Here is a 72,089-nt window from a genome sequence, read left to right as displayed (position 1 = left end):
CACGGTTCTTAACACTGTCACGGCCTCATTTTAGTCTCGTCCTTGGTTCCTCCCTCCTCCTGTTCATTTCCTGTGCAATTAGTTTGCAGCTCGAAGGGAGGGAATCCTCTAATTAATCCGTTCTCCTCAGGTGTTGCTGCGGTTAGTCATGCAGTCACTCAGAAGGAGATTTCAGAACTGAACCGGCCGGACCGCTTTGGTGTGACAATTGCTGAATTGAAAAATGAACTCGAGACACAAGCCGTAAACCAATCAATGACGGTGATGTCAGCACTGAGGTGTTACTAGGGGTACAGGTCACTTCGGACTCTCATTAACAGTGGGATGAAATTTAGTTTTTGCTTTCAAAAACTTTGCCTGGTTCCCAATTGCTACAGGGAAGCATACTGTTTGTGCAAGTTTTGACTTTACTACTCTTCTCATATATTGGGTTCATTATAAAATGGATAGTGTATCCAGGGCCGTCATATTGCATGGGCACAATGGCCACTGGCCAGGGGCCCCAGGAGCATAGGGGCCAATGATGTTTCTGATCCTTATGTATACTTCTGTTTGGGTATCAACACAGGGGTCCCAGTGCATTACTTTGTCTGGGGGCCTATGATACTAATAAGACAGCCCGGTGTGGATCTAAATAGAAAACAAAGCCAATAGGAAGTTCATCTGGCTTCCTACAAAATGGACATTTTCCTTAAAGTCAGTCTCTTCCAAATGTCAAATGAAAACTTTGTGTCTGCATGCATATGAAAGCTGGGGACTTGACTTTTAAACAGGAGCCCACTGTAGACGTCTGTGACTGTAATATGGCACTCGTCCTGAATGAATCTCCCTGGAAGTGCAAATCACCTTCGGTTGCAAAAACTCTTCCCTGGTGACATTTACTACAAGGTGAAGCAGCACCAATTAGTGACACGCTGCAAGTTCCTAATGCAAAAATAGCCAAAATCCCCACAGGGCTGAGTAATGACATGGAGCCGATTGGAATTGTGAATCACTAGAAAAGCTATTTCTGTTTTACTGGCTGGGGATAAATTGAGGGGACAATGGTGGGGAATGTGTGTGTGTTTGGGGGCAGGTAGCACATTGCAGTTAATGCCACTAGTTAGAGCTACGCTGATTGTGATTGCTACCAGTATAACGCCACCCACATACAATCAGCAGACACGTGTCTGCTTACCAGAGTCAACTTGAGAGCTCCAGAACATTTTCAGGGCAAAGCATGGGAGTACATGAGGCCATGATAACACAAATCACAATAATGATTATAAGAAAGGCACGACTCTTAGATGAAGGCAGGCCTATTAAGCTTGTCCAGGTGATTGACATACTACTGTGATAAGTCAAACACTGATGGATACAAGTACTATGAACAGATGGAAGGGGCTCTGATTGAAGGTACTGTAGATAGGTAGATAGATAGACATTAATTTTAGTATAGTAGGCTGGATAACAAAGATAGATACTGTAGATAGATAGATAGATAGATAGATAGATAGATAGATAGATAGATAGATAGATAGATAGATAGATAGATAGATAGATAGACATCAATTTTAGTATAGTACGCAGGATTAGATAGACAGATAGATAGATAGATAGATAGATAGATAGATAGATAGATAGATAGATAGATAGATAGATAGAAGTTGTGATGGATGGCCAAGGCCATTACTCGGCCAGGACACCGGCTGGGTGGAAGGACCGAGGGAGAGACCATATTGGAGTCACTATCTTCCCCAAGACAGTAGAATTCCCCAAAGTCCCCCTGGTGGTTCACAATAGTATGCACACCTGTAGATTACCATTCAAGCTCTTTCCAGGTATGTGGTACCACCCAAGTCAGAGAAGGGGCGCTGTTGCTAGCTGTCTTATCATTTTCTTCTTTCTTAGTCTCAAGAAACCATCCAGTGTAGGCAACTGACTCCACCCCTTTCGGTCTAAGGGCTTCAAAAAGACGACCAGCCAGAAGTAGGAGTCACTTATCAGGGAGATGACCTGAAGGAAGGAGCTCCTTAATTGACCCAGAGCCAATTTAATGAACAGCCACCCCTTTACGTGGGGATGACTTTTGTTGATTTGTTGACGCCATCAACGTTGTTTTTGTTTGTTTAAGACTGCATGTGAATGTGGAGGGCCATGTTGTTGCCCCAGAATTCTTTAGTTTTCATGACCTTCTCTCTTAAGGATGACATCAAGTGTTAAAACGAAAGAAACAAAATAAAGACATGCTGATAATGCATCTAAGCATACAAAAATGTCCCAAAACAACTGTCCAGTGAGAGGATATGTTGTACACAATTGTAGACTTGGAGTTGTGCTGAAGGAGCGCCGGGGTGCCACAGAAAGGATGTGAGATGTCACCCATGACAGCCAGAAGCCTGGCCAGCGTCCAACGGCCTTCAGAGATACCCGGTAAATCTCCAGAACAGAGGCAGCCCCTTTCTTAAATCTGTTCACTTTTGCTCCTGACATCCCAGAAGGACTGCCATTGTCCTGGAAATTTCACTTTAAGATTGAAGAAGAACTTTAAAGAACTTTAGACCATCAGAAATAGAGCCTGGTGGCACAATGGGTAGCACTGCTGCCTTGCAGTATGGAGGCCTGGGTTCATTTCGGTCCTCCCTGTGTGGAGTTTGCATGTTCTCTCCGTGTCTGCGTGGGTTTCCAAAGACATGCAGGTTAGGTTCATTGGTGATTCTAAATTGTCCCTGGTGTGTGCTTGGTGTGTGGGTGTGTGTGTCCTGCAGTGGGTTGGCGCCCTGCCCGGGGATTTGTTCCTGCCTTGTGCCCTGTGCTGGCTGGGATTGGCTCCAGTAGACCCCCGTGACCCTGTGTGGGTTAGAAAATGACTGACTGACTCTAAAGAGCTTTAGAACTGCGGAAACAGAGCCCGGCAGCCCAGTGGCACAGTGACCTGTGTTCGAATGCCAACTGGCTCCCTGAGAGTGCAGAGTTTGAACGTTCTCCTAGTGTTTTGTGTCTTTATTTTCCTTCCAAGTTTCAAAGATGTTCCCTGATTGGTTCACCGACAATTCCAGAATCGACTCTTCTCAAGAATGAACGTGGTTTTACTCCTTGTAGTGTAAATCAGTGCTGCCCTACGATGGATTGATTCCCACCTTGTGCCCAGTGCCGCATGAATCACTGGGGGGACATCAGAAATGGGATGAAGAGAAATATGTTAACTCCCTGGTCCGAAGATACGTCTATGAACAACATAAATAATACGATCTGACCATCCCTGCCAATGCAGAATGAAAACATAGCAGATTAAAAGTCTGCACATCTGCTGGGATCTGGGTAGTGAAGTAACTTCATCATATGGTTTGTGTTCCTCGTTTGGCTGTCGTACAAAATCAGAAGAAGTGCCTGAGAAAAGGAGGAACTGGTAAAGCCATTTTGAGTGGAAAATTTCAAAATAAAAAAAAAAAGAATTATAAACTAGTGGCAAGTTAATAAAAGTCGCGCCAAAAAAATTGCTGTCCATCAGTCTCTGACAAACCTTACTTTGTCTTGGATAAGCGGCTTCCTACCTTCTGGCTCCCCTCTGGATCACGCAGAGCTTTTTCCGAGCCCTTGCAGCCCTTGATTTACTGTGGCTCAGTCAATACGCTGCTCATTTGTCATGAAGTCCTGGCACCAGCTACGCGTTCTAAGCATCTCGCGCTCAACTTCAGAGCATGTTCTCAAATCTCACTTTGGTTTGTACTGCCTGTGCCGACTTATCTGTTTTTCCATGTACTATTTTTGGTACTAGCACAGTGGCATGTGACGGGGCATCATGGTGTAATTCAGGGGGTCAGGCCAGCTTTGGGATTAGCTATTTACCGAAGAAAAATAAAAGGCGGAAATAGATAAAGGGTCCCCTTCACCAAAAGAGGGGAGTGGGCTTATAAATTGGGCTTATCTATTCTTAGAATGCGAAAATGAGTGACAATAGATAAACGGTGTACTCTACCAAAGGAGCGGGGTGGCGCATGTTGGCTCCTGGGGGAGTGAAGGGCACTGTTCCCCTATGCAGGGTGGTGCAGATGACCATCAGATGAAAGAATCAGTGCATGGATGTGCATATGTGTGAGGATGTTGTGAACTTGGGGGCTTCCTAAGTATAAAGTACCGCCCAAGAAAAAAATCTCAAAATGCCTACTAGAGGGGGAAAACGGTGAAACCCTGGCAAATAAAATGTGAAATATTTATAAGTAGCCAAGATTTAACTTCATAATTGTGTTCTGGAAAACAGGAAGCTCCAGGGGTTGCCTGAAGTAGACAGTCCCATAATAAACGATGTTCAATTCCACGATGTAAAGAATTGTTAAAAAAGGTCAAATCTTTGCAATAGCAATAATCACAAGAGAAGCAAATTCAATGAACCGCAGGGGACTTTAAAGGAGCCTTTATATGGGCTCTCAACAATCCCTTGATGGTGATGGGGACCACCCACAAAACACATGGCAGATAAAGAAAGATCCATCGACATGTAGAAACTAAATAATCAACAATGTAATCCAAAAATCGACATTAACTCTTTCAGGGCGGATGTCGACTTTTGTTTGAGAGTAGTAAGCAACTGCAAACGGTGACAAAACCCTCCATTACCTTTTTAGTTCAGCTGTCTTTGCTAGAAGGAAAGTTAGATTTGTTGGTTTGACCGAGATTCCCATGCACTTGCGGGAGGAGTGAAGAGCAAACAATGACAAAAATAGCATCGACATCTGGTGAGATATCAAAGTGAATGCACAAAGCAAACTACTCCGTGGACGACGTTTTGTATATTATCGCTGAATTGGACTCTGACCTGTCAGACTCCGATTCTCAGGCCTGTGATCTGGCGATTGAGATCAAAAAACGAAAGTGAGGTACCAACATCAGTTGATCGATCTCCAGCTAATCGTGGTGCTGAACACATTTGTGTAGATGAAGACCGCCACTCGTAATAACACGGGATACAAACCAGATTGCATTGCACTGTGACTGCTGCTGCCATCCCTGCCACTGTCACATGAAGACAGCCTGGCAGCCAACCTGCCACACATTCCTGCCAGCCATCATTCCGCCCATGAGCATCTCGAGCCACAAGAGACCATGAACAGGCGGCCACAGCACCCAGCAACTGATATTTTAGGTTGATTTATGCGTGAAACCCTTGCTTTAGGTGCTTTTCTTAAAACAGCATGTTTTGGAAAAAATATTCAACCCTCAAAGAGTTACAGAGAAATCTGAACCTGAGTCAAAGGGGAGAACCCTAATTGATGATGATGTAAATTAAGCAATTCTGCACTGGTGAGAATCACTCCACATTGGGAGTGGGCCAGCATGTGAGTTACAAAGCAGTCGATTGGTTGAGGTTTTTCCCCCACTGGCTTATTTAAAGAGCTGAACGAGTATTGAAGATGTTCATCGAGGTTTGTTCGAGAGGTATTTGTTCCCTACAGTTTAATTCCGATCTGCTGGACGAAGTGACAGAGAAGAGTGAAGATAAGGGTTGCGTTAACCAAGCTCCAATTTCTGGCTGGTGGTTGGAGTTTGCCGTTGACATTGATCTGGCGAACACGTGTGGGATTAATCTTCCAAATGACTTGACGAAAGGGGAGACGAGAACTAATCTCCAGAACTCTGAATGAAAAGGAGCTGAGGAGCAGGTGACTGGATTGATTGTTGGATTGCTAAGTTTGTAAAGAGTATCATATCTTCACTTTTTACTGTTTTGTCTGGGAGTCTTCCACTTCACTTGCTTTTTTCCTTTTTGATTTCAATTGATTGTCACTGAAAAGAACTTCACTGTTTTACGTTTTGGATTTGGCACAGAAGAAAATAAAGGGCCGGCTGGTTTCACACCACTCTGCAGCGATTTGTGTCTCTCCATCCATCATGATTACAAGATGCTGAGGGTGTAATCGTGCAGGGGTCTGGTGGCACGAAGCATCACATGGCCCAAATGGTAAGCACCATTTTTTTTTTTTTTGCACTGTTCATAGACTTCTCTGTATGAAATTCAAACTTTCTTCCCAGGTCTGTGGGCTTGTTCTCTGGCTACATCTGTTTTTTTTCTCTCATATCCCAAAGACCTGCATTTTAGGTTAATTATTGTCTCAAAATTGGCCCAATGGCAGTGGTTGAAGGTGATTGGGAGGGTTTTCTCTATGATTTAACAGACAGCCTATCAATGGCTGAAAATGCTCAGCCAAGCTAAGATATAAAATGTTGATGAAAATTTTAAGTTTTTTTCCTTAATTAAGGAAACCCATTAAATTTGTAAAATACTTCTGGTTTTGATTTGGACTATTTTATCACCACCATTCTAGCCGCACTATTGTTGATTACTGTTGCCAGGATTACGAAGAAGGTAAAACTAAGATGTAAAATTTTGATGATCCTGACGACTACGCTTTAATAGGATATGATGAGAAATTTAGGAGAAGAGATACTTTAGCATTTCACCAGCAGCTGAGTCAATGGAATAAATGAGGTTTGAATGCTCTTCCGACAGGAAGCAATGAGGACAAAAGTATGTGAAATGTGTCGGGTCTCCTATTTTGAATCTTTTCTGAATGTAGCATAGGAGTTCTCTTTCTAAATGTTTACTTCTGTCGGAGGTTGTTTACCCCAAGGAACCCATTCGATTCATTTATCATTGTATACTTCTGGTTTCGATTTGGATTATTTTATCGCCATCATTTTAACTGCACTTTGTTGATTACTGTTGCCAGGAATAAGAAGGAAGCAAAGCTAAGGTGTAAAATTTTGATGATCCTGCCGACTACGCTTTAGTAAGATTTGAAGAGAAATCCAGGAGAAGAGATACTTTAGCTTTTCTCCAGCAGAAGAGTTAAAGGAACAAATGAGGTTTGAATTCTCTTCCGACAGGAAGCAATAGGATGAAAAGTATATGAAATGTGTCAGGGTCTTCTATTTTGAATCTTTTCTGAATGTAGCATAGTGATTCTCTTTCTAAACGGAAATAGTTTTTTTTCCTTAAGGAACCCACTGAATTCATTTATCGTTGTAAAATACTTCTGGTTTTGATTTGGACTATTTTATCGCCACCATTCTAACCGCACTATAGTTGATTTCTTTTGTCAGGATTAAGGAAGAGGTATAACTAAGATGTAAAATCCTTCTGACTACGCTTTAGTAGGATATGATGAGAAATCCAGGAGAAGAGATACTTTAGCTTTTCACCAGCAACAGAGTGAATGGAACAAATGAGGTTTGAATTCTCTTCTGACAGGAAGCAATGAGGACGAAAAGTATGTGAAATGTGTCGGGGTCTCCTATTTTGAATCTGCACAAATGTTTACATCTCTTAGAGGTTTTTACCCCAAGCAACTCATTAGATTCATTTATCATTGTATAATACTTCTGGTTTTGATTTGGACTATTTTATCGCCACCATTTTATAGGCAGTATTGTTAATTCCTGTTGTCAGGATTAAGGAAGAGGCAAAGCTAAGATGTAAAATTTTGATGATCCTGCCAACTACGCTTTAATAGGATATGATGAGAAATCTAGGATAAGAGATACTTTAGCGTTTCACCAGCAGCAGAGTGAATGGAACAAATGAGGTTTGAATTCTCTTCCGACAGGAAGCAATGAGGACAAAAGTATGTGAAATGTGTCAGGGTCTCCTATTTTTAATCTTTTCTGAATGTAGCATAGTTCTCTTTCTAAATGATTACTTCTGTCGGAGGTCGTTTACCCCAAGGAACCAATTAGATTCATTTATCATTGTATACTTCTGGTTTTGATTTGGACTATTTTATCGCCACCATTTTATAGGCACTATTGTTGATTCCTGTTGTCAGGATTAAGGAAGAGGCAAAGCTAAGGTGTAAAATTTTGATGATCCTGCCGACTACGCTTTAGTAAGATTTGACGAGAAATCCAGGAGAAGAGATACTTTAGCTTTTCTCCAGCAGAAGAGTGAAAGGAACAAATGAGGTTTGAATTCTCTTCCGACAGGAAGCAATAGGATGAAAAGTATGTGAAATGTGTCAGGGTCTTCTATTTTGAATCTTTTCTGAATGTAGCATAGTGGTTCTCTTTCTAAACGGAAATAGTTTTTTTTTCCTTAAGGAACCCACTGAATTCATTTATTGTTGTAAAATACTTCTGGTTTTGATTTGGACTATTTTATCGCAACATTCTAACCGCACTATTGTTGATTTCTTTTGTCAGGATTAAGGAAGAGGTATAACTAAGATGTAAAATTTGGATGATCCTTCTGACTACGCTTTACTAGAATATGATGAGAAATCCAGGAGAAGAGATACTTTAGCTTTTCACCAGGAACAGAGTGAATGGAACAAATGAGGTTTGAATTCTCTTCCGACAGGAAGCAATGAGGACAAAAGTATGTGAAATGTGTCGGGGTCTCCTATTTTTAATCTTTTCTGAATGTAGCATAGTTCTCTTTCTAAATGTTTACTTCTGTCGGAGGACGTTTACCCCAAGGAACCAATTAGATTCATTTATCATTGTATACTTCTGGTTTCGATTTGGACTATTTTGTCGCCACCATTTTATAGGCACTATTGTTAATTCCTTTTGTCAGGATTAAGGAAGAGGCAAAGCTAAGATGTAAAATTTTGATGATCCTGCCGACTACGCTTTAGTAGGATATGATGAAAATTCCAGGAGAAGAGATGCCGTTTTAATGCCTCTGTTGTTGATTTCTTTTGGCCTTAGAGGTCATGGTCTGTCTATCGCAACATGTACGGGATTAAAGATCATCTGAGGGTATACATCCTTATCTGACTAAACCGTTTCCCAAACCTTTTGCAATCTATTTCTTGGTCGTGTTTCTCTGGTTTTTGAACTCTTTGCAACTCTTCAGATTTCAATTTTTCTTGCCCAGTCCTTGGTGTTTGTTGTTCTCCAGGCTTTTTGGTTCTTCCAATCTTGTACTTGGTGGGCATAACAAATAGTAGATTAAGCCTAGACACCATCCTGTCTGATTATAAATGTACTCTTCTGTATGCCATATTCTTAAAGCGTTGATGATGTACGGTGATGAGTACAACAGCAGAGTTTTGTTTGGCATACAGTTTCGCAAAATTGTCCATAAAATTAATTTTGCGTGTGAGTTCCCAATAGTGCAATGCGAAAATCACTAAAAAAGTTGTTTGGGGTACAAAGCAAGGAATATTATTAATAATTCTAATAATAGGATTTGTATTGCATACCATTCAGAACCCTACAGTAATAAACGGTAATGAACAGCATGATGAATTGGGGTACCACCTTGGTAAACCCCATTTAATAGAGTAGCAAAGAAATGAAAAAAGTGCAAGATCAGTGGTGTTCGCCAGAACAGGGAGAGTCTTGAACTCTTAGATTCGCTTCTGAGCTGGAGCTCCATCTCCTTTAGACATGGCTTTGAACTGAACACCTTCTTCTGATGGCTGGCTCGGCTATGTAGAGAAGTGGGATCTCGTGGGCTGATGTCTGCTAACTTAATGTTTCGTAACCTTCCTGGACCCTGTTCTTCCCATGTGAGTGTCTTGGCAGCCCACCAATCCCCCCCCTTATTGAATGGAGTGTGACCATCAGAGTGATTTCCCCCTTGGTGAATTGAATCATCATTTGGCCAACCCATTTAGTGATTTGAGCGTGATCATCAGAGCACAGGATGGATCATGCACGATTATCAGCGCGATGAAATGCCACAACCCACTTTTTGACGCACTACCATTAGAAAAAAATGAGAACTTGAGACGCACCCAAGTGATTGAGACACACGGTTCTAACTGACGTCCCCAAGTTCTGCAGAAGAAAGAGAAAAATGAATTAGCAACAGCGCCCCCTTTTGACTCTGTACCATTTGAGAACCCTGAAGATGTCCCCCTTGGCGCAGCAATTCATCCAGTTTATGGTCATCAGGGGTCCAAGTCTGTTCAGGCAGCAAGAGTCACAAGGCAGGCAGCTCACACGCATAGCTACTCTCACATTTGTTCTGAGCCAATTTAAAATCGATGCTGATTTGAGAGACCAGGGTCAGGAAGAAGACCAGGAGGACATAGAAATGTCCACACAGAAAGCAAAAGGGCAGAAGAGATAACCACTGCACCACCACAGCACCCTACACACAGCGCATACTCTAGTTAGATGTTAGAAATTCTAAATGGAGTGTTTATGTAATATTCCATTATGTATAAATAGTGCGGATGAAAGCTGTTGAAAGGATTGTAATTAAACACATTTTCCTAATTCCTCCCTGAAAAAAAAAAAAAACGTAGGAGAGAACTGAATAGGCGGGATGTGTTTTTTTTTATTATTATTTTTATTTCTGAAACACAAAGTGAATATTACCGTACATTTTTATCTTGGCTGAGAGCAGAATGCTTTTCAATTACTAGGAAGACATTTGAGGACAGGTAATAAAGAGGAATTTAGAAAGAGGATGAATAGTCCCATTTAACAGGTTAGGCAGAGATCTCATGTTTACCTTAATTCACTCTCCTTTGTCTTTCATGGCAGTTCCTGTCTCTCCCAGTGGAGCGGGTCCTTGTTTTGTTGGAATAAAGGCGCAAGATAGTTGGCCAAAGCCTTATAATGGATTTCTGATACAGTATATTTATATATATTGTCAGGGATGCCAGGGGCCATAACCCGGCCGGGACGCCAGGAGGGACCGGAAGAGGGTCAGAGCCCTGCCTGGATCACGTGGGGTTTGCCTTCCGGGTTGCTTTGGGGGCCACGGGTCGAGGGCATGGAAGCCCTTCCCTGTAGGGGCCCGTGGTCACCGCCAGGAGGTGCCCCAATGCCTTGGGACTTGTTTCCCCAGCACTCCCGCCACACCAGGAAGTGCTGGGGGGAAGACTTTGGAGGATGCCCGGAGAGCAGCCGGGAGGACAGCCGGCACTTCCGCCACACTGGGGCGTGGCCAGAAGAAGATTGCCGGGAACACCTGGGGCTCATCCGGGTCCTCTATAAAAGGGGCCGTCTCCATTCATTCGAGGCTAGAGTCGGGTGGAAGAAGGACGAGGCAGAAGAGAGTGGAGGCGGCCCGAGAAGAAGGCATTGTGGCCAGGACTGAGTGTCATTTTGGGGTTTGTGCACTTTATGGACTTTTAAACTGGGTCTGAGTGACCATTGAATTGGGTCTGAGTGACCAATATTGTAAATTATTGTGTTTAATAAACGTGTGGTGGTTTTTAAAACAACATGTCCGCCTGTCTGTGTCCGGGCAAAGTTCACATCTGGCGTAGTCGGCAGGATGCTCCGCCTGTTTCAAGGCGGGGACCTGTATATCACAAATTTGTTGTGGACAGCCCGGCGCAGCAGGGGACCCCACCCACGTACCGCGGGGGCTGCGTGCACACAGCCCCGCGGGGTAAAGGAACCCCACGGACCGCCAGGGGTCCGCAGGAGGGCCGTTATTCCCTGATGCGGGAGGGCGGCGTGCCTACAGCGAGTGCAGCGGTCTCCAACGAGCGCGTCGTTGCTGGAGGCGCCCAGGACGGCATGGCGTCAAGAAAGGCCACGCCGAGGAGGTGTCCTCGGTTTGACGAGTCCGGGGAGGTGAGTTCCTTGCCTAGCGGCAGCCGGCCCATGGGGGCCGGGCGTGTTTTCTTTATTGCAGACAGGGACTTCCCGGATCCACGCCAGTGGCAGGCGATGCTGGTCTGCGGGGCTCCGCAGCACAGCGCAGCTGCGAGGACTGCGGAGGAGGAGACGCTGCAACTCGAGAGGTGCTGGCAACAGCAAGGCTGCTGGCAGGCACGTCGACACCGCAGAAGGAGAGCCAAGATGGCCACGGACCAGAAGTCCCTCCCCCTGACAGGCCCGCGATTGGATGGTGTGTCTTGTGTGCCCGCCGATGACTGCAGAGAGGCGGGACCAAGGAATGTCCATCACGGGCAGGGGGGAGACCCGATTGGGCCGGAGGAGAAGGCCCACAGGAAGTGGCCGGGCGTTGGAGGCTGACAGACAGGTAGGCTCCGCGTCGGTTAACTTCCTGTCTTTGCCGGCTGCTCTGGCGGAGCTGGAGGCATCACTTCAGCCCGTGGAGCAGCGTGTATTACAGATGCTACGTGCTCTCCGGGCTGAGGTGCTGGAACTGGAGAGGAAGGCGCTCGCGGCGCTGAAAACGTTTCGATCGACAATGGGACGGCGCGACGCTGGAATCTCCAGCCGGAGAGGTACGGCGGAGACGGTGAGTACAGCCGACTCCGTACAGCATACGGGAGGGTCTGTTGAAAAAGGCTGTGATGATAACGATCAGTTCCGAGTAAGCAGCCCTCCGACAGGAGGTGTGGCGCCGAGGGCTGTATGCGCGGCGAGGGGGGAGTCCGAGAGGACGCTGAATGGACACGGGCTGCTAAGTGCCCCGGGTCCTAGCGCCCTCCGCCCCGAGTCGGCTGCGGTCTTGCGCCGCTCTATAGGGACGCAGACGGACAGAGGCGCCTTTTTTCCATAAGGAGGCTCAAACCGTCATGGCGTCCCAGAGTGAACGGAGGAATAAGAGGCTGGGTGCCGATTCCTCCGATATGTTGCGGACGCAGACGGGAAAGGGGCTCGTGTTGGTTAATACGGAGTCGCATAACGCCAAGGCGCCCAAAGTAAAGGGAGGATTAAGCGGCTGGGTGCGCCTCCTCCAATACGGTGAGACGCGTTGCTGGGTGCACGCAGTACGGCTGGCCGCCTCTGAGGGAGCAGAGGGAATCCCTGAGGCCGGTGGTGAGAGAGCAGGCGGTGCCGACGGTTCCACTATCGAGAGGGACACGGAAGCCGCGGAGAGGGTGCCGATCAGGCAAGTGCCGGGTGCCGTTGAGGGGAACGCTGCCCGTGCGTGGCACGAGCTGGGTGCTTTGGCAGCGTTGCTGCCCCTGTATTCTCTTTTGTAGGGACGGACCCCGGCGAGCGGAAGGAACCCCTTCGTGGCGGAACAGCCCTCTGATGTCGGGCCGCCTGCAGAATGATCTCTCTGCCGGTGCGCAGGTGCGCTCACAGCTGGAGGAGCCTACGGGGGAACGAGTGGCTCGGAACAAAGGGGCGTGGAGGTCTCGGAGGGGTGCCGACGAGGAGGCCCCGGGTGCCGGTAAAAGGGGGGAGCACAACCTGTGCGAGGCGCAGGGATGCACCATGGGTTGGTGCTTGGATTGTGTCTCCGCCCCTGTCCCTGCTAGGAGTGCGGGGCCGGACCCCGGCTATCCTCAAGTGGGACCCGTTTCGGGGCTCTGCTGCCCTCGCGGGACGGGTCGCTCTTACCCACGAGTGGTCTTCGCTGGCTGTGGGGCACTGTCAGGGATGCCAGGGGCCATAACCCGGCCGGGACGCCAGGAGGGACCGGAAGAGGGTCAGAGCCCTGCCTGGATCACGTGGGGTTTGCCTTCCGGGTTGCTTTGGGGGCCACGGGTCAAGGGCATGGAAGCCCTTCCCTGTAGGGGCCCGTGGTCACCGCCAGGAGGTGCCCCAATGCCTTGGGGACTTGTTTCCCCAGCACTCCCGCCACACCAGGAAGTGCTGGGGAAGACTTGGAGGATGCCCGGAGAGCAGCCGGGAGGACAGCCGGCACTTCCGCCACACTGGGGCGTGGCCAGAAGAAGATTGCCGGGAACACCTGGGGCTCATCCGGGTCCTCTATAAAAGGGGCCGTCTCCATTCATTCGAGGCTAGAGTCGGGTGGAAGAAGGACGAGGCAGAAGAGAGTGGAGGCGGCCCGAGAAGAAGGCATTGTGGCCAGGACTGAGTGTCATTTTGGGGTTTGTGCACTTTATGGACTTTTGAACTGGGTCTGAGTGACCATTGAATTGGGTCTGAGTGACCAATATTGTAAATTATTGTGTTTAATAAACGTGTGGTGGTTTTTAAAACAACATGTCCGCCTGTCTGTGTCCGGGCAAAGTTCACAATATATATATACATGCCTGACAACATCGGTGAATGCTTCTAATGAGATGACAGATGGTGTTGTGGGGGATCTCCTCCCAGATCTGGACCAGGGCATCACTGAGCTCCTGGACAGTCTGAGGTGCAACCTGGTGGCATTGGATGGACCAAAACATAATGTCCCAGAGGTGTTCTATTGGATTTAGGTCAGGAAAGTGTGGTGGCCAGTCAATGGTATCAATTCCTTCATCCTCCAGGAACTGCCTGCATACTCTCACCACATGAGGCCAGGAATTGTTGTGCACCAGGAGCCACTGTACCAGCATAGGGTCTGACAATGGGTCCAAGGATTTCATCCTGATACCTAATGGCAGCCAAGGTGCCTTTGTCAAGCCTGTAGCGGTCTGTGTGACCCTCCATGGATATGCCTCCCTAGACAATCATTAACCCACCACCAAACTGCTCATGCTGAATGATGTTACAGGCAGCATAATGTTCTCCATGGCTTCTCCAGACCCTTTCACTTCTGTCACGTGCTCAGGGTGAACATCTGGTGGTGCATCTGCCAATTCTGGTATTCTATGGCGAATGCCAATCGAGCTGCATGCTGCTGGGCAGTGAGCTCAGGGCCCATTAGAGGACATGGGGCCCTTGGATCATCCTCATGAAGTCTTTCTGGTTGTTTGGTCAGAGACATTCACACCAGTGGCCTGCCTGAGGTCATTTTGTAGGACTCTGGCAGTGCTCATCCTGTTCCTCCTTGCCCAAAGGAGCAGATACTGGTCCTGCTGAATGGTTATGGACCTTCTATGGCCCTCTCCAGCTCTCCTAGAGTAACTGCTTGTCTCCTAGAATCTCCTCCATGCCCTTGAGACTGTGCAGGGAGACACAGCAAACCTTCTGGCAATGACACGCATTGATGTGCCATCCTGGAGAAGTTGGACTACCTGTGCCAGCTCTGTAGGGTCCAGGTATCGCCTCATGCTACCAGTAGTGACACTGACTGTAGCCAAATGCAAAACTAGTGAAGAAACAGTCAGAAAAGATGAGGAGGAAAAAATGTCAGTGGCCTCCACCTGTTAAACCCTTCATTCCTGTTTTGGGGGTCATCTCATTGTTGCCCCTCTAGTGCATCTGTTGTTAATTTCATTAACACCACAGCAGCTGAAACTGATTAGCAACCCCCTCTGCTACTTAACTGACCAGATTAATATCCCATAAGTTTCATTGACTTGATGCTATACTCTGATTAAAAAGTGTTCCTTTAATTCTTTTGAGCAGTATATATATATATATATATATATATATATATATATATATATATATATAGTAGAAAACAGACAGACAACTCAGCAAGGTTTGGGGTTTTCCGGCCCCGTATACTGTAAAGAGTGAGTCCAAGTAGATTTGTACAAAATAGTTTCATCTAACAGAGACTGCCAAAATGGCAGAGTGGGGGAACATTTATGGTGAGGGACCGGAAATAAACAGAGAGGAATGCTGGGAAGGAACTGAGATGGATGCTGGGATTGATGATGTCATCAGAGGTCGACAGAGGGAAGGCAGAAGTGGTGAAGCGTGATCAGGTAGACGTGGCAGATTCATGGCGGTGGTGCGTCTTTCTTTCTGCAGTAATAAAGAGAGAAAGGTTAGTACCCCGCCATTCCCTTCTGGCATGCGCCTTCACGCTACAGTTTGGGTCCTTACGTAGCCCCCTAATCACATGTGCGTGACAATATATATATATCTATACTAATAAAAGGCAAAGCCCTCACTGACTGACTGTCTGACTGACTGACTGACTCACTCGTCACTAATTCTCCAACTTCCCATGTAGGTTGAAGGCTGATATTTGACAGGTTCATTCCTTACAGCTTACTTACAAAAGTTAAGCAGGTTTCATTTCGAAATTCTACGCGTAATGGTCATAACTGGAAGCAGTTTTTCTCCATTTACTGTAATGGAGATGAGCTTGAACGCCGTGGGGGCGGAGTTTCGTGTGACATCATCACGCCTCCCACGTAATCACGCAGTACATAGAAAACCAGGAAGACCTCAAAAGCTGAAGAAAACATGCATTATATAATTGAGAAGGCAGCGAAACAATAAGAAGCGAGCGAGTGACATATACAACCATATTCATGAGTTCTGCTACTTCGGAAACAAAGCACGATGTAAACCTACACTTTAAATTAAGTTCATAGACAGGCTGCCGCTGGCGTTTGTAATTTAGTGCCTACCCATATAAGGCCGTCCGTCAGCGGCAATCCAATAGAAACACTGCCGCTAAATATTCACGGGTGAAGGACTGTGTTTATGGAGAGGAAGATGAGATGGTCAGCGTGGTGTTTGACACAAACTCAGCAAAACTGCGAGAGAAAGTTTTAAGTGCCAGGACTAAGGTAACATTAAATAAAGCTATGGACATAGCATGAGATGGCACCAGCACAGCTGGGAACCTTCGATGCATGTACACCGAGCGGCTCACGTGAACTGACGCAGTGCACAGATAAAAGGCAACAGTTCCAAAGAGCGCTGAACAAAAACCGAATTACACAATTGAAAAGGCAGCAAAAAATATGAAGCGTCTGATAAGCATATTCATAAATCCAGCTACTGCGGAAACAAAGCACACGGTGGAAAAAGTCAATGTCCCGCTAAAGGAAGACAGTGTTAAAAAAAACCCGTGCATGCAGTGTGTCAGGTCTCAGATAAAGAAGAAGACGAGCTGTTTATTGATGCAGTAAGAAACGAATCAATGAATGAAACCTGTCATCTTTACAACGATTGACAAACACGGAATGTAACTTGAACACAACACATCCTACAAATACGACCCTGATTGAAAGAAATAATGATAATCAAATCCTTGATGACAGCAACACTCAGTAACACTCACAAAACAAATACTGTATATTGACAATCATGTTACGTTATTTTTAAAATGTTCCCTTTTCTTTATCATAACTTCTTTAACACACTACTTCTCCGCTGCGAATATATATATATATATATACCCCGATCTACATACTCTCAAATAGACAAGCCACACGTCGTGGCGCAATTGTAGAGGCTTCCCCTCTAGCGCCGACATCCGAGGTTCGATTCCCGAGAGGGGGTGCACTGAGTATGTACGCGCGCTTCCCGATTCATTTTACTCTCGCATCCCCTTGGTTTGAGACATATGAAAAAATATGCGGTTAACGCAGAATCATGTTACGTTATTTTTAAAATATTTCCTTTTGTTAGCACAAGCACAGCTGAGACAAAGACAACAATGAAGTGGCTCTGGGATGAGTCTCTAAGAGGGTCTGGGACTCGAAAACCATAGGGAGCATGTGGAGAGACCCTAAGATGACACTTTACAGGCAATGGATATCTAATATAATGCAGATTGAGAAGATCTGCAGGGAAACAAGAGATGAACTGAACAAATACAGGTGTGTAAAGCTTGGACAGATGCACCCAAGAAGACTAAAGCTGGAATTGAAGAGCTTTACAAAGTACTGAATTAAAGGTGTGAATCCTTCAATGAATTTCAGCTTATAATCCACCTTAACAAAAGAATAAGTGTCTGCGTGTCTGTGCACCTCTGTGTCCATTCAACTGCAATGTCTCTGTCATTCCAACAGATGGCACACCACAAAAACGTGTAGTAATAAAGTGCATTGCATTTGACATTTCAACAAATGGCGCATGACAGACATTTGCAGTAATAAAATGCATTGAATTTCTCATTACAACAGATTGCCTGAAGAAGGTGCCCGAGTTGCCTCGAAAGCTTGCATATTGTAATCTTTTTAGTTAGCCAATAACAGGAGTCATTTTGCTTGACTTTTCACTACATGGTGATTTTAGAAAGAACAGAAAATCAACAGTCTGCAGTGGCAAAATGAGAGCAGTAACAAGCCATGGAATTAAATAACGGGTTTAATTTAACAACAAAAGTGGGCTTCTAATTAAGAAACTGGTTGGAGTTTGAAGCTTGAATTTAGCTGGTCACGTTCAGGGGCAACTGGGTGACAGACAACTCGGCGACATCCTTTACTAGTTAGGCTCAAAGAGATTTTTTATCCATCCATTATCCAACCTACAGAGTCACAGGGAGCCAATCCCAGGGCACAAGGCAGGAAACAAACGCCGGGCAGGGTGCCAAGCACACACTAGGGGCAAGTTTAGAATCGCCAATCCACCTAACCTGCATCTCTTTGGACTGTGGGAGGAAACCGGAGACACGAGGAGAACATGCGAACTCCACGCAGGACGGACCCGGGAAGCGAATAACCACTGCGCCACCGTGCCGCCCAGAGATTTTTTTAATGATATATATGGGAGTCCCATTACGTTGAGAATAAATAACATTATCATACGATTACAATCAATACAAGTTATATAAAGGATTAGCAATTTTGGTTGCAGAAGATAATATAAGACAGAGTTTGTTCCATCTGCAGAATAAAGTTCGTTTGTCAATTATATAAAATTATTTTCAACATTTTAAATCACGTTGTCATTTAAATATAACTAATAAAATCTCTCTGAACCTAACTATTACCTAACTGGTAAAGGATGTCGCCGAGTTGTATTTTGCCAAGTTGTTTCTTCGCCGAATTGTCTTTTCACCGAGTTGACTGTCCACCAGTCGCCACCGAACCAGCCGGTCATCCGTCGGCTTGTTTTACGTCATTTAATGTAGAAAAGAGTCCATTCAGAGGATTGACTCCTTAAAAGTCAGGTCTAGTAAAATGAAGGGAAAAGAAGTTCATTAGCAGTGAAAACTGGGCACTGATTGGGGCACCGGAGTTTGACTCCCCGACATTAGCGCAAACAAACGGAAAGTACAACTCGGTGAAATAACGGAACAGCGAAAAGAGATCGAATATATGGACATAGGTGATATGACAGAAGTATGTATAGGGTGGTCCAGATCTAATTATGCAATTTTCATTAAAATCACCCGAAAAATCCCGGACCATCGAGAAGTATGCGAACTGACGACATGAAGAATCGCCTTCGTGCCGAACTGGACTCGTCCCCGCATAAATCAAAGTCATCCAAGACGATCTGGATCTGCAAAATTAGATTTGGACCACCCTGTAGATATTCTTCTGCTTTAAAGTTTAAGTCGTTGACTGCTAGATCGTCAGGGAAAAGTTGTGTTTCTTCCCAATGAAGAGGCGTATCCGCGAGAATGAAACGTTTTGTTGCTTGGTGAAAGTGAAATCCCGCGAGAGAAAATTTAAAGCCCCACGAGACAAGACTTTATGCAAAGAGATTTGGAAAAGTCCCGCCCACATCTAAATCATTTACAGCCACGCACGTGGTTCAGTCATTTCTCATCTGTGTGTTTCTTTCCAATGAAGAGACCGATCCGCGAGAATTAATAGATTTGTTATTTGGTGAAAGTGAAATCCTGCAGAGACACGAAGTGGCTGGCGTGTAGCGCCCGCCCGGGGGTTGGCGAGTGACGTGAGCAGGGGGCAGTGCCCCCTAGTATATATAAATGTATATATCATTCACTTTGAGCTACATCATTTGTATGAAAATGTGCTATATAAATAAAAATAAACATATACATATATTTTCCCTGTCGCCCAGCTTTTATGTAACTCGTTTACACCTGTAATGGAATAACCATAAAACAAAAATGAATTAATGAAACATGGTAGCACTTACAACCGCTGAATGTTTTGGATCTGGTGGCACAGTGGTTAGTGATTGAACTTTGGACCTCCAAGGTTTAAATCTCAGTTTGCAGGTTCTCTGTGTCCGTATTGGTCCTTCGGTATTCCATATCCAAGCTTTATTGGCCTAGTAAGGGTGACCAGGGACGGACTGGCATCCTTTGTAGAGTTAGTTCCTCACTTGCATGTGATGCCACGTGAATGGGTACCGGCACTCTGTGACTCAACACTTAAATAAATGAACGGATGAATTAAATGTGTCTTCTCTTTCTCCCCAATGAGCCAGTTGTGTGGCTTTATTGACTTACTCTGCCCTCAATATGTACAGTAGTATGACTCAAGCACAGGAAAAATCCAAATCCGACGGAAAGATAATTTTAAAGCAGTGGAAATGAAGCAGCAAAGTGTGTAGGAGTGATTTGACCTTTCAGCTTTCTAATTATGTCTGAAAATACAATTGATTTAGTAGTAAGTATATTTCAATTACAATTCAGAACAGTGAGAGGGCGAAAAAATTGAATTAAAATGTGAGGTTGGGGAATTATTAAGCAATTAAATAAGTAAAAGCAAATTTTTTCCGTGATTGGAAAAATACACTTTGCATTTCGTTTCTCAGATTAGATTAAGGACCTTTCAAAAGGAGTAGGTCACCGATTCAACACAAAACATTTCCATACCGTGATGTGATTTTCTTGGTTTCGCTCAAGTCTCGTCCAATTTGTGGGGTGGCACAGATCATTCCCTCTGCCACAGTTCAAACTAATTTAGCCGCCTCTTCTTTTTTAACGTATTTATGGTTGGTTTTTAGACTGGGAAGAAAACGCATGTGACAGTTTTGTTGGCATTCTTGTGGAGATGGCTCCTTTTTGGTGAACGTGGAGATTAGTCTCCTCTTTTGTAACAAAGCTACAAATCGTGACCTGTTACACTTCTCCACTATACCAAGATTGAGGTTAAAGGTCTGAAAGGATGCCAACACCTTCATTGTACTTCATCTTTGGTTCTTCACTTCATTTAGTTAGTTTTCAGTGGTAATATACAACAAGGAAACAAAATAATTATTGCAGTTAACACCTTCAGTGCACCATCTAGTGGAATGTTTTTGTAATGCATGTAGTAATAACGTGCATTTGTCATTCCAACAGATGGCACATCACAAACATTTGCAGTAATAAAATACATCGCTACAAATGTCTGTGATGCGCCTTCTGTTGAAATGACAAATGCAATGAACTTTATTGTTTGCGATGTGCCATCTGTCAGAATGACAAATGCAATGCATTTTATTACCACAGATGTCCGTGAATGATAAGGGGATAGTTTATGTCTTTGTAATACTCCATTTTTTATGAGATTTATAAAAGCAGTGCTAATTTTTGTGATGCACCATCTGTTGGAATGGAAAGTAAAATGCATATATGTCTGTTATATGTCATTTGGTATGGGATTCAAAATGTTTGTGTTGTGCTGTCTATTGGAATGACAAATGCAATGTATTTTATTACTACAGATGTCTGTGAATGACAAGGGGATAGTTTATGTCTTTGTAATACTCCATTTTGTATGAGATTTATAAAAGCAGTGCTAATTTTTGTGATGCACCATCTGTTGGAATGGAAAGTAAAATGCATATATGTCTGTTATATGTCATTTGGTATGGGATTCAAAATGTTTGTGTTGTGCTGTCTATTGGAATGACAAATGCAATGTATTTTATTACTACAGATGTCTGTGAATGACAAGGGGATAGTTTATGTCTTTGTAATACTCCATTTTGTATGGGATTTATAAAAGCAGTTCTAATTCTTGTGATGCACCGTCTATTAGAATGACAAATGCAATGCGTTTTAATGTTTGTAATGTGCCATCTGTTGGAGTGACTAATGTAATGCATTTTATTACTACAAATATCTGTGATTCACCGTCTGTTGGAATGACAAGGGAATAGCATATGTCTTTGTGATAAAACATTTAGTGCAGGATTCATAAAAGCACCTCGTGACCCTGTAGTTAGGATATAGTGGGTTAGATAATGGATGGGTGGCTTCATAAAAGCAGTTCTAATTCTTGTGATGCACCGTCTACTAGAATGACAAATGCAATGCGTTTTATTGTTTGTGATGTGCCACCTTGTGGAATGACAAAAGCAATGTATGTTAATGTTTGTAATGTGCCATCTGATGAAGTGACTAATGCAATGCATTTTATTACTACAAATATCTGTGATTCACCATCTGTTGGAATGACACGGAAATTGCATATGTCTTTGTGATACTCAATTTAGTATGGAATTCATAAAAGCAGTGCTAATTTTTGTGATGCACCATCTATTAGAATGACAAATGCAAAGCATATGTCTCTGTTATATGCCATTAGGTGTGGGATTTGTAAAAGCAGTGTTAAAGTTTGTAATGCACCACCTGTTGGAATGACAAGTGAAATGAATATGCTGCTGTTATACACCATTCGATACAGGACTCATAAGAGCAGTGTTAATGTTTGAGATATGCCTTGTATTGGAATAACAAATGCAATGCATTTTATTACTAAAAATGTTTGTAATGCACCATCTGTTGGAATGAAATGTAAAATACATATATGTCTGTTATATACCATTTGGTATGGGATTCAAAATGTTTGTGTTGTGCTGTCTATTGGAATGACAAATGCAATGCATTTTATTACCACAGATGTCCGTGAATGACAAGGGGATAGTTTATATCTCTGTAATACTCCATTTTATATGGGATTTATAAAAGCAGTTCTAATTCTTGTGATGCACCGTCTATTAGAATGACATATGCAATGTATTTTATTGTTTGTGATGTGCTACCTTGTGGAATGACAAAAGCATTGTATTTTAATGTTTGTAATGTGCCATCTGTTGGAGTGACTAATGTAATGCATTTTATTACTACAAATATTAGGGATGCGCCATCTTTTGGAATGACAAGGGAATAGCATATGTCTTTGTGATAAAACATTTAGTGCAGGATTCATAAAAGCACCTCGTGACCCTGTAGTTAGGATATAGTGGGTTAGATAATGGATGGGTGGCTTCATAAAAGCAGTTCTAATTCTTGTGATGCACCATCTATTAGAATGACAAATGCAATGTGTTTTATTGTTTGTGATGTGCCACCTTGTGGAATGACAAAAGCAATGTATGTTAATGTTTGTAATGTGCCATCTGATGGAGTGACTAATGAAATGCATTTTATTACTACAAATATCTGTGATTCACCGTCTGTTGGAATGACATGGAAATAGCATATGTCTTTGTGATGCTCAATTTAGTATGAGATTCATAAAAGCAGTGCTAATTTTTGTGATGCACCATCTATTAGAATGACAAATGCAAAGCGTTATGTCTCTGTTATATGCTATTAGGCGTGGGATTTGTAAAAGCAGTGTTAAAGTTTGTAATGCACCACCTGTTGGAATGACAAGTGAAATGAATATGCTGCTGTTATATAGCATTCGGTACAGGACTCATAAGAGCAGTGTTAATGTCTGAGATATGCCTTGTATTGGAATAACAAATGCAATGCATTTTATTACTAAAAATGTTTGTAATGCACCATCTGTTGGAATGAAATGTAAAATACATATATGTCTGTTATATGCCAGTTGGTATGGGATTCAAAATGTTTGTGTTGTGCAGTCTATTGGCATGACAAATACAATGCATTTTATTACTAGAAATGTTTGTGATGCTCCATCTGTTGGAGTGACAGAGACATAGAAACCAGACAGACACAAAGATACATACACACACTTGTCCTTCTAGTAAAGGATAAATTCTGTATTTTTCAAGGTCAAAATTTTGTCTTCATGTGACAATGCAATCTTAAGAATATCAAGACATTCTGGAGCAAAACTGAAAACTTGTAGTAGAATTCATTCTGCCAGATTTGTTGGATGATGACATTTTCACCCTGGTCATGAGAACCAAAGCTCTGCTATGTCTTCATATACTGGATATATGGTCAAAATCAATGCTTGTTTTTTTTAGTAAAATGCACACATAGCTTGTCCAAGAATTGATTCAATGCAGTGATAAGTAGGTTGCACACTGGATATAGTACATATATCGCGCTTCGACTTTCGCGGCTTCACTCCATCGCGGATTTTAAATGTAAGCATATCTAAATATATATCACAGATTTTTCACTGGTTCGCGGATTTCTGCGGACAATGGGTCTTTTAATTTATGGTACACACTTCCTCAGTTTGTTTGCCCAGTTGATTTCATACAAGGGATGCTATTGGCCGATGGCTGAGAAGCTACCCAATCAGAGCACGTATTATGTATTAAATAAAACTCCTCAATGATATACGATATGCTTCCCGCGTGGTGCTTCACACACTTCAAAGCTCTAACAGCTCGTATTGATTTTTGATTGTTTGCTTTTCTCTGTCTCTCTCACTCTCTGACATTCTCTGCTCCTGACGGAGGGGGTGTGAGCAGAGGGGCTGTCTTCACAGAGGCTGTTTGCTTAGAAGATACCGACGCTCCTCTAAAAAATGCTGAAAAGACTACCTTCACATTGATCCCTTCATTGCGGCGGCTTTATCGCGTGCTTCATTTACTTAAAAGCCCAACAGCCCTATTGATTTTTGATTGTTTATTTTTCTTTCTCTCTCTGACATTCTCTGCTCCTGACGTGCACTCCTTTGAAGAGGAAGATATGTTTGAATTCTTTTAATTGTAAGAAAGAACTGTCATCTCTGTCTTGTCATGGAGCACAGTTTAAACTTTTGACTAAAGGGTGTTATTTCATGTCTAGAGGGCTCTACTAATGTTAAAAAATGTATTTAGAAGGTCGTAAACAGGTTTTCTATGCTCTAACTGTGCAAATATTAGATTTATAAATAAAGAATCCTACTTTGTGGAAATTCATTTATCTTTCTGGAGCGGATTAACCGCGATAAACGAGGGTTTACTGTATAACTGTGCGGAGAATATTTAGAAACAGTGTGGGAGAGTTTCTAAGGGCTTAAAATATATAAAAATAACCATACAAACATATGGTTTCTACTTTGCGGATTTTCACCTATCGCGGGGTTCTGGAACGCAACCCCTGTGATCGAGGAGGGATTACTGTATAACAATTTATGAACTTCATATTTTGTTTTTTATTTCTGTTATTAAGATTTATATGAAGATCTGGTACTGTTCAGCATCAAGAATATTGTAGATATAGACCCAGAACATCTAAAAATGTAATTAATGTAAAACTTTTTTTATGTCAATCCTTCATTTTATTACCATATTTACAGTATATTGGATGCATATATCATGGATATCAGACAGACAAATATAATACATCCTGTTGTATACTGAGTCAAACTTATTATTCTGTACCTGACATTTATATATATAGTCATAGTGGACTCTATGCTTAATCAACCTTCAGACAGTGTTCAGAAGCCATTAAAAAGGAAAACAGAATGTTGGGTTATATAGCAGCTTGATGTGTAGAGTACAAGTCCAAGGAGGTTCTGCTCAAGATTTATAATGCACTAGTGAGGCCTCATCTGGAGTACAACTAGGCTGATTCTAGGGATACAGGGGATGAATTATGAAGAAAGATTAAAAGAGCTGAGCCTTTTCAGTTTAAGCAAAAGATGATTAAGAGGTGACATAAATGAAGTGTTTAAAATTATGAAGGGAATTAGTACAGTGGATCGAGACTGTTATTTTAAAATAAGTTCATCAAGGACAGGGGGACACAGTTGGACATTTGTTAAGGGTAAATTTCACACAAACATTAGGAAGTTTTTCTTTACACAGAGAACCACAGACACTTGAAGTAAGCTACTAAGTAGCATAGATAGAGAGTAGGACTTTAGTGACTTTCAAAACTCAACTTGATGTTATTTTAAAAGAATTAAGTGGATAGGACTGGTGATCTTTGTTGAACTGAATGATCTGTTCTCATCTATATTGTAATGTAATGTTCTATATCTGTAAAATGTCAAACATGAAATGTATAAAATCAAATCTTATGTATCCGGCATATATAGAGTACATTCTGAATATACAGTTATGTTTTTGTGAGTGACAGTGTTACATTGTGAGGTTCAATGCCTCTGCCACTCTGCACTAAAAAAAAAAAAGACTTCAGCTGGTCTTGACTGGTCAGCACAAGGTCATAACCTTAAGACCATGAGGAATGACCTGCTTCTCTGTTTTTTCTTCATGTATGTAAACTTATATATGTGAACACACAAATATTAGAGTACTACTATAAATGGTAAACTGTTATGGAACAGTATTTTGGAATTAGTGCTTCAAATATTTAAAATTGTTTTCTTCTGTGTCAGTGCTTATTTGACAACAATGTGCAACAGAGTGACATGCATCATGTATTGTTGGCTTGTGAAACATCAGTCCAGGCAGTTTAATTTCATGCCTTAATAATGCAGAGTGTATGATTAGCAGAAACATTTTTACATCTCCATATTCTTCTGATGTAAATATATTATTGTCATTCATTTTATTACATGCCATTTCTTATTTTTAAATGCATATATACTAAATCCTTAGTCCTGCTACCTTGGGTATGCAAAAACTATGGTTTGTGTTATTGTTGCCAAGCGTTACTCTTGGCACTGGTAAGCACGTCATGTTACACAGAGAGATCAGTATACTTGGCTCCTTGGCCAGCATAGGTAAGTTGTCAACATTGATTAAAATGGTTTTGTGTGCCAGTAAGGACTAACTTTTTAGGAACTGTGCAGACAGCACTTTACAAAACAAACCTTTTTGATCTTTTTGATGTCAGAATCATCATCACTGGGTGCAGCTGTTGTGTTTATAGCTTATAGTGTTTTCATCTCTGAATATTTATGAGTTCAGTGCTTTCTAGCCCAGTGTCACAAAGTTCTGTGTCAGTTGCAGCTCATGGGTCCTCCAACAGGATAAGAAGCCAAAACACACAGCGAAAAACACCCAAGAATGGTGACGAACAAAACATGGGACTGTATTGAAGTGGCCTTCTGTGACCACTGAATATCTATGGAAAGAACTGAAACATGCAGTCTGCAGAAGACCACCCTTCAATCCTGACACGGCTGGTGCAATCTGCTCAGGACGAGTGGCCCAAACGACTTGAGGACAGGAGCAGACGTCTCAAGGAGGGTTCTGGGAATCGCTTGTCTGGGGGGATCACAAACTCTAAATGTTGTGCCACAGAACACAGTCATATAAAAAGTTTGGGAAGCCCTCTTCAGCCTGCAAAATAATGGACTCTCCTTTCAACAATAAAGATAACAGTGGTATGTCTTTCATTTCCTAGGAGTACTGTGGTGTTTTCAGAACAAAGATTTCTAGTGACGCAGTATTTATTTGTATGAAATTAAATCAAATGTGAAAAACTGGCTGTGCACGAATGTGGGTCCCCTTGTCATGTTGCTGATTTGAATGCCTGTCACTGCTCAATGCTGATCACTTACAACACCAAATTGGTTGGATTAGCTTGTTAAGCCGTGAACTTCAAAGACAGGAGTGTCCAATCATGAGTGGTACAAGATATTTAAGGTGGTCAATTGCAAGTTGTGCTTCCTTCCCTTTGACTCTCCTGTGAAGAGTGACAGACAGCAAGGGATCCTCAAAGCAACTCTCAAAAGATCTGGAAACAAAGATTGTTCAGTCTCCTGGTTTAGGGGAAGGCTACAAAAAGCCATCAGAGGTTTAAACTGTCAGTTTCAACTGTAAGGAATGGAATCTGGAAATGGAAGGCCACAGGCACAGTTGCTGTTAAACCAACCAAGAAAAATACAGGAGCGGCATAAGCAGAGTCAGGATTGTGAGAATGGTTACAGACAACCCACAGATCACCTCCAAAGACCTGCAAGAACATCTCGCTGCAGATGGTGTATCTGTACATGGTTCTACAATTCAGTACAATTTGCACAAAGAACATCTGTATGGCAGGGTGATGAGAGAGAAGCCCTTTCTGCACTCGCGTCACAAACAGAGTCGCTTGTTGTATGCCAATGCTCATTTAGACAAGCCAGATTCATTTTGGAACAAAGTGCTTTGGACTGATGAGACAAAAATGGAGTTATTTGGTCAGAACAAAAAGGGCTTTGCATGGCGGAAGAAGAACAACACATTCCAAGAAAAACGCCTGCTACCTCCTGTCAAATTTGGTGGAGGTCCCATCATGCTGTGGGGCTGTGTGGCCAGTTCAGGGACTGGGGCCCTTTTTATAGTTGAGGGTCGGATGAATTCAACCCAATATCAACAATTTCTTCAGGATAACGTTCAATAATCAGTCACCAAGTTGAAGTTACGCAGGGGTTGGATATTCCAACAAGACGATGACCCAAAACACAGTTTGAAATCTACAAAGGCATTCATGCAGAGGGAGAAGTACAATGTTCTGGAATGGCCGTCACAGTCCCATGACTTGAATGTCATCGAAAATCTATGGGATGATTTGAAGCAGGCTGTCCATCAAATTGAACTGAACTGGAGAGATTGTGTATGAAGAATGGTCAACAATACGTCCATCCAGAATCCAGACACTCATCACAGGCTATAGGAGGACAGCGTCTAGAGGCTCAACTAAGTATTGATGTCATATCTCTGTTTTGGTGCCCACATTTATGCACCTGTCTAATTTTGTTATGATGCATAATGCATATTTACTGTTAATCCAATAAACTTAATGTCACTGCTGAAATCCTACTGTTTCCATAAGGCATGTCATATAAGGAAGTTGCTACTTTGAAAGCTCAGCCAATGAGAAACAAAAATCCAAAGAATTTAGAGGAGTTTCCAAACTTTTTCATATGACTGTATTAGGTTAAGGGTCCCATCTTTTTTGTCCTGTTATGCTGTTGAGTCAAAACTCGAAAAAATGCAGAATAACAAATGATGGGTGCCAACGACTTCAGAGACAACCGGGAGGGGGTCCCTCTTGTTTTCATGGCGGGGTACCAACAAATTGGTCCATTACATCCATTATCCAACCCACTATATCCTAACTACAGGGTCACGGGGGTTTGCTGGAGCCAATCCCACTCAACATAGGGCGCAAGGCAGGAAACAAACCCCGGGTAGGATGCCAGCCCACCACATTGAAAGCTATATCTATGTATTAGTTGGGGATGGTGCAATATGTTTCATTTTTGTAATGGATACCCACTTGTCGTAGTCAACGCATGTGTCCAGGTGCAGAAATGACAGCTCCACCAAAAGGAAAATTTGGGGTGCCGGACAAGTCGTCCTTAGTTTAAAGTTCAACACAAAAATAAAAACCCTTGGATGTATTTGCCCTCTGACAACAAACTGGTTGTCGGGTCAGTTTCTCAGGAGCTCCCTCTTGCCAGAAATGAACTCCTCCTTCTGGGAAGAGAGTGAACCGGAAGGGGCGGAGCCAGTTGTCCTCACTGGGCGGGTTCTCGGTACTGTGGAGAGGGAGAGAGAGAGAGAGAGAGAGAGGAGATGACAATGCGAGTGATGTGAGCGCCCCCTCTCGTCCCGGAGTGTGATCACATACCTTGACAGAGCCTGTAAGGACACATGTGAGTGACACGTGCTAATAGGTGACAGACCGAACCTCAACAAAGATGTTAAATGGCTGCACAGGACGTCACGCAGGTCACTGTGTACAGCTCCTTTGCTCTCGCGGCGTGTTTCCGATGTGGCTTTAACATTTTTCTATTTGATCGCTATTCTTTTGTAGTGCTTGGAAACGCAGTGGGTGTAGGTAAATGTCAGACCATTCTCATTAAAGCTTGAACCCGTCTCTCTCTCTCTCTCTCGGCTCTCTCCAAGGAGCCTAATTTCACTTTTATATCTGCCGCTGTAGTCTGTTGTCCAAAGTGCCATTTCACTACATCCCCTTAAATGAATGGCAGAGAAACGCTGTCATTGTTGGCCTTTAGATATTAAAATGCCATTAGTGCCATCATTTTCAACAAAAAAAGGCTTCAAGATCAGATCAGTCATTTCAGCCCTGACATTTAAGCATCCAGTGATGTCCTTTATTGTTTTTTTTTTTATACAGCTCACCAATGAAAAAGAAATAGCAGAATAATGGATTTGGAAAAGCGTGTTCTAAAATTCGAGAGCGAGGTGGGAAGAAAGAGAGAAAGTCTTTGAAATGGAACATAACGCCTCACAGTGCCAAGCCCTGTAGTCTGACATGTGTGCCACCTGCAGATAGGTGCCCTCAAAAACAATAATAGCGAGAGTGTCTGGAGAAGGGCATCGCTCTAATGCTGCACGAGGTGTGAAAGGCACTTGGGGAGCCCATTTTTATGGCTTCATTTTACAGGACTCGAGGAAATCTCTCCCACCCCACGACTTGTTTCCTTTTAATCTGGACCAGTGGTGCAGCCCAATTGGCTAGGAAAGGTCATGACTACCAAGACATGGCTACTCAGTTGCTACATGCCAGTGGGAACAATGATACAGTACCTGTGAGGGGCCTTGGAAGTGTAGGAAAGGCGCCATATAAAAACACAAAGCCACTGTGTGATTGTGGAAGGTTTTTTGGGGTGACTTTGTTAAGCAGACCAACAAGCACAGTGAATTCACACAGGGCCCTTCGCTTTCTGCACACTTTATTGCATTGTAGGTTTAATTTTAAGTAGATAAATTTGCTATTTTTGCTCATCAATGTACAATCGATAATCCATAATGACAACGCAAAAACAGGTTTTCACAAAGGCTAGCAAATGTATTAAAAACTCGTCCAAGATGGGATGAAATGAAAGAAATCAACACAGACCTCGGCAGTGAGGTGCACCATGTGACACACACGTCTCTGTTATATGCCCTTTGGTATGGGATTCATGAAAACAGTGCTAATGTGTGTGCTGCGCCATCTGTTGGAATGAAAACTGTAATACATTTTATTACTACAGATGTCTGTGATGCACCATCTGTTGAAATAATAACTTTATAATAATAATAATATTAATTTTATTTATATAGCACCTTATCATACATTTACATGCAACTCAATGTGCTTTCCACAGATTAATCAACAAAAATGAAGATATGCCATATTTACTTGGATTATTATCATTAATTAGTACCAGAATAATTTCTAATAAATGTAAGTATGCTAAAAGCAAAATCAAAAAGGCATTGTTAAGCAGAATTTAATCACTAAAGTGTAAAACAAATGTTAAGTCTTATCAGAAAAAGGTTTTCTAATTAAAATATTTATACATTAAGGCAGATAATGGAACAACCAGATCTAATTAATATATAAATAATTAAATATATACAGCATATACTGTACATTTTACCTAGGAATATGTACATGGCAGCCCATGGCAACACATGCATTTTAATGTTTGTGTTACGCCATCTGCTGAAATGGCAAATGCAATGCATTTTATTACTAGAAATGTCTGTGGTGCACCATCTGTTGGAATGAGACATGCATTTTGTAACATTTTATTAATTTTATAAAAATCAAATAACATTCCATACAAGCAAGTCAAGTTTAACAAAACTAAGTTCAAAACAAATCGGCCCTACCCATGTGAAATGCAATGCATTTTATTACTGCAAATGTCTGTGGTGCGCCATCTGTTGGAATGAGAAATGCAATGCATTTTATTACCGCAAATGTCTGTGGTGCACCATCTGTTGAAATGTCAAACGCAATGCATTTTATTACTGCAAATGTCTGTGGTGCGCCATCTGTTGAAATGTCAAATGCAGTGCATTTTATTACTACAAATGTCTGTGGTGCACCATCTGTTGGAATGAGACATGCATTTTGTAACATTTTATTAATTTTATAAAAATCAAATAACATTCCATACAAGCAAGTCAAGTTTAACAAAACTAAGTTCAAAACAAATCGGCCCCTACCCATGTGAAATGCAATGCATTTTATTACTGCAAATGTCTGTGATGCACCATCTGTTGAAATGTCAAACGCAATGCATTTTATTACTGCAAATGTCTGTGGTGCGCCATCTGTTGAAATGTCAAACGCAATGCATTTTATTACTGCAAATGTCTGTGGTGCGCCATCTGTTGAAATGTCAAATGCAGTGCAATTTTATTACTACACGTTTTTGTGATGTGCCATCTGTTGGAATGACAGAAACATTGCAATCGGATGGACCCAGAGGTACACAGACACTTATGCTTTTGTTAAGGTGGATTATACTGTAAGCTGAAATTCATTGCAGTATTCACACCCTTAATTCAGTACTTTGTAAAGCTCCTCGACTGCAGCTTTAGTTTTCTTGGGTGCATCTCTCCAAGTTTTACACATCTGTATTTGTTCAGTTCATCTCATTCTTCCCTGCACATCTTCTCAATCTGCATTAGACTGGATATCTATTGCCTGTAAAGTGCCATCTTAGGGTCTCTCCACACACTCCCTATGGTTTTCGAGTCCCAGACCCTCGAGGACACTTAAGAACTCATCCCAGAGCCACTTCAGTGTTGTCTTGGCTGTGTACGTTGTTTAATTTGTTTTTGTGCTGAAAGTTGAACTGTCTCTCTAGTCTGAGGTGGCTCAGAGTTTCCTCATCTTCTCCGAGTCCTTTAAATGCCACTCGATGCCTTTTGCTCAAGTATGGCTTCCCTCTAGCCATCTAGAATGCCGGAGTGCTGCTGAGATGGTTGTCCTTCCAACAAGTTCTGACTTACAGCAAACCTCTGAAGCTCTATTAGAGTGACCACTTGGTTCTTGGTCTCCTCCTTCACTAAGACTTTTCTTGCTTGTTCACTCAGTTTGGCCAGACAGCCAGCTCATGGTGGTTGCAAAACGTCTTCCATGTCACTATGCTCCTGGGATTGATCCAAGCTGTAGAAGTGGTCTTAGCCCCTTGTTCTGAAGAGTCGATTGTGGACGTCTACAGTGAGTTCCTTGGTGTTTTCTGCTAACGTGCAGCGTGAATTATGGGACTTTCTACATATGGTAGGCTTTCCAAATACGTAGAGTCTTCTACATCACCCCCCTTAAGGCCGTAATCTGCACCATGCGAGTAACTCACCTTCTTAAAGAGGGTCTACACGGTTGCAGGTTCACCTCTGGTGATAAGGTGAAGGAAGTGCAGACCCTTGATTCAGGAGCAGCCTGAAAGCTTCTTCTCGCCAGGGAATGATACGAGAAGTGAAGGGAGACCACGTGGAGAAGTGACAGAAGTGTTACGTTCATCTGCTCACAGTCACCGGTCTTAAAGGGTCAGTTGCCTTTACTTTTTGATTCTCCCCTCACAGGGGGTTTACTGGAAGCAATAATGGTGGGCTCTGTCTTCGGAATGGAGCAGAGTGCTCACCGACACCCACCGTGCGTATTTCCCATTCATTCTAAAAGGTAACGGCCATCGCAGCACAAGCTCAGTTTAGCGGACTGCATGTCTAATGAGCAGGAGAGCCAGCGAGAAGTAAGAAAGGCAGAGCAGCCCAGAGACGTCCACATTTGATATTTAGAAATTCTCCATGCGACTTCTGACAGGGGTTGGGGCAAGTAGAGGGAAAAAGATGGATGAATGAGTGGATGGATTGAGAATTTCTAAAGTGTGAGATTTATAAATGAGATTTTACCTGTGTGTAATCAATACGAAGGGCACTTCCAGTATTGATTACGCCATCGAAAGAATAAATGAATAAGTAAAGAGCGGCCACGTTTTGGAATACCAATTAGAGAAGCCAAATCGCTGCGTGTTAGGCCACGGCAATCGGACGCTCTTCAGATCAGAAAATGCATTCTTCCATCCACTTTCTGGATTCATCATTTTCCATTTTGCTGTGGTGCAGGCAGTGGGCAGGAATCGGCAACGGACGAGAGACCAGGGGGACTGAAAGGAACCCTCAGACAGCCTCTCATAAATACTCAGCCAGGAATGACAAATAGGCGAGTGGGTAATACAGAGGGGCATGATGGGAAGGAAAACTTCTAGTCAGAACTGGTAGTCAAGTCCGGGGGATCTGTGTTAATTCCTTTTAGGGGAGACACAATGGTGCAGCAGTTAGTAATGCCAGTGCCCAACTTTAAACCGGGTGTAGATAGATAGATAGATAGATAGATAGATAGATAGATAGATAGATAGATAGATAGATAGATAGATAGATAGATAGATAGATAGATAGTGTAGTAGGCAAGATTAAAAATTTAGACTGACAAGAAAAACATTATAATAGATAGATAGATAGATAGATAGATAGATAGATAGATAGATAGATAGATAGATAATGAAAGGCACTATATAGATAGATAGATAGATAGATAGATAGATAGATAGATAGATAGATAGATAGATAGATAGATAGATAGATAGATAATGAAAGGCACTATACAGATAGATAGATAGATGCCAGTGCCCAACTTTAAACCGGGTGTAGATAGATAGATAGATAGATAGATAGATAGATATTTTTATTTTAAACAGACCTTTATTAACAATTATAACATAATTGCATTTAAATTAACAGTCAAAATTAAACAACATTTAATAACACACTTTTCCTACTCATACTTTAAGACTAGACATTCATCTTCCAAGGAGCATAAAACATCATTTACAGCCCAAATTTCTCTAAATATATCTAATTGATTAATAAGTTTAAAATATTCAAATTCGATTCTCAATCTTCTTTGAAGGAGGACCTTAAACATTAACAGAGCATCAGTAGTTTTCTGATCTTTATCTCTATTTCTTCTCGTTTTTAACGTTGCCATCTTGGCCTGGCCTAACAAAAAATTGCCAAGTAAACATTGTCTTTTACAAAGTTTTGACACAGACATTCCAAAAATATAAATGAGGTTATTAAATATAATTCCCAAATCCTTGAACAATAAATCAAGAAAATGCAGCAGTGGTTGTAATCTGGTACAATACAGAAATAAATGATAAATTGTTTCTTTCTGAAGGCAGAATGGACACTGATCTGTTGTGCTGGCACCAATGGTTTTTAAAAATGAATTGGTGGCTATTGCTCCATGTAGGATCCTCCACTGCAGGTCCCCAACTCTTTTCTCAATTGGCGGTTTATATAAAGTCCTCCATGCTGGAGATGTGGTGTCATGCAGACACAGAGTGTTCCTCCACAGGGTATCAGTCATGTCTTTCAAATACATAAAATGGGACACTTTAAGACACCAGTCATACAATTCTTTTTTTGACAAATTTTGGAACGAAATTCCATTTATGTGATTAATTGTTAAAATGGAGTTATTAGAACTGATAAAATCTTTTACATTTGGTTTAATTGTAATGATACATTCAGGAGGTTCTGCCTCTTTTATAAGATCTCCAGAGATATAATCCTCACACAGAGGACCTGCACCCAATTGCACTAAAGAGCCTTTAAGTTTGTTGATTATCGACCCCCCAAGACGGACAGACCTAATCCCGAGCTCATGTGCCACAGCTGCCCCAGACTTCCACTGGTTGCTGACCGGATCAATAAAGTTGGCTACTTTGGTAAAGCCTTTGTTCATTAGCAGTGAGTTTAAACTAACCGAGTCAAACTCCAAGACTGGATTCCATATTACCGGTTCTTCGAGTAACCAGAAGACTGACTCCACATTAATACCCACTCTGTTTGTTTTGGTGTGCCAAATCAATAACATGTTGCGTAAAAGGTGGGCAGCACAGATAGCCAATCGCTTGATATCAATGAAAAGGAGTTGCAAATCAAAATTGAGATTTCCGACCCTGTGAAAAAAAGCGAATGCTAAACTCCTCCACAGTAAAGGCTGAGGGGCATACAAGAGACGTTGTAAATCTGTCAGCCTAAAAGCTTCAATTCTACTCAGAATGTCCACCAAGCCCTGACCACCTTCATCCACAGGCAGATGTATCACACTGCGTTTAACCCAATGAAGTTTATCCCAAAAAAAATCTAGTAATATCCCCTGAATTTCTTTTAAAAGCCAAAACGGAGGATCTGCACACCTAAATTTATGCCAAAGCATTGAAGCAATTAAATTATTAATAATTAGCACCCTACCCCGAAAAGAGAGCTTGGCGACCACCCATTTCCATTTCTTCAGTCTCCCCTGAATTTGATCAATTAAGCCCTCCCAGTTATCAGCTGTGGCTCCAGACTTCCCAATGTAAATTCCCAGATGTTTAAATACCTTAGAGTTCCATGTTAGACCACTTGGGAGGTTTGGGGGAGGACAGTCCCAGTTGCCCATCAGAAAGGCATTACATTTGGACCAGTTGACCCTGGCAGATGACACCGTTTGAAACACCTGTAAACAGTCCTGCAGCAGGACAACATCATCAGGTTCAGTGACGACAACTGTGACATCGTCAGCATATGCCACCACCTTAAAAGATGCAGTGGGACACACAGGCAATGACAGGCCGTGAAGACATTGGCGAAGTCTGTGGAGCAGGGGCTCTATGGACAGCGAGTATAGCATACCGGAGAGTGCACACCCCTGACGAATGCCCCTTGTAACAGAAAATGGGGCTCCCAACCCTCCATTAATTTTTAAAACACTAAACACATTCGTGTACATTAATTTAATATATCCTAGAAAGGTCTCACCAAAACCAAACCTCTTTAGAACTGTAAATAAATACTGGTGGTCTACCCGATCAAAGGCCTTCTCTTGATCCAGTGAGATGAGACCCGCCTTAAAACCAAAAATCTCAGAGGCAGATACCAAATCCCGCACAAAGAAAATGTTATCAAAAATACATCGTTCAGGGACACAGTATGACTGATCGAAGGCCACCAAGCAGTTCATGACAGTCCTCAGACGAAGAGCCAGCGCTTTAGAAAAGATTTTATAGTCTGAGCAGAGCAGGCTGACCGGTCGCCAGTTTTTTATGTTGCAGAGATCCCCTTTTTTAGGTAAAAGAGTCAAAACTGCTCTCCGACAACTCACAGGAAGTTCTTTATCCCTGATGCTCTCCACAAACACAGTCAGGAAGTCCTTACCCATGATATCCCAAAAGGACTTGTAGAATTCGACGGGAAGTCCATCGATCCCAGGGGCTTTGTTCTGATTTAAACTCCCAAGAGCTCTAGTGAGCTCCTCCAGCGATAGTGGCAGGTCGAGTTCTTCCTTGGTGGATGGAGTCAACTGTGGTAGGTCATTAAAGAAAATTTCTGTGTTTGAAGACAAGTCCACTGTTTCTGCAGAGAATAAGTCTTTATAAAATTTGAAGGCAAATTCCGGATCTCCTCGGTCTCCGTCATTTCAGTCCCATCTGCAGTTTTCAGACAGTGAATGATTTTTGCCTGAGCAACCTTCTTCTCCAATGAAAAGAAAACTGCGTAGGGGCGTCTATTTGGGAAATATTCTGGAATCTCCCCCTGACAATGGCGCCCTTCACCTGTTCATCCAGTAGGGACCTCAGAGAATCTTTTTTGTCTTTTAGAGACTCAAGCAAATTGGCATTAAAACCGGTTTCCAGTTTGGTTTGAATTATCCCAATGTCCTCTTCCAGTTCTTTAATGGCCATGGTGACCTTTCTAGAAGAATGTTCAGAATAAAACTGGCAAAAGAGTTTAATTTGGACCTTGGAGACGTCCCACCATTGCTTCAGAGATGAGAATTCATTTTGCTGAGTCTCCATTTGTCCCAAAAGAGACGAAAGTGTTGAAGAAATAGAGAGTCTTTAAGAAGTTTAGTATTAAAGTGCCAGAATGATTTAAAATTACGCTCAGACCCCAAAGAGAAACGAGTGAGAGCTAAACTATGGTCTGAAAACCCTGTGGGCAGAAGACAAGAGCCCAAAATGAGGTTCAGATTGTGCCGTAACGTATAAATCCTGTCCAGCCTTGCCATGGATAACATGCCACTGGAGGCCTTGAGCCATGTGTACTGTCTCGCCATTGGGTTCGACTCTCTCCACACATCCACAAGTTCTTGCTGATGAAGGACCGACTGCAACACCTTGACTGACCCAGGGTGAGGCTCAGCGCCATTCCTGTCCATCTCTGCATTTTCAGTGCAATTAAAATCGCCAGCTAAGAACACAACGTCCTCTGAACTGCACTCAGCTAGCACATCTTTTAACAAAAGAAAAAAAGAAATTCTCTCTTTGCCTTCATTTGGAGCGTAGACATTTAAGAAAATAATGTTTTTCCCCTGAATACGTACAACGACCTTCATGAGACGACCTTTAATTTGCTCAAAACAGTCAATGGACTCCGGAGAAACGCCTTACTGAAGAGCACTGCCACCCCTGCGCTGGCACTGGAGCCGTGGCTCAGAATCGATGTCCCACTCCAGTCCCTCTGCCACTCCGACTCATTCATTGGGTCAGTATGAGTTTCTTGAAGAAAAGTAACATCTAGTTTTTTCTGTTCCAAATATTGAAAAGTACGGCTCTCTTTAAGGAGTCTCTGCAGCCGTTAACGTTCAAAGAGCCCAAAGAGAAAACAGGCATTAGAAAAAAAAGAAACGGAGCAGCAATGACAAGAAGAACTTTAACTAATGAAACAGAGAGGAGCTGGTGTGGAGCCATTATGTGCTGGAGGTGAGAGACTTTCTAACTTTACTGATAACATTCTTTAAACGATTAAACTCTTTTCTTTCCATTCCCAAAGGAACAGCATTGCATAACTCGCTTGGCTGAAACCAAAAGTTCCAGGTCAGGAAAATGTTCTACAACATTCACCTTCCTTTTGCCTTCAAGAAAATCCAGAAAGCTCAGAATGCTTTCAGTGCTGTACTCCGTTTTTCCAAGAGTGCCAGTTAAATTGTCACTTGACATACAAGAGTCACTGTCCTCACCACCCTGCTGACTCCCCTCACACTCTGGGCTAATTGTCACCTCTCTGGTACTTAGAAGACGATTCTTTAAAGACACGTCAGCCCCCTCTGTCAGGTTCATTTTGTTACTTCTCTTGGCTCCTACTCCACCGTCTGAGGTTTCTTTCCTCTTTCTGGGGAGTGTCGTCCATTCTTCTTCGACATTCATTTCCTCAACAATTCCAGCTTTTTCTTCCCTAACTGCACTGCCTGAATTAGTGCCTGGTTCAGTTTCTGCCACAGCTTTGACATTTAAGAGAGGGCAAGCAGTTTCACTGTGGACTGTGGACTCAGGACTGGCCTCAGTCTGCTCATCCACCTTAGATGGCTCACAGGTAGCAGCGGCAGCATTCAGACCTTCAATGTCATCCACCTCAGTTGGTGTCGTTTCAATGACAGGCTGCATAACCTCGGTCTTAGCTTGGCCCTTTTCTTCATCCTGATTTATATTCACAGTAGAGGACTTCAACTCGGCCTCGGCCGATCCATCCACTTCAGGCATTTTTGTCTCAGCTTTCTTTATTTCACTCCTTTCAACTGTGGAGCTACAACTGGGTATCTGATTATCAGAACTTCCTACAGTCGAGCTAAGAGTACCTGTGGATACCTCACAGACAACAATCTGCTGATCTTCAGCATCGAGTCGGAGTCTTCAGACTCATCCTCTATATCTGACTCGCTCACTGCATTTGTGTTTCCACCCATAGCATGACTACAATCAGCTCTTTTACAGTCAACTGCTTTGTGCCCTGCACGGCCACATTTAAAACATTTCATTGAATCAGAAGATATAAACACAATATAATCACATCCATCTACTTTGAATTTCAGAGCAACATCTAACTCATTGTAACCTCTGTTGAGGAGCATAAAAACCTGTCTCCTAAATGAGACCACATGTTTTAATTCTGGCTGTTTACACCCCAAAGGAATCATAGTAATGTCAGAAATAATCTCGCCATACCTTCTCAATTCAGTACGTAGCAGTTCATTCTTCAAGAAAGGAGGAATATTAGAGATTATAATCCTCTTTGCAGGAGTTGAAAGCGGCAAAACAGAAATGAGGGTTCCATTAATGACTAGGCCTTCCTGAACCAGTTGGTGAACTAAGGCCTCTTCATTTAGAAATATCACGACAGCCTTATTCATTCTTGAAGCAGAAATAATGTTTTTACATCCAATTATTTTTCCAATTTCAGTAACACACTTCTCTACTGAAACTACTGGATCAACAATCAATTTGATGCCATTTCTTCTGCTAAGTTTTTCGAAGCCATGTGGCAAAAGGCCTGGCTGTATCCCTCGGGACACAGCCATCCTAGCCACTTCTTTTAAAAAAAAACACTAAATAAACTTGAAAAAATGACTATATATAAATAACACAGCAAAGAATTAAGAGAAATGACTAGAAAAAAGAAATAAAAGAAAAAAAAGGAAAAAAGAAAAAGCTAAACTCAACTCACTCTCCTGCTAGCACAAAGGCCATTTCCACTCCAGACCAAAGCAATCGACACACAGAGAAACAGCAAGACAAGATAGATAGATAGATAGATAGATAGATAGATAGATAGATAGTGTAGTAGGCAAGATTAAAAATTTAGACTGACAAGAAAAACATTATAATAGATAGATAGATAGATAGATAGATAGATAGATAGATAGATAGATAGATAGATAGATAGATAGATAGATAGATAATGAAAGGCACTATATAGATAGATAGATAGATAGATAGATAGATAGATAGATAGATAGATAGATAGATAGATAGATAGATAGATAGATAGATAGATAGATAGATAGATAGATAGAAAATGAAAGGCACTATATAGATAGATAGTGTAGTAGGCAAGATTAAAAATTTAGACTGACAAGAAAAGCATTATAATAGATAGATAGATAGATAGATAGATAGATAGATAGATAGATAGATAGATAGATAGATAGATAGATAGTAAAGGCACTATATAATAGGTAGATAATACACGATAGATAGATAGATAGATAGATAGATAGATAGATAGATAGATAGATAGATAGATAGATAGATAGATAGATAGATAGAGGCACTATATTAAATTATTGATAGATGGATGGTGTAGTAGGCAAGTTGCAAACTCTAAATAGAGGCAAGATTTAAAACTCTAGATAAATGGGCAATTACATTATAGATAGATAGATAGATAGATAGATAGATAGTAAAGGCACTATATAATAGGTAGATAATACACAATAGATAGATAGATAGATAGATAGATTGATAGATAGATAGATAGATAGATAGATAGATAGATATAAAATCTCAATCAGTTACATTGTGGTTTCTATTTATAACTAATTCATTCATTCATTCATTGTTGCTCAGGATCAAAGTCTATCCATAATGCGGAGAGGCAGGAATCAAGACTGGGGAGGATTCTCAGAAATATTCGACAATATATAAGACAATAGCGCTAACCACTGCATCACCACAACCTTAAGTTTGAAATTCAATTGCAGACTTATTTGCAATCAGACAATGAAAACACTTGCTTGTGTATTATTATCCACCTCAGTAAAAGGCAAAGTGTCTCTGTGTGTCCGTCCAACTGCTGTGTCTCTGTCATTCCAGAAAATGGTGCATTACAATATTAGTAATAAAATGCTGTGATTTGTCATTCCAACAGATGGTGCATCAAACACATTAGCACTCCTCTTATGAATCCCATACCAAATCACATATAACCAAGACAGATGCATTGCATGCGTCACTCCAACAGATGGTGCATCCCAAGCATTAACACTGCTCTTATGAATCGCATACCAAATGGAGTATAACAGAGACAGATGCATCAAGTTAACGCTGAGGTCTACGTCGACTGTTTACATATGAAGACACTCTAGGCAGCTAGTTATTGTATATTTTGCTGACTCTTTCATCCAAGGTAACTTACAAGTTCAGGCTGCAGTACTCTGGTTGACATTCTTTTTAAAGATCTTAGCACAAGTCGGTTAACTGACTTGCTGAAGGGATTTGGGGTTGGGAATCGAACCAACAGACTTTGGGTTTACTGTTTAATGCCTTAGACTCTGTGACATGCCACTTTGATTGATTGATTGATTAAGTGACTGATTAATCGGTTTTTGGTATTCATGTTCTTATCCAACTTATTTTATGATGTGCATAAGATTTAACCATTTATTGAGTATTTTGGGGGCTTGGTGGGTGGTAGTGGGGTTGGGGGGCAGTAAAACTATCAGGGGAGCCTGACACACAGCCACCACACATCAATCCTTTTACATTCCCTATTAAAAGATGTCCTGTTCTTGCCTCACACATTTGTCGGATTATTTTTTTTTCAATAACTCATAAAAATATGTCTTCACTTTGAAGGAAAAGCTCGGTGCTCCCCGCGTTCCTTTTTGTTTCATTTCCTCGGCCGTCTGGCTAAACGTCCTCGGTATGAATAACATTCCAGACTCCATTTTTTCACAACCAATACAAAAGCTTAAATGCATATCATGTGTGTCAAAAAAAAAAAAGAGTTATCCATTAGGTTAAAGCCCAGGCGTTTGTCAGAGGAAGGCTTTCATGGATGGCCTGCCCTCGGCCTGCTCTCCCTAGCCAACAAATTGAAGTTTCTCACTCATCAGCTCACAGAGAATGAAAAGCCTGAGGGTCAGGGCACAGTTAAGACTTTGGTCACAAATCCAGCCCAGAAGGTCAAGACAGAAAAAAAGTCCTGAAAAGGTGACACCGAGGTTAGCGATGGCCTGAGACAAAAGGGCTGCAAAAACAAAAAACACCCAAGAGCAAAAGCGTGAAGTTTTGCATCAGCTGACGATGAGGATGGTGTGATTTTGTGAATTCTGTACAACTGTTTTTGCCTTCTTCACTCACATTAACTTCATTATTGGATTGCTACCCAATCAAAGTCGCAAATCAATTTTCCAATGATTTTGACAGTCTGAGGGTCTCGCCACCAGTCCCGCTCCCCACCGTTCTCTCTCACTCAGACTCATCAAGGCCACAGCTCCTGGATGGTTTACTGTTGGAGAAGGCGCCATTTGCATGGGGCTCTGTGCACACTGCTGTCATTAGAGCCAATTTACACGCATGATTTGCTTCCTGAAGTGTTTCAAGTCTGAATTCCTTCCAGTGACTCGGTCGAGGCTGGGGAGATTTAATTGATTGTATAATGTGATTGAAAGAGCTGGCAGCAGTCTTGGGCACTTGTGGGAAATGTGCCGTGAAGTCCTCAGATATACAGAGCAGGCTCGAAGATCTGGATTAGCTACACTCACTTCAATGCAAAGTGATAAGACTGGAGAGGTGTTGACAAACAGCGCATCTGACTGGCTGTCACCATTAATCAGCAGACGGTGAGGACGCTTGACAGCCTGACGTCACAATGATCTGCTTGAACAAGGGAAAACATATTTAAACAGGGACTGCCGGAAAGGAACTCGCGCACACACACACACACACACACACACACACACAGAGTGAACTGTATACATACGGATTAAATACCCTGCCTATAGAAAGTATTCGCTCCATGGTAGTTTCCACATTTTACTGTTATACAGCTTTGAATCACAATTGATTTAATTGGGCTTTTTTGACACTGATCACCAGAAAAATACTTTTCAATGTCAAAATGAAAGCAGGTCTCTGCAAAGTGATCTAAATTAACTCCAAAAAAAAAAAATAAGTGGTGGCTGTGAGCAGAGGCAAGGAGGCAGTCAGGAGCAGGAAAACAGTTGGACAACCACTTTGGTAACATTCATCAGTCCTTGTCATTTCAACAGATCACAAACATTAATACTACTTTTTCAAACCCCATATCAAATAGCATATAACAGAGACGTAGGCATTACATTAGTAGTAGTAGTAGTAGTTTATTTATATAGCGCCCTTCACAGACAAGAGGTCACAGAGCGCTGAACAGCAAATACAGAATAAATACAAACAGTTGAAGGAAAAACATAAACTAAAGCAGTAAAAAAAAAACAATAAATAAACAAACTGGAACTATTTAGCACTAATTAAAAGCTTGTTTAAAAAGAAATGTTTTTAGTTGTTTTTTAAAAGAATCAACAGACTCGACTCCACGCAGACAACAAGGCAGGCTGTTCCATAGTCTTGGTGCCACAGACTGAAAGGCACGATCCCCACGGGTTTTAGCGAGTCGTGGGACAACTAAAAGGCCCTGTTGACCAGATCTTAGAGTCCGGCAAGCTGTATGGCGTTGGAGCAGGCTGGTTAGGTACTCAGGGGCCTGTCCATGCAAAGCTCTGAAAGTGAGTACCAAAATTTTAAAATGAATTCTATAAAACACTGGGAGCCAGTGCAGTGTGTACAGAATGGGAGTGATATGATCACTCCGGCTAGCACGAGTTAGGAGCCTGGCAGCTGCATTTTGAACTAACTGGAGGCGTGACAGAGAGGACTTGCTCAAACCTGTAAAGAGAGCATTACAGTAATCAAGCCGTGAAGAAATAACAGAATGAACAAGCATCTCCGATTCTGATTTAGAAACAACATTTCTTAGTTTTGAAAGATTTCTTAAATGAAAGAAACACGAGCGGCTGACTGACCGTACATACTCATCAAGTGTCAGGGACTGGTCAAAAATAACCCCAAGGTTACGTAGACTCGACTTAATAACAGGAGAGACAGAAGATAATTTTAAACTGATCTCAGAATGAAGAACAGGAGGAGCAACAATTAGTACCTCAGTTTTTCCTGAATTAAACTGCAGGTAATTACTACTGAGCCAGTCGTTAACCTCAGACAGACAATCAACTAAAGTGACCAAAGTATTAATTTGGTTAGGCTTAAATGAAAAATAGAGCTGTATATCATCATTAGTCATTCCAACAGATGGTGCATCATTTCTTTTACAAATCCTATGCCAAATTGAATATAATAGAGACATAGCACTTGTCATACCATCAAATGGCACATCAAAAACATTACCACTGCTTTTATGACTCCAACACCAAATGACATAGAACAGAGAGGTATGCATTGCATTAGCCTTTTCAACAGATGGTGCATAACAGACATTAACACTGCTTTTACGAATCCCACACCAAATTCAATATAGTAGAGACATATGCATCACATTTGTCATTCCAACAGATGGTTCATCACAAACTTTAACACTGCTTTTACGAATCCCATAACAAATGGCATGTAACACGGACATATGCATTGTATTTGTCAGTGTAGAAGAGGTCCACAGCCTGTTCCATTAGCATTGGGCATGAGGCAACTAGTAGACTGCAGGATTTGAAGTAGGGTCCATGAGGCAGCAGAATACCACTTTAATAAAGGGACACGTGTCTGTGTGTCCAACTAGATGCTATGCCTCTGCCATTCTAATAGATGGCCCATCACAATCATAGGTAATATTAAAAGACATTGCATTTGTCATTCCAACAGATGGCACATCACAAGCAATAACACTGCTTTTACAAATCCCACCAAAGGCAAACAACAGAGACATATGAATTACAGTTGTCGGTGTAGAAGAGGGACACGGCCTGTTCTAGCAGCACTGGGCGTGAAAACGAGTGGATGCCGAATTTGAATCAGAGTCAATGCGGCAACAGCATTCCACCTTAGTAAATGCACAATTGTCTTTATGCCTATGTGTGTCCATCTGGGTGCTGCTTCTCTGTCATTGTAATAGATGGCGCATCACAAACGTGTAGTAATAAAATATATTGTATTTGTCATTCCAACAGATGGTGCATCACAAACATTAACACTGCTTTTATGAATCCCATACCAAATGGCATGTGACAGAGACATATGCATTAAATTTGTCATTGCAGCAGATGGTGGATTACAAACGTTTTCTGTGATGCACTTTATTAAGACATAAAGTATGTTTATGATGCGCCATCTGCTGAAATGACAAATGTAATGCATTTTATCAGTACATGCTTTACAAAATGCATTCCAATAGATGGTTCAATGCAATGTTAATGCTGAGGTCTAGATTGGTTACTGAGATTTCAGTCCATTTTAGACTAGTATACTATAACTAGGTCACAGTAATCGGTCTGTATAGCGCCCTGCAGTTAACCCTGTCTGTCCCACACTCTCCTTTACCCTTTTTTTCTATCAAGTATCTGAAACTAATGAGCCTATGGGAGCCGAAGCCTTAGTTTTATTTACATTTTCTGTGTTCTTCTGTAATAAATGGACGGCTTGGTATTCAAATGGCTTTGAATCATCCGGACCAGAACATCAGAGCAGACAAAGCACGCTGGTGTGAAAGGCCTGCAATGATTAGAAAGTGATGTGCTGTACATAGCAGAAGTAATAATCAGAAAAAAAGAAAAATTTCTAAGAAAAAAATCCTTTCTTAGTGCAGACAATTTGAGAGACTTGTGGGAACGTTTCATGTCTGGAACATCAATAATTGCAGACAGAACACATAGAAGACAATGAAAGTGGATGTAATAAAGACATATTGCATAATGATGCCAGCTATATAATACCTGTTCTGGCATTTTTAAAAGGAGTATGGTCTTAAAAGCACAAAAAAATTGAAAAAGTTGGGTTAAAAAAAAAAGAAAAGGAAAAGCACAAATGAAACAAAGGAGCTAATTGCCAGCATTTAAGTGAGAGATCTGAGGTAAAGTTTCCTTTTTTGTTTTCTGCATTATAGCATAGATAAATGAACAAATTGCTTCTGATTGCAGCTGGTGGAAATAATAGTCTGTACTTTTGGGGACATATGCTAGCAATTAGAAATCGTCACATTTTAGGGCTTTGTATTGAAAAAGAATACAAATCAAGTTAGCATCTGAATTTGTTACATGACTTGTAAAGTCTGAAGAGAAATACAGCAGCCACTTTAGGAGTTGCTTTTAAAATCAGCAGCCGCACTTCACACCACCGACTCACAGGTCCAGCAATCCCGGGTTCAAATCTCAGACAAAGCGGGGCCTTGACTTGGCCTCTCCGGAAACCTCCATTAATTTCTTTACAGCCGCCCCCTTGTTGGATTTACTGGTGTGTTTAGGATCATAGGCATGTCGCAAGGCCCAACGGGTGGTCTCACAGGCACCTGGATCTATCTATCTATCTATCTATCTATCTATCTATCTATCTATCTATCTATCTATCTATCTATCTATCTATCTATCTATCTGTCTATTATATAGTGTCTTATCTATCTATCTATCTATCTATCTATCTATCTATCTATTATATAGTGTCTTTTCTATCTATCTATTATATAGTGTCTTTTCTATCTATCTATCTATCTATCTATCTATTAGTGTCTAATCTATCTATCTATCTATCTATTTATCTATCTGTCTGTTATATAGTGTCTTATCTATCTATCTATTATATAGTGTCTTATCTATCTATCTATCTATCTATCTATCTATCTATCTATTATATAGTGTCTTTTCTATCTATCTATCTATCTATCTATCTATCTATCTATCTATCTATCTATCTATCTGTCTATCTATCTATTATATAGTGTCTTATCTATCTATCTATCTATCTATCTATCTATCTATCTATCTATCTATCTATCTATCTATTAGTGTCTTTTCTATCTATCTATCTATCTATCTATCTATCTATCTATCTATCTATCTATCTATCTATCTATCTATTAGTGTCTTTTCTATCTATCTATCTATCTATCTATCTATCTATCTATCTATCTATCTATCTATCTATCTATCTATCTATTAGTGTCTTTTCTATCTATCTATTATCAAGTGTCTTATCTATCTATTCATCTATTGGTCAGTCTGGCTTTGGTTGCGCTCACTTGAAAGTGGAAGGGTGAGTGAGTGAGATACACAACAAGGATTAAAGGCGCAGGACACACACTGAGAGTTGCCTTTAAAGACAGGACTTATCAACGTGCAAGGCATTTCAAAAGTACCGTCAGAGTTTGAGAAGCAGGTTTTTCAGGAACACACTTGATCGAAGGAGTGCCAGTCAGGAGTTCAGGCAAATGCAGTGTGGCCGGGTGCGGGAATGACAACTCAGCAATGTAGCAAAGAAATGAGCTGCCAACTGGGTCGTCCCTTTAATTCGCCGGACCAAAATAACACTCGTTGGTGCACATCCCTTCATTCAAAGTAACAAGAGGGTGTAGTCCATCCGTCTGACCAGTAATGATGCCTCCTTCTGGGATTCCCAGTGTTTTATGGCAGCTGGACCATAAAGGTCTTCACCTGGCGACTTCTCTGCACTGTGGAAAAAGAAGGAGATGACAGCATTAGCAGCAGCGCCCCCTCTCATCTCGGAGGGTTATTACACACCTTGACTGAGTCTGGGAGGAGGTCCTCCAAAGCACACGCGTGACAGCAGACGCTGAGGAAGGCTACTGAAAGTGGGACAAGAGATATGAAATATTGTTAAATTATTCTATTACTTGTCTTTGACAGCTTAAACGATTAGTCTGTTTAGTTTTATTCACTTTTATGTAGGAATACTGTTTCAATGAAGATCACATGCACATATGTTAATAAAAGTAAAAAGTATTTCCTGGGGTGCACTTACTTTTTCACACGACTGTGTTACATCTTTTTTTAATTGCATCCTTACCGCACATGTGCTATCCGTGGTGGAGACTGACACATTCGCCGACATATCTACGCTCATAGTACCCCCACACCACATTACACACACACACACACACACACACACACAGTAATGTTATTTGCAGTTGGTCTCAATAACATTATCATTGAAATGTCTGCGAGGGCACATTTATTATGTATTTCATAGTCTGCCTGGCATCATTTAATGTATTATTCACATTAATGTCAGATGCAGTATATAGCCTGGAGTGACGCCGTGCATATTAAGTACGCTGTTTATACGCCGACCATTGTGTTCACAAATACTTTATTTCCACCAAAATCACACACTTTGTCATGAGCAGCCATTTGCAGGTCCTTTCAAAAATCCTCGTAATGAAACACAATTCTGATAGACTTTTGACTTTCAAGTACCCCCCCACCCCAGGGCAGTGAGGTATCAGGTATCAGCCTCACTTTCATCAGTTTAGCTTGTAAGTCTGGAGTTCCACCTCACTGTCAGTGAAGAAGCGGAGCATTTAAATGACAGCGGGATGATGTTTTCATCTGAGTGAATGGCTTGAAGACATCTCGGTAAAAGTACTGCGTCTGATGTGATCAGGGACTCACCAAATCCAATCTAAACTAGGAGGAAGAAAAGAGGATGTAGAATCAGCAAAATGGTTGCAGACAAACATACAGGCTTATGACAGATAAAACTGTATGTCAGTAAAGGCAAAGGAGGTCAGACACGAGCACTTGGGGAACATCTGAACGGTCCAACTGAGGTAAGAACACCAGCCGTAGGGCACAGGAGAAAACGATCACTAACCCCCTTCTGTCTTTTACGCCGAGCAGAGGACGAGTCTGGAGACAGATTGCAATGTTACTTCCAGAGGACACCCAACTTCCTTTCCAAGAGATGGTGCATCACAAACATTAGTAGTAACAAAAAGCATTACTGCAAATGTTTGTAATGTGCCATCTGTCAGATTGACAAATGCAATGCATATGTTTCTGTTTTAGGCCACTAAGTGTGGGATTCATCAAAACGGTATTAGTGCTTCTGATGCACCATCTGTTGGAATGTCAAGTCAAATGCATTTTATTACTGCAAATGTTTGTGGTGTGGCGATCTGTTGGAATGACAGAGACACAAAGACACACATCCATCCATCCATTATCCAACCCTCTATATCCTAACTACAGGGTCACGGGGGTCTGCTGGAGCCAATCCCAGCCAACACAGGATGTATAGCAGGAAACAAACCCCGGGCAGCGCGCCAGCCCACCGCAGGACACGCACACACGCCGGACAATTTAGCATCGCCGAAGCACCTAACCTGCATGTCTTTGGACTGTGGGAGGAAACCAGAGCACCCGGAGGAAACCCACGCAGACACGGGGAGAACATGCAAACTCCACGCAGGGTGGACCCAGGAAGCAAACCCGGGTCTCCTAACTGCGCCACAGTGCCGCCCCCAAAGACACACAGACACTTGTATTTTAGTAAGGTGGACTGCTGTTTCCTCATGGACTCAAATTCTGAATCCACCAGTTGCATCATGCCCAATGATCCTGGATCAGGCTGTGTCTATCTGCTACCCTGAATTAGAAGAATTAAAAGATAGATAGATAGATGGTGTAGTAGGCAAGATTTAAAATGTGCATAAATTGACTATTATAGATAAATAGATAGATAGATAAAGGCACTATATCATAGATAGATAGATAGATAGATAGATAGATAGATAGATAGATAGATAGATAGATAGATAGATAGATAGATAGATAGATAGATAGATAGATAGATAGATAGATAGATAGATAGATAGATAGATGGTGTAGTAGGCAAGATTTAAAATGAACATAAATTGACTATTATATTATAGATAGATAGATAAATAGATGTGAGAGGCACTATATGATAGATAGATAGATAGATAGATAGATAGATAGATAGATAGATAGATATGCATTATATTATAAGCTTAAGTAGATCTGATGATGACTCTGTCCATCCATTTCTTCACCTTTGTCACTCCCCCTCATATGTGCACTCTGGTGGGACAGCAGTCCAATTTGGTTATGGCAGACCTAAGGGCAGAATGGGCCATGGAGCTGCTCCCCTGTGCACAGTAAGCTGACGATGATTTAGGTGCCTTGCTGCTCCCTTTTCTTCTCATTGATGGGTCCGTTTGCGGTTGAAGTGACATACTTGTTTAATGAGAGTTTGTCTCCAAAGCACTCAATCTCAAGTAATTGTCTCAGTCTCCCCATTTGAAATGAAGTAAGCCTTCAGTGGTCTTTCCAGAGTTTCTTTGAGCTGCCCCAAGGTCTGGATCTTTTGGTGGGTTCCCCAATCTGGAGAGATGGGACTCACCCATGTGTATAAGGCGCCTGAACCAGTGGAAGACATACTGTGACTGAGCAGCATGGCCTCAATGCTGATTGATAAGCAGGGTCCCAGAATTTTGGTGTGTGGGGGACCCTGCGGGATATTCAGATAGATAACTTTATTCCTTTATCTGTCCCAAACATGTAATGTTATAAGTACAAAAATGCATAAAAGTTTTGAATTTCCCAGCTGGTCAACCTCAAGTCATTAAACACAAATGCAATGAAACGCATGCTGACATTTTGGTTTAATGGGACCATTACCTCAAAAAGAAAGAGGGAGAGCATTGTGTTAGCCTGATGGCTCTTCGCTGCTGTGCACTGAGTCACTGGAGACCAAGTAGCAATAAAATCTTCCATTAGCAAACCTGGTTAGCCCACCGATCCGTTCCGCCTGGCAACCTTTCAGATGACTTCATCCACTGTTGTCATAGATTGAAACATTAATCTCAATATCATATTGTTTAAAGAAAGCCCCTCTTGGACATTAACATTGATCTCAGGGCAGCACACGCCCCATTGTGTCATCAACGCCAGGGCGGCATGCTGTGGCCTTTGCCACTAAATTACAGTACACAGTGTATGCGATCAGATCTTTAAAGGTATTTTTTTTAATCATGGAGAACATAGAACAGTGGAACACAGGACAGTTACTGGGTAACTTTATTTATGAAAGGTTCTTTTCTTAAATAAAGTTACCCAGTAACTGTCCTTCTTCATTTTATTTGTAAGTATTTAGTGTGGCAATGGAACAGCAGGATGCAATAAACCAAGCCAACGTTTTTTACCATCCCAGACATCTACTTTCCCCTGGCACGGGAAATGGGCAGCTGTAGACAAAGGCATCATCAGCTAAAGTGGGAAAACAGGAAGAACCCGCTATGGTGACCATAATGTAATCCAATTCTCAGTGTTTTGGAAGAGTGTGGAGGCAACAACCTATTTGGAAAGGCCAATTTTGAGAAGATGTGGCAAAATCGAAGGAGGATGGAATGGGATAAGCTTTTAGGTGTGAGCAGTGGGATAGGTTTAAAAACGTTTTACGTTCAATGCAGCACAGGTTCATCCCAAATTTACGAATCGGTAGGAAATTAAAGAAAAACTCTGCAGTGGGTTAGCAAAGGATTGAAAAATTAAAGCTGCAAAAGAAAATAAACCGGCTGTGACGGCTGTTGCAGGTGGGCGCAGTCCCCCTTCAGAACAGTTTTTCAATGGGAAACAAACACACTCTTCAGGTCCTCTTTACGGGATCAGCTGCAGGCATGAAAGCTTGCGCAGAGCTTCAAACATTTAAAAGACAGAGTTGCAGTTGTGCTGTGTTCTCACTCTCCTGTCTCTCTTTCCCTCAGACTCCCTCTGCTCCGGCCGCTGCTTCCAGGCTGCTGTACCCCCTTGATGAAGAAGACTCTGTGTTCTTTTGAGCAGGAATTGGGGCAGATGTATCAAGTTTGACAACTGTTCCCTTGCGAGGCCGGATCACCTCTGAAAGAGACTTGTGTTTGTATTTACCTGAATAGTAATAAAAGTTTCTACTCCTTGGAAAACCTTCAGTACTCTCCTGCATAACTCTGTGACCCATGTTTGAGAAATGGTACCAGAAGTGGGGTGTTGCACAGATAGATCCTCAGTATGCACCATAGATGGACCCTCAGTATGTTCCCCTACCTCCGGACCCGGAGGATCGGCCTCCTCTTCCCACTGTTCACCTCAGAGACCTGCTTGCAAAGATGGACCCTACGAATGACCCAGAGGGTTTCCTTCTCGGCTTTGAGTACACGGCAATGTTGATGCGTTGGGACCAACGAAACTGGGCTGACATCATCACTCTGTACTTATCTGTGAATGCCCAGCTGGTTTCTTCTCCGCACAGCTATGAGCTCCCCTGCCAAGGGGTTTTCAGTCCGGGTTTTGGCAGATTGCCTCTGATTGCCCAATCCGTGGTCAGCTGCAGGACCTGCTTCATCTTATATAAGGCTGAAACGCCATCGAGCGCATAGTGACAAGGCGTATGGGACTGATAACTCTAACAACAATTGTAGGGCATATGAGAGCTTGAGGGCAACCATCGAGATGATATTAGGGAGGTAGTTAGAGAGAAAGATACTGTAGCAGATAAGAGGAAAGGTGACCCCCGGTGAGACACTTTGAGTATTTTAGCAGTAAAAGAACAGTCAAGGAGGTGCGGAAGTGCCTCAGAAATAGTAAAGGGGAATTAAGAAATGCAGACAGTGAAACAGTGGACGGTCCAAATTCACATTTTTCTGAGGTCTTCAAATGAGAGGAAGTAGATAACGTCCCAGAGGTAACAGGGACTACTAAGGCGGTACTGAGTGATTTGGAAATTGTAGAGGGAGAAGAGCTGCTGAGATTAAATTGCTAAAATCAAACAAATCACCAGGGCCAGATCATATTTACCTACGATTAATTAAGTAGGGTTAACGAGTACAGCTAGAAACCCTTAACACATATTTTTAGGAAGCCACTGCCCACTGAGGAAATACCAAAGGACTGGAAATCGGTGAATATTATCCTGTTATATAAAAAGGGTGACCAGTCAGATCCAAACAACTCTAGAACAGTAAGCTTAACGTGCAACACAGGGAAACAAACGGAAGGAATTATTAAGGATAAGACTGAGCAGCACATGGCAAGAGCAGGATTGTTAGTGGGCAGTCAACGTGGCGTCAGAAGAGGGAGGTCGTGTTTCATTAACGTGCTGGAATTCTATGAGGAAGCAACAAAAGATTATGATCAGCGTGGAGCATATGATATTATTGATCTTGATCTTTGAAAAGCTTTTGATAAGGTGCCACGTGAGAGGCTGGGCATCAAACTAAAAGAAGTGGGAGTTCAGGGTGTGGTGTGTAGATGGGTGCTGAAGTGGCTCAGACTCAGGAAAGAGAGGGTGAGGAACCTCATCAGAACTGGCTAACGTTAAGTGTTGTGTCCACCAGGGGTTAATGCAGTGGTACTCAAACTGTGGGCCGGGCCCTAGGGGCTGAAAAAAAGGGGTGTGAAAAAAAAACAAGAATCAAAAATATGAAAAATTCATCTATTGAAACCAAAACAAATTAACTTAAACTACATTCTGATACTAGAAAAATAAATATAGAGTAAGATAAATGTCAATAAAAGTTAATTAGGTATAATAAAATATGCATCTATGATATACCATTAATCAAAAAAGAACTAGCGTTAAAAAAGCGGGGCACGATTAAAACTGTTATGAAAACTCGGGTCACAAATACTTAAAGGTTGAGAAACGCTGGGTTAATGCTGAGGCCGATGCTATTTTTCATATATATATATAAATGATTTGGAGAGCAAAATACGTAACAAGCTGGTCAAGTTTGCAGATGATACCAAGATAGGTGGATCGGCAGATAATCAAGAATCCACTGACTCATTGCCAAGGGACTTGGACAGCACACAGGCTTGGGGGGATTTGTGGATGAAGAAATTTAACGTTAATAAATGTTAAGTATTACATGTAGAAAGTATAAAATGTGAGGTATGAATATGCAATGGCAGGTACAAAAGTCGAAAGTATCCTTTGTGAGATGGATGCAGGAGTTGTGGTGGACTCGACACCATGAAGCTCCTGACAGTGTTGAGAAGCCATTAAGAAGGCTAACAGAATGTCAGGTTATATAGCGCCTTGATGTGTGGAGTACAAGTCACAGGAGGTCCTGCTGAAGCTTTATAACACACTGGTGAGGCCTCATCTGGAGTCCTGTGTGCAGTTTTGGTGTTCATTTAATATAAAGGACATAACAGCACAAGAGAAAGTCCAGAGAAGGGATATGAGGCTGATTCAGGGCTACAGGGGATGATGAGTTATGAGGAAAGGCTGAAGGAGTTGAACCTTTTCAAACAAAAAATAAATCATTTATTTTTTATCTATCTATCTATCTATCTATCTATCTATCTATCTATCTATCTATCTATCTATCTATCTATCTATCTATCTATCTATCTATCTATCTATCGTCACACATGTGCATATGGGAGGCCGCTAAAGGGCTTGAATAGTGACCATTTCATCTCTGACCAGGGGGTGGCGAGGGGCACTGACTTTTTTGCTCAATCCTCTGCAGAACATTCACAGGAAATTCCACAGGGTTCCGGCCCCCGTGATGACGTCACTTCCTGCCCAAACAACATCACTTGAGATGCCTTCACTTCCAGTTCCTCCCGCGATGATGATGTCACTTCCTGTCCAGACCTTTACATCTGCCATCATTGCCACATGTCATCAGTTCTGCTTTGGACTTTGAACCAAACACAGCTCCACAAAATCTAACTCATTTGCAGACAGGGCATAATATACAGGTCTCCTGTCCATTCTTGTGACACTATCTATCTATCTATCTATCTATCTATCTATCTATCTATCTATCTATCTATCTATCCTATGTAATACCTTTTTTGTTAATTGTCAATCTTGCCTACTATACCTTCTGAAGTGCAGAGGAGAAAGAAGATGGAGTTAGTGACAATGTCCTCCTTTGGGCTGGTCTGGGCCTTATCTGAGCCATGAAGATGTTCCCTAAACTCATGTACATGACAGACAGTTCTAGTCACTAATCATGACGGTGGGGAGTGGTGACAAATTGCATGTTAATTAGCACATGTAAGTAAGATTATCACTTGCATCTTTCACATGTGACAAAATAACACTTTAACATTACTGTATTGTGCCCTACATTTTGGGGCCGGGCGTGTGTTATACTTCATCTGAGGGACAATTTTAAAATCCACAAAGCAGAAGTGTTTAAAACTGTGACGGGAATCAGTCTGAGACTGTGACTATAAAACCAGTTGGGCGGATTTCACACAAATGTTTGAAAGTTTATTTCTTCACGCAGAGACCCATAGACCCATGGAATAAATGACCAAGTGGTGTTGTGGTGGACAGTAGAGCCTTCAGATCTCGAGTTGATGTTATTTGGGACAATCTCAGTGAATGAGATGGATGAACATGTTGTGCTGAATGGCTTGTTATCGTCTTAATTTTCCTGAATGTTCTAACCCAGTTCAGGTTCATGGAATGGACGGGGCCAACCCTGGCAGCACAGGTGAAGTTGCCAGTCCCCTCTGTTTGAAGTTGTAATAAATTATTTTTCCCTTTGAAAAATTCCAACCAACTGACACTGTGAAGAAAGGAGGCGAAAAGTGAGTTTGCGGTGTATGATAACCAAAAAGACGCAGACAGCCCTACCTGGAATACAGCAGCGGGCGGATTACTAAAGCGGCGACCCACACTTGGCATGCTAAACAGTCTGACCCGTGGGGATATCATAAAACAAAAAGTCTTGCGCCAGTGATGATCCCATAGAGGTGAACTCATGACATCCAATAGAGCTAACAGTTGGAATCTAATTAGTGCGCCTCACATTTGTTCTTGTTAGCTAATGTGTTCACCCTAAGGTAACTTGGCCTAATCAGCATTTGCTGATTAACATACAATATTGACCCCTGTGATTGCATGCTAATTTGCATACAATGAAGTCAGCTCACTGCCGTGTGCCCGGTGTGTGGTGAATGAGACTACCCGGGAGCAGTTCTCACTCTCAATTTCAGCTCTGACCCATGTAATAACAGGAGCTGTTTCAACAGCTCCATTAAGTGATAATAAGTCCTCATTAAAGTAGCTGGCATTTCTGCTTCATAGCAAACAAGGACAGCCAATAGGAAGCCACGTCTTGGCAAGTTGCAATGGATCAAACATAGATCTGGTTGGACCATTATTATGAAGAAGAAAAAAAAAAAACTGAGGAATTTGAATACAGGAGTCATGAGAAGGATGAGCTGATGGCCAAATGAGGAATAGGTGATAATAACACGCCAGAGGAACAGCAGGGAATGTATGGTGGATCCTTATGGGAGTCATGGATGGCACTGCAGGATGTTCATTCCAGACAGAGCCTTAGCCTGGTCACTAGGTGTGTGGCATTTGCTTGTCATCTCTGTGCCCATGAACAGCACATTCAGAAAGTCTTCAGGCCCCTTCACTTTTTCAAGTTTTGTTATGTTGAAGGCTTCTGCTAAAATTGCTTAAAAATTCATGCCTTTCCTCATCAAGGAACACACAATACTCCAGAATGACAAAGCAAAAACTGGATTTTAGAAATTTTTGCAAATTTTTTCAAAATAAAACCTGTAAAAAAAACCTCTTGTTTCTCCCAGCAACCTCTGTGGCAACTGCCAAAGCAATCAAATTACACAGTACCTCCAGGACTGCTGGGATTTGTAGTCCACTTCAAGTTGATGCACTTTCTATGTGCTACACTCTTTAAATTCATTTTGCCATTTTTGCCTAATAATGATTGATTTATCTATCTATCTATCTATCTATCTATCTATATATCTATCTATCTATCTATCTATCTATCTATCTATCTATCTATCTATCTATCTATCTATCTATCTATCTATCTATCCTATATAATGCCTTTCTTGTCAATTTATCTAAATTTGTAATATTGCCTATTACACTATCTATCTATCTATCTATCTATCTATCTATCTATCTATCTATCTATCTATCTATCTATCTATCTATCTATCTATCTAAAAAATCACAAAAAAGCATTAAGCCAAAATGTGGATTACAGACTTCATCTGAATGAAACATTTGATTAATGATCAGCACTGACTGAAGGTGTAAAAGTTAGGGAAATTAAAACATGATGAATTGTTCCTGTAATTATCCACTTTATAACTCCCGAGTAGCACCACCTGGCACAGGAAGAGCAGGACCAGGTGTCTGATGAGCTGAATGAAAGCGTTCCCTCCTGAAGTTTCTCATCTTCGGGGACCGAATTTATTCGAGTCAGTACCGTTCAAATCTAATCAGTGCAACGAGTGTTAAGATCAGGCCGGGGGAGAGTCAATGTGGCGGCCTCACTCACCTGAGCGAATAAAAAACAGAAGGGGGGGTAAAGCACACCTGGCCTACACAGCTGGTGCAGCATTGATGATCCAGCACCTCGGTGATGGTGTGAGGCAGGCATGTAAACCTTGACATCTCTAAGGAGAGCAGATGATGGGCTCAGAATCGCATTCTATTACCTTTGCTATGCCTCCTGCACATCTTTGTTTTCCATCTTTTGTTAAGAAACACAAAGAACTCATGATAATCAGTTTGGGTATGACATACATTTATTAATGTCCTTGGACATTTCTTCACTGATCTAACCCGGGGTCCCCAAGGGTTTCAGGTTTTTCCACATCAGGCACCCTCGTCCAGTTCCCAGGTAGCGCCCAAGTAGCAAGTCACCAGGGTCCACTCCTCTTAGCCATCTGAAAGCTTTATCTGCTGCCTCTGAAATGGCTTTCCTCTTGAGCACACCTGTGATGCCCAAAAGACCACAGGCCTTATACAGAGAAAGGGCCGCTCTACAGCCCAACTCAATGGACACACACCATGTCCACCACCCATCTCATCTGCCATCTTGGCTCTCTTGTGCTCTTGGGCTTCCTCCATCCTCTCCTTTCAAGGAACTGTGAGTTCCAACACAGCCGCCTGCTTGGTTGTTTCTGAGAACAAGACGTTATCAGGTCTCAGTAATGTTCTCTGGGAATCAAAGCTGCTTCCTCAGGTCTGCCTTCCGCAGATGGTCAGGTGCTCCACCCAGGAGCCCTCCTGCTGCCCTTGACTGAGGTTTAGGTTTCTCTCCAGCTTGGACAAAGTCAGTCTTCTGCTTCACTGGTCTGAGGCACTTGATCTGTTCTTTGGTTACCTTAAGAACCTGGTTATGATGCCATTGGTAGTGCCCCTTACCCAGTGCTTTCAGGATGTGCTTGAGCATCTGTACCTTCTCTGGTATCAGCGACATGCTCGGAGAGTAAACCTTGACCCAGTGGAAAAGATTTCACAGACAAACAGACTGAATCAAGACGTTAATGTAGATACCAGGATACCAGGATATCTTAAAGCCTTTTTGGATGGGAAACCATCTTGGTAAAGTTAGAGTTGCTGCTGCAAGAGGTGTTGGTGAAGCCAGCAGGGGGCGCTTATTCTGTGGTCTGACTGGGGATCCCAATGCCCCTGTGCAGTGATGAGGACACTGTGCTGTAAAAATGGCAGCATCCAAAACCGTGGTCCTGACTCCCGGTGATCATTAAAGATTATTGGGCATCTTTTGAAAAGGGTAGGGTGCACCCCGATGTCCTGCAATTAACGTCTATCATGGTCTCATCTATTCTGACCCCCTAATCATCCCTTGTCTCTACTTGGCTATCTCCTCTGCCACCTAGCAGCTAATGTGTAATGAGTGTACTGGAGAAATAATGGCTGACGTCACATCATTCAGGTGGGTTACACATTGGTGGTGGTTGAAGAGGTTCCCCTCTGTTTATGAAAAGGCCTTGTCCATTCGGACCCCCTAATCATCCCTTGTCTCTACTTGGCTATCTCCACCGCCACCTAACAGCTAATGTGTAATGAGTGTACTGGAGCAATAATGGCTGCCGTCACATCATCCAGGTGGGCTACACATTGGTGGTGGTTGAAGTGGTTGCCCTCCGTCTATGAAAAGTGCTTTGAGTAGTGAGAAAAGTGCTATATGTTATTAATTATTATTATTATTATTATTATGATGATGATGATAATCTGGATAGTGATACCCTTATCGCTCAATAGAGGTTGTTACCATCACAGTAGGGGGTCACTCAAAAGCCATTTTCCAAAAGGAGAGCCCCTACTAGTCTGGTGAGGGCAGAATATATAGAGAACCTGCAGGACCACCTGGTGCCACAAGGGCGAGCCAACACTTTCTTACTGTGAGGTACCAGGAAGTAGTATGGACCACAACCTTAAGGGTCCTCCTTTTCTTGGAGTTGGGATGGTAGCAGTTGGACAAATGCCCAACTGAAAGATGTAAGCTCAGAAATGGAATGGCTACAGGAGCAGTTTGTGGACTGAAGGAACCTTCTTCGTTCGGTTAGGCCCAGCGGCTTAGTCATTTTGTTGTGGGTTAATTGTGTTCTTATCAAGTGAAATTCTTACTAATCAACCGCACCAGCAGTATCATCATTGAGTAGAACTACCTGACCTCGAAATTGCTTATTTTACCCTTTTGTTCTGCCTTTGTTCCCTTTTTTTAAGTCCCCTTTTCTTGCTTTGCGCCCTCAACCCACCATAACCTATCGATCTGTGAGGGTGGAGTGAAATTTCTATCTTCGGTTTCCAATGGATCTTGACATTTTAGGGCCCCCAGATACCAAAGACATCGATAATCTCAATGATGAGTCTTTCTCTGTGTGTCACAGTTTCTTGAGGACAGTCCAGAGCATAAATGAATGGACAGAAAAATGGCAAACTTGAAACTGATGCCTGTTACAAGATGATGATGTGCTGATTAGTTTTTGAGCCAAATCGTGCAAAAGAAAGAGACGCCCAGGAGGAACCGTCAAATACCGTAATTCTGCAATTCATTAGGAATTACTTCCATCAATTGCTATCATAGTGACCTATTTTATGGTCAGAAAGATCAGCATCAGAGCGGTCAATAATTATTGAAACATTATAGAATAGTTCGAGTAACTTGGTTCCTGGGGTGCAAAGCCTACTGATGCTCACGTCCAAATGTTTTATGTTTGAGTACTGGACAATAAGCAACCTCTAATCTGACTTTACCTCTTCACATAACATCATGAAGCTGGTTTTGTCTTGTTTTATATTTGTCATTAATTTAGACCACTTTGCAGAGATCTTTTTTCACTTTGGCATTAAAGAGTCTTTCTCTGTTGATCAGATCTACCTTATGATCAGAAAGATCATCATCAGAGCATCAAATAATCACTGAAATGTTACAGAATAATTCGGGCAACTTGATTCCTGGGGTGCAAAGCCTCTCAATGCTCACATCCAAATTTATTTGCCATTTTTTACTTTTTCGTACATGAAATATAGGGTTAGTATTGTAGTCGTCCAAAAATTTGATGTCGAGATTTTAATGAATCTCAATGTTTTAGACGCCACTGACTTTCTCGTATACAAAGTGTAGGGAAAGTACTGGAATCATCTAAAAATTCGATTTTGAGATTTTGACGAATCCTGACATTTTAGACCTCCCTGAGTCCGATTTACTTTCTCGTACCGAAAGAACTGTAATTGTCCAAAAATTCGACCTCGAGATTTTGATGAAATCGCAACGTTTTAGACTTCCCTGAGTCCAATTTACTTTTTCATAGGAAAAGTATTGTAATCATCTAAAGATTTGATGTGGAGATTTTGATGAATCTCGCCATCTCAGACGTCCCTGACTTTGTCGTATGCGAAGTGTAGGAAAAGTATTTTAATCACCCAAAGATTTGATTTTGAGATTTTGACGAATCCTGACATTTTAGACCTCCCTGAGTCCGATTTACTTTCTCGTACCGAAAGAACTGTAATTGTCCAAAAATTCGACCTCGAGATTTTGATGAAATCGTGGCGTTTTAGACCTCCCTGAGTCCAATTTACTTTTTCATAGGAAAAGTATTGTAATCATCTGAAGATTTGATGTGGAGATTTTGATGAATCTCGCCATCTCAGACGTCCCTGACTTTGTCGTATGCGAAGTGTAGGAAAAGTATTTTAATCACCCAAAGATTTGATGTGGAGATTTTCATGAATCTCGACATTTTAGACCTCCCAGACTTTCTCGTATGCGAAGTGTAGGGAAAGTACTGGAATCAACTAAAAATTCGATTTCGAGATTTTGATAAATCTATACTAATAAAAGGCAAAGCCCTCACTGACTCATTCACTCACTCACTCACTCACTCACTCACTGACTCACTAACTGACTGACTCACTGACTGACTGACTCACTCGTCACTAATTCTCCAACTTCCCGTGTAGGTTGAAGGCTGATATTTGACAGGCTCATTCCTTACAGCTTACTTACAAAAGTTAAGCAGGTTTCATTTCGAAATTCTACACGTAATGGTCATAACTGGAACCTATTTTTTCGTCCATATACTATAATAGACTTCTGCTCGATAGCCGTGGGAGGCGGAGTTATGCCTCCCATGTAATTTAGTGCCTGCCCATATAAGGCCGTCCGTCAGCGGCAATCCAATAGAAACACTGCCGCTAAATATTCACGGGTGAAGGACTGTGCTTATGCAGACGAAGATGAGATGGTCAGGGTGTTGTTTGGCACAAACTCAGCAAAACTGCGAGAGAAACTTTTAAGTGCCGGGTCTTAGCTAACATTAAATACGGCCGTGGACATCGCACGAGATGGCACCAGCACAGCTGGGAACCTTCGATGCATGTACACCGAGCGGCTGACATGAACTGACGCAGTGCACAGATAAAAAGCAACAGTTCCAAAGAGTGCTGAACAAAAACCGAATTACACAATTGAGAAGGCAGCAAAAAAATATGAAGAGTCTGATACATACAAGCATATATGTGTGATGGGTATTATAATATGAGTGAATGCATCATGAATTTGTGAGGGCATATTCATAAGTGCAGCTACTGCAGAAACAAAGCACACGGTGGAAAAAGTCAATGTCCCGCTAAAGGAAGACATTGTAAAAAAAAACCCGTGCATGCAGTGTGTCACATCTCAGATAAAGAGGAAGACGAGCTGTTTATTGATGCAGTAAGAAACGAATCGATGAATGAAACCTGTCATCTTTACAACGATTGACAAACACGGAATGTAACTTGAACACATCACATCCTACAAATACGAACCTGATTGAAAGAAATAATGATAATCAAATCCTTGATGACAGCAACACTCATAACACTCACAAAACAAATACTGTATATTGACAGTCATGTTACGTTATTTTTAAAATGTTTCCTTTTCTTTTTCATAACTTCTTTAACACACTACTTCTCCGCTGCAAAGTTCTCAAATAGACAAACCACACACTGTGGCGCAATGGAAGAGGCTTTGCCTCTAGCGCCGACGACTGAGGTTCGATTCCCGAGAGGGGGTGCACTGAGTATATACGCCTGATGACCCCAAAATTAGGGCGAAACACGTGTCGCGTACTCTTTGCATTATTTCACAGTAAAACTATTTCAATATATATATACTTACATATATATACACACACATACTTATATATCAGCGCTTCCCGATTCATTTTAGCCTCGCATCCCCTTGGTTTGAGACGTATGAAAAAATATGCGGTTAATGCAGAAAGACAGATCACCAATTGAAGCTTTATGAGTAATGGATACTTTATTCGCGATCAATGATTGTTTTGGTAAAGCCATACTCAGTGTATTCATTAGATGAACGGTAAAAAAGTAAGAGCGAGGGGAGGGTAACTTATTGAGGCACGCAGGCAAAACCACAATAGCACGCGGGCTCGATGTACTGTAGTGTGCGCCAACTCGATCTGAATTGCGATCACATTCGAAAAAATATATCTTTTCAAGTTCTATTTAGTCGACACAAATATCTTTGGTTGGAATGTAAGGCGAATTTACTCTTTACATTTCTATAGTGAAGAAAAATTTATGCAATGATGCCTACATTTAACTTACATTCCTACAAAAATTATTTCTGTCAACTAAATAAAAATTCCTTCTATTTAAAATTTAAATAGAACTTGAACAGATATGATAGTTCATAATATCCACGCAGACTTGCACGTAAGAGCGGGAGTCATCCGTTTTAACAAGCAGCGTATTGCACTGATACTGAAATAGCCTGCCCATTTAATTATTTAGGAATGGATAAATAAATTAAGATTTTGTACAAATAATGTTTTTCATTTTTCTTCCTTGATGGATTCTGGCACCCCCAGCAACAGTTGCTCACACCCCAAAGAGTATATATATATATATATATATATATATATATATATAGATATATATATATATATAGATATATATATATATATGTGTATATATGTATATATGTATGGATATGTATATATATATATGTTTATATGTGTGTGTGTGTGTATATATATATATATATATATATATATATATATATATATATATTGTCACGCATGCGAGTAGGAGGGCTGGACGGACCTTGCACCGCTTGAAAGACGTTCAGGGTAGAGAGTGGCGGGGTACTAACCATTCTCCTTTGTCTTCCAGGAAAAAAGATGCTCCGCCATTGTAACCTTCCCGCAGTACGCCCACTTCCGCCCTTCCTCCGCCATCTTCCTTGACGTCAGCAGTCCCATCCTCCCTCACGGTTCCTTCCCAGCATTCCTCCACTTCCGGCTCCTCCCCTATAAAATGGCCGCGACGCCTCTGAACGCCGTCGCGCATATGAACTATTTTGTTTATATCTTTGACCTGGTTTTTTATTTAATATACGGGGCCGGAAAAACCCCAAAACTTTATACTGTCTGTGGCTTTCTTTTATATATATATATATATATATATATATATATATATATATATATATATATATGACAGCAACACTCATCACTCACAACAGTGACAAAACAATTACATTGACAATCATGTTACGTTATTTTCAAGATGTTTCCTTTTCTTTTTCATTACTTCTTTAATTAACACACTACTTCTCCGCTGCGAGGCGCGGGTATTTTGCTAGTCTCAACATAATTGACCTCCCTGATTCCAGAAATACCATTTTTGGAATTATGTCTGTGTGTTTAAACACGATAAGTTGAGTACGCTTTCACTTTGGTCAACAAATTTTGCATACAAGTATTCGGTACAAAACGTAGATTTCTATCAACGTTTGGGCTTTTTCTGCTAACCAGAAGTGCTACTTTACCTTTTATTCATGCAGCTGCTGATTTATTCAACTTTACTTTTATAATAATTGTTCAATATAATATTCATTTGATTTGACTTGTTATTGATGGTTCTTTAATGTACATAATATAAATATGTAATCACTGCCTTCCGGTTTGCTCAAATATCCATCCCCATATCTGAGTATACGAGAAAGTCGAGGGGACACCACTCCCGATTTTTTTGTTGTTACTTTTGGGGTCCACTGCTCACTACTTTTCTCCGGGTTAGGGGGTGTCTTGAGTGCCCCGTAAAGTCTACCAAGCCAGTTTTTGTTTTGTTTTTCTTTTCTGTAAATCGTTTTTAAGTAACCACCACATAACATCATGCGACAGGCACCTCAGACAACTGTTTGAAAATACATTTTTGAAGGAACAAAAAAAAAAAAAGAGAGAAAGAGAACAAACCTCTCCTGCCATGAAGTCAGAGAAAGACAAGAGTGGCAATTTGTGCCAGGAAACTCTCAATTGAGATCTGTCAAAACGTGTCAGCGCCACACATTTCGAGGATCGCGTTTCCTGTGACTCAGTGATTTTATTATTATGATTGCATTTCTGCATCGTCTGCAAGTTTGAAAACTATTTTAAAAAAATGGAACGTTGAACACAAAACCTCCATTCACTTGGAGAAACAATTAAGCTTCAGTTCATCTTCTTGAGAGGCGATTGTTTAAAATGGAAAAAAATAAATAAATAAAATAGCACATTTCCGTTAACAGCATAAAATTACTGGGATGTCCTCCTGAGAGGAAGCGTTGCGAGAGAAGAATGTTTAAAACCATAATGTATTTGAAATTTGAAGTGCAAAAACGATGTTGTATTGAATAAAAATTCTAATTCAGTTCAATGGAATTGATAAGAAAGTGGTTGGTGGGCTCAAATCCCACACCTGGTTGTTGCCCATCTGGAGTTTGCAAGCTCTCCCTGTGCAATGGTGGGCTTTTCTCCAGGTACTTTCCACTAAATTCCTGTGACGCAAGTTCACTGGAGACCTTAAATTCACTTCTGCAATGGATTGGCATCAAAGTGGGTCCTGCCCACTGGCATGGTGCCCAAGCCCACCATAATAGAAAGCACACATATTGAAAATGGATGGATATTAATTATGAGTGAAGCTGAATTTGTCAGAATGTGCCCTGTGGCAAGGGTTGGCATCTGCCATTCTTGTTGCTGCTGCCCTAGTTTCCAGCTCATGGTAATGAAAGACATAGATATTGGCAATGGATGGTGTGACCGATGGGTAGACTGTGTGATGGGTATTATAATATGAGTGAATGCATCATAGTATACCCAGCAATGGACTGGCATCTTGACCAGCGGTGATTCCTGTCTTGCTTGTTGCCACTGGGGTAGTCTCCAGCTCACCATCATGGAAAGCACAGACATTGAAAAATGCTTAGGTATCCATTCTGTATCTGAATTTGTGAGGGCATGACTGGTGACAGACTGGGCATCCTGACCTGACCTTGCTTATTTCTGTTGGAATAATAATGAAAAGCACAGGTGTTGAAAATGGACTGATGACAATTCTGTGTAAACCTGGATTTGTGGGATCGTGCCCTGTGACTGAATGGCATCCCGACCTGGGTTGGCATCCGCCTGCTTGTTGCCAGTATGAATGCCTCTCTGTATTGTCACTTATGTCCAGCTTCAGAAAATACAATAGATAGAGGGATGAAAGGATGAGTGGACGGCCAGATATTTGTATGGACGAGTCTGGATGGATGGATTTAGCACTCTGTGTGTGACCGTCACCTGGGAGCGGCTCCCTCTATTGGCAGTTATGTGCAGCTTCAGAAAATGGGCCAGTGAATAAATGGGTGAACGCATTATGTCAAACGAATGATATTTTGAATGAACTGGCATGAAGATTTTAATTCTAGGCACGGCTTATTTAATTATTTTGTTTGTGCTTTGGTGTTGTGCCCTTCAGGTTCGTCACCTGCAGAAGATAAATGGTGAAATGGCTGCAGGCTGAGCTAAGAGATTGAATAAAGATCTGAAACTGCCAATCTGAACTGGCTAATCGTCGCTGCTAATTCAGTTTGGACTTCTCAATACCTTCTACTTTGCATGATTGCATCTGATGTCCGCTCTTTTTCAGTAGTTGCCCCTGAGGGCTCCTCTCCGCTGGCAGATCCTCGTCAAATGCTGCACATGCATGAGACCCTCCTGTTGTTTTATAATTTTTGTTATGTTCTCTTTTTTTCTACTTTTAAGAGCGATGGCGTGTCTTTCTTCCCAAGGTACCAGTCAACACTTCGCTGAGTGTAATTAGCTCTGATCCTCGAGTGTTTACTTGGCTTATTCTTTCTTTCAAGTGAACGCTTGGGCCTGCGCCCATCAAAGGAACCCCTCCGCATCAAAGACATTCGCCCGTGTGGGTGTCTTCACCTCATTCAGTGAAGGTGTTCAAGCTTGTGCCACCTCGACAACTCGCTTTTGGCACTGCCTGAGACGATTTCAAACTGGCATCTAGTTTGTGGATTCTTTACTCATGCAGATCCAAGGTGCCAAGATGAAAGATGATCAAAATGAAGCGATTGCGATGGACGACGGTTTCAGAAGTTGTCCACTTACTGGGTACCCACACAGATGTTCGGATGTAAAGGCTCTGGCAGGGGAGACAGCAGGCATAGATGAAGCCCCTTCAGCAATGATGCCATGGGTTATGACACGGCAAGCTTTGCACTCCTGGATTTTGGTGGATTTTCTTCCATTTCTGTTTGGCAGAGTGGTGGCTCTGAGGCTAGTGATCTGCTCGAATCTCCTAAACGCCAGACGTGACCGTTGGGCCCTTGACCCGCAATTGCGTCTTCCTGGGTATGACGTTAATCTGCACCCAGGTCCTCCAAATTACAGGGAAACGTGGGGTTCGGTGACAGGATTGGCACTCCAGCCACTTAATTCTAGTGTGGTGCTGAGGTATCACCCGCTGCACTCGGGTCCCAATCCAGGTGGTTCGTCATGTGGTGGGTGCGGTGTAGAGAGTTCCTCTTAAAGTAGGATGAGGAGCTCGGCTCACATGAAAATCTCCTACTCTTAGGAAAAACTAATATTATTAGGAATGAAACCAGACAGATGATGAAGATCATCACTGGCTGCAGCTCGAAGCGGGATGCCACCATCGAGAGGAACGTGGAGAGAGCAAACCAAATGAACAACTTCTTTAACAGGTTTGACCACCCTAACCCACTCTCACCTCAGAGTACTGCATCCTCCACCCATCTTTCTGCTGATACCAGAATAGGTGAGACATCCCCACCCACAATTACAGCAGCGCAGGTGAGCAGAGAGCTGAGGAGACTTCGTGCCAGCAAAGCAGTACGTCCAGATGGAGTATCGCCATGACTGCTGAAGGCCTCTGCATTGGAGCTGGGGAGTCCTCTACAGCGCATCTTCAACCTGAGCCTGGAACAGGGGAGAGTCCCGAGGCTTTGGAAAACATCTTGCATCACCCCAGTCCCAAAGGTATCACGTCCTAGTGAGCCGAATGACTTCCAGCCTGTCGCTCTGACATCACATGTGATGAAGACCATGGAGCGTCTGCTGCTTCACCACCTGAGGCCACAGGTTCGCCGCACCCTCGACCGTCTGCAGTTCGCATACCAGGAAAAGGTGGGAGCAGAGGATGCCATCATCTACATGCTACACCGATCCCTCTCCCACTTGGACAGAGGCAGTGGTGCTGTAAGAATTATGTTTCTGGACTTCTCTAGCACCTTCAACACCATCCAACCTCTGCTCCTTAGAGACAAGCTGACTGAGATGGGAGTAGATTCACACCTGGTGGCATGGATTGTGGACTATCTTACAGACAGACCTCAATATGTGCGTCTCGGGAACTGCAGGTCTGGCATGGTGGTCAGCAGCACAGGATCACCGCAGGGGACTGGACTTTCTCCGGTCCTGTTCAGCCAACATACACCGGACTTCCAATACAACTCGGAGTCCTGCCACATGCAAAAGTTTGCTGACGACACTGCTATGGTGGGCTGCATCAGGAGTGGGCAGGAGGAGGAGTATAGGAACCTAATCAAGGACTTTGTTAAATGGTGCGACTCAAACCACCTACACCTGAACACCAGCAAGACCAAGGAGCTGGTGGTGATTTTAGGAGGACCAGGCCCCTCATGGACCCCATGATCATCAGAGGTGACTGTGCAGAGGGTGCAGACCTATAAATACCTGGGAGTGCAGCTGGATGATAAACTGGACTGGACTGCCAATACTGATGCTCTGTGCAAGAGAGGACAGAGCCGACTATACTTCACTAGAAGGCTGGAGTTCTTCAACATCTGCAATAAGATGCTGCAGATGTTCTATCAGACGGTTGTGGCGAGCGCCCTCTTCTATGCGGTGGTGTGCTGGGGAGGCAGCATAAAGAAGAGAGACGCCTCACGCCTGGACAAACTGGTGAGGAAGGCAGGCTCTATTGTGGGCACGGAGCTGGACAGCTTGACATCCGTGGCAGAGCGACGGGCGCTGAGCAGACTCCTGTCAATCATGAAGAATCCACTGCATCCACTGAACAAGATCATCTCCAGACAGAGGAGCAGCTTCAGCGACAGACAGACTGCTGTCACCGTCCTGCTGCACTGACAGACTGAGGAGACCCCACACTATGCGACTCTTCAGTTCCACCCTGGGGGTTTGGGGTAAATGCTAACATTATTCAAAGTTATTGTCTGCTTTTACATGCATTTTTATTACTCTTTAATTTAATATTGTTTTTTTGTATTAGTATACTGCTGCTCGATTATATGAATTTCCCCTTGGGATTAATAAAGTATCTATCTATCTATCTATCTATCTATCTATCTATCTATCTATCTATCTATCTATCTATCTATCTATCTATCTATCTATCTATCTAGAACTTTATCCCCAATTTGATCCCCTCAGCTGGAGATGTCCTTTAAGAATTTACAAAAGGAAATAACCACCCCAACAATTACTGTATTTAAACAAACAAGAATATATATTAAAAATCAATCAAACAAAACTATTAACACCCTTTACGCATTCCTCCCCAAATCCGTAACAACTAAACAAACACTAACTAATATGCCTATCCCCTTGAACCCTTCTATAATACATACATACAGGGTGGTCCAGATCTAATTATGTAACTTTTAATGCAATGCAGGAAAACAATACAAGACAAAAGAATTGTTCGAAATATCTTGTAATAAATGAAAATCTATCATGCCGCCATCTATTGGCAACAAAAAGATTTTTTGTGAATTCTCTATGTAATAAACTTAATAAATTATAGCGTGATGAAATTTGCATAATTAAATCTGGACCACCCTATATATATACAAATATAAATTAGACACACACACACACATTCCCCAGTCAACAAATTTACTTTGTTTTAAGTTTGTAATCCAACCAAACCAAGCCTGGGAAGTCCTCTGATAAATTCTGCGTACAAGCCAAATATATTCCACTGACTCGTTATGCTGTATATATATATATATATATATAAATATATATCTATCTATATATATATAGATGTATATATAGAAGCGATCTCACTGGCCTGGCAGTGACTCTTTTGTTGAAGTCCGCCTCACCAGGGTGTATCGGCGTTAACGTTCGTCCATGGCAATACGCCAGCATCAAAAATACAAAATAAAGCCGTACTCTCCGAAGATCCTTCCTGTTTAGCCAGCACTCTTTTTCTATGCGCCTGAACCGTTCTTGTTGCGGAGCCTTATTTACTTTACTGATATCTTCCTTTTTATATTCAATGTCCCAGCTCCTTCTTAAACAATCTTCATCCTTCTCTTTTAAAATATGTGCCTCCTTGCCTTTTATGTCGGTTTCTGCTTACGTCATACAACAGCGTGTTTTGGCAAGGACCCACAAGTGTGGTTTGGCCCCCTGCTCCCCTTAAAGAGATATCCTCTAAGACAATCATTCCGTAGGACATCTATTCCAAAGGGAGCAAGCGGCAGAAACAGATAAAAGCACACAAAATATGTGACAACCGTTACAGCGGCAACTTGCTGTTATCAGTGCATCCTTCCCAACCTCCTGCTCCTCTCTGCAGATCCTCTCAAGTAAACCACAAGACAAGGATTATATGTTTATATTATGTACATTAAAGAACAATTAACCACAAATCAAATTAATAATATATTGAAAAATTATTAGAAAAGTAAACTTGAATAAATCAGACTCTGCAACTATATGAATAAAAGGTAAAGTTAGTGGAAAGAGATCTAAACTTGACAGAAATCTACGTTTTGTACCTAATACTTGTATGCAAAATTTGGTTGACCAAGTGAAAGTGTACTCAAGTTATCGTGTTTACATACACACACACACACAGACAGACAGACACACAGACATAATTCCAAAAATTGTATTTTCGGACTCTGGGCAGTCTAAAATGTTGAGATTCATCAAAATCTCGAGGTTGAATTTTTGGATGATCACAATTCTTTCTCTGGGAGAAAGTAAATCGGACTCAGAGAGGTCTAAAACATCGAAATTCATCAAAATCTCGAGACTGAATTTTTGAACGATTACAATACATTTCCCTATACTTCATATTCGAGAAAATAAAAAGGTACAAACAAGTCGCCCTGACGCTTAGAGAAGGTTAGTGGGGTGGCCACCTGTACACCTTTAATTTTCTTTTTTTAAGACTATCCATATGCTATGGCTTACCGAATTCAGAGGGCGAGATTTGAGACTTCTTTTTACATTTTTGGAATAGCGACGTCATCAATTTTCTTTCAGATCTGTTCCAATCTGCATCTCCTCTTCCCACATTTCTCCTCTCCTCAGGGACTATAACTACGTTGGATCGTTGGGTCTGGATTCATGTGGATACCCTTCTGTCTCAAGTGTTTTGTTGATATTTCTGTAAATACACGGGTTAGGTTCAGAGTTAGGTTAAGGGAAAAAGACAGGGGTGCCCATAGGCTCCATCCACCATACTTATAACCTGAGCTATTTGTTTTTCGCCCTATGGGTGCCCAGAAGACACAGGCCATCAACACCTATTTGTTTTGGGCTGTTTAATCATTGAGGTCCTCTCATGACAAAGATATTCACATTATTTCTTTTTTTTTTATTATTTTTTGTGCATTATTGCTGAATCAGACACTGACTTATCGAACTCTGATTTTGATGCAAGTGATTTTGGAGATCGAAAATGAAAGTCAGGTGCCTGCATCAGCTGACCAGTCCCCAGCTGATCGTTCCGCTCATGCAGCTGACATGCCAAAGAAAACATTCGCCGCTCTGGGAGGGCAACCCAGACATGAATCTGTGAGAGACAAGCTGGCCGCCGGACTTCACCAAATAATGCGACCTGCTGGTGGACGTTATGGATTAGCAGCCCCTCGACTATTTCAAGACTTTCTTTTTTTACCAGAAAGTGCCTTTCAGCTTATGAGTGATGGACAAACACGTGTGTGATAAGCAAGTGAATTTGCCTGCTGTAGGGACTCCTGGAACAAAAAACAGAGTAACATTTGTCATAAATAAGTATTTTATGTTGATTTATGCGTGAAAACCATTACCTTTTTAGAAAACAGCATTTTCTTTGGAAAAATATTCAGCCCTGGGAAAAAAGGAAGAAAAAAATAATTATCTCTTGTCACACACGTGTGCATGGAATGCAAATAAAGGGCTCTAGAGAAGGTCATTCCTGGACAGAGCAGAGGGTGGCACAGTGCACTGACCCTTTCAACCCTGGGCACTTGAACGTCACTTCTGCTTCCGCCACCCTGAAGATGTCATGTCCTCCTCATGACTTTAAAACCCCAATCCTCTACCTGTACCAAATATCAGTTCTGTTTTTGGACTCTGTTTAATGGAATCTTGGAAAGTGAGAGGATGCCTGAGGAGTGGAGAAGAAGTGTACTGGTGCCGATATTTAAGAATAAGGGGGATGTGCAGGACTGCAGTAACTACAGGGGAATAAAATTGATGAGCCACAGCATGAAGTTATGGGAAACAGTAGTGGTAGCTCAGCGAAGATGGGAGGTGATGATTAGTGAGCAGCAGTGTGGTTTCATGCCAAGAAAGGGCACCACGGATGTGATGTTTGCTCTGAGGATGTTGATGAAGAAGTTTAGAGAAGGCCAGAAGGAGTTGCATTGCGTCTTTGTGGACCTGGAGAAAGAACATG

The sequence above is a fragment of the Polypterus senegalus genome, chromosome 12 (assembly GCF_016835505.1).
Source record: "Polypterus senegalus isolate Bchr_013 chromosome 12, ASM1683550v1, whole genome shotgun sequence".
NCBI classification, from domain to species: Eukaryota; Metazoa; Chordata; class Cladistia; order Polypteriformes; family Polypteridae; genus Polypterus; species Polypterus senegalus.
This window is presented reverse-complemented; position numbering follows the sequence as displayed.